We start from the raw sequence: 72,089 nt of genomic DNA on the forward strand, positions 1-72,089 counted from the left end.
CTAACTTAGTAATCGAACACGAATCGACACCTCCTTAAATATGCAATGTTATGCAAAACACAATCAAAACAAAACACCATAAGTCAGTATCAAATATAAGTGATAAAATACAAGCAAAACAAAAATAATCAAAACAAATATATAGGCAACTACTAAGGTTTAACGTAGCTCTACGTAATGACAGCTCTTAGGGTTCACTATAAGTGGTTTGGTTCTAAAGAAAGGGTACCTGAACCAGCAGATTCCACAAATTATAGGCTCATATGGATCGACTTCATTTCAGGGGAATACATTTCCCTATGACAATGCGGAGATGAAAATCTCACGAAATCATAGTTACGGATGTATCCCGGAAGTAATCCACTAGCCCATGTGGAGGTGAAAACTTCACGAAGGCATAGCTTCTCACTCCCACTTAAAGGTATAACCACAATGGTCATGCAATGTCATGCAATATTATTCTACAAGACTTGGACCATAACAATCATGCAAACAGATGCAACAAAGAATCATGATTTTCAAATTCAAATTTTCAATTTTCGACAAAAGGATAGAAAATAATCAATTTTATGGCTTCACTCTCTTATTCAATCCCCAATGGACTCGCCCAGCTGTCGAAACCAATTTTTTATTTTTGAAAAAATAAGGATCGACTTTTAAAACAAAGTGTGGAGTCGCCACCAATCATTTTGTTTAGATGTGATTGGATCACCTAATAAAAGATTTTATTCCATTTAAATCAATTTTGGTCTATGTAAATTTGAAAAGAAAAAGGGTTCAGGAGCCGATTACGTATGAGGAAGGATTAGCACCCTCACTACGCCCAAAATTGATGCCAAATTGATTAAGTACTATCCTTATGTCTAAGATTTAAAAAGATTTTGAAATATGGTTCCTTTTAAAACATTTGAGTGGCTCAAGTTGGTTGTCAAAATTCTCTTGTTTCAAAGGAATACAGCATCACATCAAGCACGATAGGACACGATCCTTTATACCTTCGAAAACAAGATTAATTTTTTGACTTCCAAAGCTCATATGTTGAAAACTACACAAGGATGCCCAATTATTTGGTCCAACGAAAAATCGAAACCCAGCACGGTAGGGCACGATTCCCCGAATTTCCAAACATTGAACATTGCCTTATTTTAGAGTTTTAGAAAACATGAGTGAAATTCTAAAGAAATATTTGATTATTTTGAACAAACGGGAAATCGAAACCCAGCACGATAGGGCGTGATTTCCTGAATTTCCAAACATCAAACATTGCTTTCGTTTTAAAGTATTTTTAAATGAATTATTGTAAAACCAGCTCAAAATGCATTAATTTGACTTGAAATAAAAAGGAATAATTAGTTTTAAAAAAAGGTTGGAAATTACAAAGCAACATTTGTACAAAAAGAGGAATAATAAACATGGGATAATATGCACACATAAAGTACAATACTTGGTGAATAAAGATAACATAAACCTTATTTAACCAACTAACAAAACAAACAATTAAATATAGCTAATCTAAGAAAAATATAATCAAATTTTCAAGCGTGGATGGAGAACAATTGATATAACAATACAAAAAACGAATAAATAATATGCAACAATAATATATATGGCATAATATAAAACAATCAATACAAAATGTACAAAACAAAAATGGAAATTAGAAGCCAATGTGATATAAGATAATTTTAAAATAATAATGAATTGATGAATTTGAAATAATTTGCATAAAAAACTAGGGATATATATATAATCATTAAAATAGATATTATAGAATGAAGACATTTGAATCAAATAATATGCAAAATGTTAAAAAAACATTTATTTGAAATTGACAATATACACACAATAAAATTAAATAATTTATAAAATATGAAAGGATAGTAAAGATACATAATAATATATTAGGAAATAAACTATACACATAATAGATTTAAATATATATATAAACAAATTTTAGAAGCAATTATCTGTAAAAATAACATGGAATTAAATATGTATCTAGGATCAAATATATGTACCAATAAATACAAAAACATTTAAACGAAATATTATATAAAATATTAAAATAATATGATATAAAAAGAACTTCAAAATGATGATTTTATAAAAACAAAGTAAAGTTATTAAAATAGCTCAACACATATATACAAATATTAAGAACTTTAAAATAATATGTATTACCAATAGAAAACTAAATTAAAATAATATAGGTACAAATATATATAAAAATATTTAAATGAAATGTTATACAAGATATTAAAATAATATAATATAAAAACTTTAAAATAAGTATTTTTTAAAACAAAGTAAAATTATTAAAGTAACCTCAACAAATATAAAAAAAATATTAAATGAATTTTAAAATAGTAAGTTATACAAATAAATAAACTCAATTCAAATAGAATTTAAATAGAAGGGATAATTTATAAATGAAGTAAAATATTGAAATTAAAATAGGGACCAATGCGCGACGCGTGCGAATGCATAGGGACCAAAGCCGAAAATATCCCAGATCCCAAAATACTGCTTTGAGGCGCAGACCAAATTTAAAATACGCGCAAATTACAGAGCTAAATTAAAAAAAATAAAATAAAACAAATAACAGTAATTGAATGATCGCGCGAAAAGGAAGGACTTAGTGCGCAATTATCCCCTCCCCGCAAGAACACGCGATCTTGGGGGCAATGGATCGGATCGGGTCGGGCAGGCTCTAGACGGCACCGTTTTGGAGCAACTGAAATAGGCTCAAAACGGCACCGTATTTGGTCCTTTATAAGGGCTAAAATCAAGCCATTCGGTCGAACTAACCCTAGCTTCCTCTCTTTTCCTTCAGCCAAACTAACCCTAATCCCTTTGGCCTTGACGCCGATTCACCACTGTAGATAATGACAGGCGTATTCGAGCCTTGGAGATGGTTTGTGGCCTTGAAGTCCTTTTTCGGCTCCTATTTCGACGAAGCAAATAAGAACTTATGGCCGATTTGCAAGATAAGATTTAACTTTTCCTTTTCTCTTTTTTTTTTTAAATAGAACAATGAAACACGCAAGAAATAAATCGAAAGAGAGAAAAAAAACTAAAAAAGCTTAAATCAGATATCACCTTTTAAAAACTTTGATTGATTTCTTTGTATTCGATTTGCATGCGTAATCCATTTATAGTGTACAATTGGCCTTTTTATAGCTGAACCAAAGGGAAAAAAGAAAACAATAAAATAAAAAAATGTAAATGCAAATTTCTTTTTCTGTTTCTCCGTTTATTTGTTCTTCTTGCAAGTTCTATGGACGCAGAGAGTGCTGTACGGAGAAGAGGTTGTAGAGGCCGTGCGTGGAAACCATTCGTGGGAGCCCGATCTGCTACTGCTCTAGCGTATTCCAAAAACCTCTAGCGTTTCTAGTGCTTTCAAGCTATTGGGCTCTTTTGGGCCATTTGTAAACCGGGCTAGGGGGTTTTGGGTGTAGTTTTTTTTAGGGGGCATTTTATGTAATTGGGTTAGTTCCAGATCAATAGGTTTGGGTTTAGTTTGATTTAGGCTCGAAAATTTGTAAATAGACATTAGAACCATATATAATTTGGTTTATTATTATTTTTGGTTTTTGGTTTTTGGTTTTTTTGGGCCCGGGCAAATTGGGCTAATTACAAAGGGTTCTGTATGGGCCATCGTGGATCGATTGACCAAGTCAGCTCATTTTATTCTGATTCGGATAGGCTACTCTCTATAAAAGTTAGTGAAGCTCTACATTTATGAGATTGTAAGACTGCATGGGGTTCTGGTTTCGATAATCTCTGATAGGGATCCTCACTTCACTTCTCGGTTCTAGAAGAAACTTCACAAAGCTCTGTGTTCAAGATTGGACTTTAGTACTACGTTTCATCCTCAGACCGATGGTCAATCTGAGAGGGTGATTTAGATACTGGAGGATATGCTTTAGAGTAGTGAGATTGACTTCCAAGGTAGTTGAGAGGATTTTCTGTCATTAGCTAAGTTCGGATACAATAATAGTTTCCAATCTAGTATCCAGATGGCACTTTCCGAGGCTTTATATGGTCGTAAGTGTCGTACTTCGCTATGTTAAACTGAGTTAGGTGAACGATGGGTTTTGGGTCCTGAGTTGGTTTTCGAGACTGAAAATAAGGTTAAACTGATTCAGGATCATCTGAAGGCAGCTTTTGATAAACAGAAGTCTTATGCGGATCTAAAAATGAGGGATATCGAGTACTCTGTGGGTGATTTCATATTATTTAAGGTATCTCCGTGGAAGAAAGTTTTACGGTTCGGTCATAAAAGCAAGTGAAGCTCTAGGTTCATTGGGCCGTATCTAATTTTAAAGCGTATAGTACTGGTTGCTTATCAGTTAGAGTTACCTCCAGATTTAGTCCATATCCACGTTGTGTTCCATGCACGATGTTGAGCCGGTATCAATTTGATCCATCTCACGTTGTCTCTGTTGAGGAGATCGATGTGAGATCAGACTTGACATTTGAGGAGGAGCCAGTTCAAATTTTGGATCTAGATATTAAGGTTCTGTGAAGGAAGCCCATACAGTTAGCAAAGGTTTTATCGCGGAATCATGGAAATAAGGAAGCCACATAAGAACCTGAGGGCTCGATGCGTCAGTAGTATCCTCATTTGTTCGGATCAGGTAAATTTCGAGGCTAAAATTTCTTTTAGGGGGTAGAGTTGTAACGCCTTGGATAATTTATTTATGTTTCTGTATATCCTGACACAAGTGTGTATCTGCTTCTGTGGTTAAGTGTTCTAGGTATATGTATGAGGTCTTAGGTTTAAGTCTCACTTTTGGCAAATTCTGTTATTTTCTTGTCCCTACTGGGTAGGCTTATGTTATGTTGTTTGTAAACTCATATCAGAATGAGCTGCTGATTCGAGTAATAAGGAATTAGCTTGTTAGAGGTATTGTGTTCGAATCCTCGTGCGAGCGTGAATATTAATTTTTGCTTTGGATGTCTGAGAGAGTTTGGGTGGAGTTAGAATTCGGGAGGAGTTAAGAGTTAGTGGGGAGTTAGAGGAAAATTAGGGATATGTTAGCATATTTTTAATTTTCTTTAATTTTTATTTGCTTTTTCAAAAAAAAATCAAAAAAATTTCCTCATTTGATGTTATTTTTGTTTTTTCCCTATTCTCGAACTTTCGTTTTCTTTTTTGATTTCTGTCAGAATTCTCCTTTCAACTCACGATGTTTTAACTTCTCGTTTCCGTCGTGCTGTTTCGTATGTAAGGGTTGTCGCAGTGTTAAAGGAGTTTTGATTTTTACTTTAGTTTTTGTTGATGTATAAGTTTAATCCGGTATACCATTTTGATAGGTGCTCTTCAGGAAAACCAAGACCCTTCGATTGCATTGTGAAGTTTTAAGGCTGCTATTGTCGAGGGTAAGCTTTTAGATTATTTTAGTGTAGTTTTCTCTTGTGATTTTGCATTGTGCTGAAGAGGTGTCTCGGTTGGATTTGTGAATTAAAGTTAATTATGGGTGTTTTGGTTGGCAATTTTAGGTACTGTTCACTCCGGGGGTGTGATTTCTTCAAAAATGAACCAGGTGTGTACCTAAAACACAAGAAAATAAGGTTTGGCAAAAGCCAAAATTTGGTCTGTCGACGCTACATAGGCATGTGACCGGCCGTGTAACTAGTCGTGTGCGATACATGGCCATGTGACTGTCAAGGGTCTGGCTGTGTGTAAGACACGGCCGTGTGATGGCGAATGTATGGCCGTGTAGGCCACATGGGCTAGGCCAGGTTGGGCGTATGAGCCACACAAGCGTATGGGTTTTAGGTCAGGCTGTGTGAGCCACATGGGCAAAGCCAATTTGGGCATGTGGACCCAAAATTTTGAAATTTTCCCTAGGATCGATAAGGGCTAATCAAACCCTTTTTCATGTGATTTGATATTCTGATAGTCTGATTTAAGTAGAAAACTGATATTTATATCTGAATGTACTGTTTAAATATGTATGTTATCTGTATACTAGCATGTTAAGCATCTTAAATCTATTATTTTGTATATGTATTTTATATCTGTGTTTGGGGTGGGATTTGTTATGAGAAGGGACTGATCTGTACGGTGACCTTTAACCTATATTCTGGCAGCTTGACTGCACATTATTCTATTCTGTGTCGCACGACACTTTATGGTGTATAGGGATGGGTGGGTGTTTTTAACCTCCTATGGTGTGATGGGATGGTCAGAGATGGTGTATAGAGGATAGGGGTAGGATTCTGTATATCTGTTCCATTTATCTAATTCTGAGATCTGTATCTGTTAAGGACTTAGGTCCAAATCTGTATCTGTCTGCATATGAGATTTTGTGTATGTTGCATGACTATCTCTATTGGGTTACATACTGAGTTTACGAAAGCTCATATATGTTTGTCTGTTCTGTTCAGGTAACCCTCAGACATAGGCAGTTCGGTACGACGGAGGCTCAGCGGTGACCACTTGTCGGAAAACTGTTATTTTTCTTATCCTTATTTATCGATTTTACTTAATTTATGGTTTTTGAAAGAGTTTTGTAATTTTTAAACTCTCCGGACTTTAGGGGCTATTCAATTTGGATTTTTGGTTTGGTTGCATTTATGTTTTTTTTTAAAAAAAAAACTATGATGATTGACAAAATTCTGGTTTTACGCGAACAAATGTTTTTGAAAACATGAGCATGGTTTTGGTTTAAATGATTTTCAAATTTGCACTACAAGATATTTGGTTAACTTTGAAGGCCTGTAACGGTTTTAGTAATGAATATATAAATGAATGTCTAGTAAAACTTGGACGTTTTTATCTAATAACTATAATGTTTTATAAAGTATCATCAGTTTTAAAACCCATCTTCATAACGCTCCCAAATTCGGCCATAATGTCTAGGCCGAGTTTAGAGTGTTTCAACAAGTTAACATGATATTACACATGTGATAATATGTTTGGCACATCAAATTTTAAAAATAATAAATTTTCATGAATTTAATAACTATCATTTGATGAGGGCTGAATATTAAAATTTGAAAAGCACAAATCAAAAAACGACCAAATTAAAGTATAGAGACTAAATCTATAAATTTAACAAAGTATAGGAATTAATAGCAAAATTTAACCTTTATGTTATAGTTTCTTTTGGCTATTTTCTTCATTTCTTTTGTTTATAAACTTTGTTTATTATGTTCATGAACAGCCTGGCACACGGCCGTGTGGTGTCGACAACCATGACTTTTAGCGTCCGAAATTCGTAAAAACTTGAGTTTTCTATACGCACCTGAAGTAGTTTTGAAGTAGGAGCAACATAGAAGACTCTCGAAGCCTAAAATGACCATTCAGTAACATAATTAAGCAATTTAATTGACAACAATACCCAATTACACGCAGAAAACTATGTCGAAAGTTTTGACGCAAAACCTTCAACAATTCCAGACTTATCGACAAAATCAACAGTGATTATTTGAGTTATTGCACTGAGGATCGTAGCTTTTGATATCCCCGCCTAAAAAGAAACCAAACAATCGCTTAAAAGAAATTTTAAACAAATCGAGTTGAAAATAACTCCGACAGAAAAGAACGATTACTGTATAACGAAAGTTCTACAATTAATGAAATTCACGCAGTTGATATAACTAGCGATAAGGACACGCGTACTTACCCAACAACGATAGCAGACAAAACGTGCAAATCAAGCAACAATTGGACTTAGAAGAAGGAAAAAAATAAAAAGAAAGAAACAAAAAAAAAAGGAAAAGGAAAAATGGAGATGGAAAGGAAGAGGGAACATTTAAATAATTTAACCACCGATCAAAATTCCGACATTAAGAAAAATATTATCTAATGCATACACCAAGACTCAAACACATGACCAGAGAATAGACAGATGCTTAACCAATAAACTAATAGGCTCATTCTTAACACAAATTTGTACAGAATTAAATTTAAGCCAGCGATCCAAGAGTAGAGATTAATTAAAATTGAATTAGCAAAACTTTTAAAAACACAACTTGAGCACCCAACCGTAACCACATAAACAAAATATATAACCACAGATACAAAAACTTAATTACTAAAGAATCCCACAAATAAACATTCAAATTTTTAGGGCATTACATGTACAATTCAGTCTCCATTATTATTTAATGGTAGAGTGACAAATTTGAACAATTTTTTTTTCGAGTAACCAAATTTACAAAAAAAAAATTTACAAGTGTTTAACGATGGTAATTTACCCATAAGTTAAACCTCTTTCATTCCTGTATATAAAGTTAAAAGTGTTTAACGATGTAACTCTGGAAAATTCTTTCTACAAATTTGGTTTACAAATAAACAAAAATAACTTCTAACGTGGAAAGCATTTGAGATAGTGGCAGCTAGGGACATAACTTACCAATTCCAACTACTAGATTTTCTTTCTCCTTATAAATCACTTTCCTTTGTTAATTTCTACTCAAGCTTCATTTAAAATCAATTGGATCTCTATGTGACAAAATTGGCAGCAAAGATTTCAATGGATAAAGGTTTGTCTCTTCAAATCCTATTGACTTCCTTCATGATCCTATTCAACACAATCCCTACAGAACCAAAAAGTGTTTCGGAGCTGAAACGGTACTTCCACAGCCTCGACAACGTCACTGTCATCGCCGATCATGGGGAGCTCGAGTTCCTGCATAGCTCCAACGTCGAAAGGATGCTAGCCAATGCCGCCGACTCCTTCGTCACTCCCGATACTCTGATTGCTAACAAAGCTGTCGTGGACCAATGCGGTAGGGGAAAACCCTATCACAGCTGCCTTCCTCCTGCAAATGTGCCAATCTGACTACGTCTGAAACGTGCGGCCCTTATAAGCGAGGTAAGCGATGCCCATGATTTTGTTATTAGTCCTACGGATTTAATTTTTGTACTATAATTTCAATAATTTCAGTCATTGTAATTTTTTTAATTGGTCAATTTTAGTTCGCATCCTTTTTAATTCTTAAAATTTTTATTTTGTCTAAAATGATAGCTATTAAATTCATTTGATTAAATTCTCCTATTAGTCTTGTCTTATGGGTGAAGTTATAGATTAAGTCCATATTCTTCAATTGACTAGTTCTAAGTCCCTATCTTTTCAAATTTTAAAATTTCAATATTAATAAAAAAAGATAACCGGTAAATCAATTAACTAATTTTTGTGTAAATAATATGTGAAAATAATAAGCCGATATGACATTGCACATGTGATAATATATTTGTCACATAAGATTTTAAAACTAGCATAATTTAAGAAATTTAGTAGAAACTATTTGACAAAGATTGAAGTTTTAAAATTCAAAAATTGCAAGGATTAAAAATGACCATATAGATTAAATCCACAACTTATGTATAGTACAAGGACTAATAACAGATTTTTGTGTTAGGGCTCATGTAAAATCAAATTTTTAAAAGGGTCAAAGCTAAATTTTTTTCATTAAGAAACTTAAATTAAATAACTAAATTTTCTGGAGGGACCAAATAAAAAAATTATCTATTTGATTAAATGCCAAGGCTCCTTCTTGCCCGTCGCTTCGTCACTGGAGGCATTCATATGCAAAATGGGAGAGTTCACTGCTTCTACACAGGCTTTCGTATGCAAAATTCTAACCCCTTCGGCACTAATTGGACCCTAAAGCATTTTGGTGCACACACATAATAAGCTATAAATATTTTTCATTTAAGAAATATTTTGTTTGGACAACTTCTAAGAAATATTTATATGTATTCATAATATAAAAAAGTTATAATGGGAACCAGAGGCCTGCTTATATTCTACCAAAAATAATATGGATATCTATTCAATGCAATATCCTTACATATATTCAACATGCAGTCATGAATGAGTGGTAAGTGTACACTTAAATTATTCAATACATATATTCTCCTTTAAATGGAGTGTTTTTTGAATTGTATCAAATTCATCAATCAAATTAAAAATTAATTAATATATTGATCTAGACATAAAAATTAAATCGACTTTTAAATTAATAGTTAGGGCTTGATTAAAAAACAAAAATTAAGAAGAAAATCGATAATTGAAAAAAATTTATACTATTTTAAATATTTATTTAATTATTATTAAACTGATAATTGAATCAAAAATTAATAATATGATCGGACAATTAATCCAATTATTAAATATTATTTAGAATAAGCCATTAACATCATCATGGGTTGACTTCACCAAGACCACCAAAGGAGTTGAGTCACCACTCATTCATCACAAGTTTAACTCCACATTTTTAATGAACTTGCTAAAAGGTGATAGCAACTTTTTTTTTCTAAATTCATCTAAATGATAATCAAGTTGAGAAACAAGACATGTCTTATTTTGAACTATTGAAACTCAAGTCGAAGACCAAATTTTTTATTGAAATCCATTTTTTAAACCTAACATCTATTTTTAAATAATGATAGCTAAATTTTAGCAACAGTTGGGCATTAAAAGAACTTATCAAGTGAAAAAATCAATGACAACATAATATGGGAAACAATATGTGAAGGGAGGCACAATATCCAATCATGTGTAGCAACCTTCGCGATAGGGGGGAATTCAGATAATTTTTTTAGGGTTTATAATTTAATTATAAATTTTAGATAGGTTAAAATATAATTTGTTATTTATATATTTATAATTTTATTTTTTAAAGGGAATTGAACAAGATTTTTTTATTTTTGAGATTAAAGTATTGTTTTTCTATAATATTAGCAGTGGCGAATCTAGAGAGGGCTAGTATGGGACTGGCTCACCTAAAATGTAAAATTGTTATTCAAGTCATTAATTTTTTTTAAAAAAATTTAAATTAGTAAAGGTTAAATTGTACTTTGGCCCCCCTAAAATTATAAAAATTTGATTTAATCCTTTAAAAATTATAAAGTTATAGACTATAAAAAATTAAAATTTCATTCGCCCCTAAAAGATTGTTTTGGCTTCGACCCTATATATTATCCTATAATTTTATCATTTATGAATGGGTTAAATTATTTTTTCATTTTTTTGGGGCGAAATCCCCTACCTACACCCTATATAAAGTTGTCCATGGCTTGGACTAAGTCAGACTGAAGCCCGATCATAAAACTTTTTCAAGTTCATGCTCACTTTATTGTTCAAATTTAAAAAAAATATTTATTGATATTTTACATATTTTGATAATTAAATTTATAGTTACAAATATTTTTTATTATTTAAATTGAATTTAGGTTGTACTAAATTTAAACAAAAAAAAATTTTGTCCGCTAAATCAAACCGGAACTCAGTTACGTGCCTCAACCCTTTTTACTACAACAATTTTTAATTTTCGATTTCACAAACACTTCCTTCTTAGTAATTTATTGTAACTTATAAACAAAAATCAAGACGTCTATTTAAGTGATGTGGCATAAGTTGTTTTGAAAATCCTTTACTTTTAACCGTAGGATGAAAGTGAAGGTAGGAGAATTGAGACAAGTGAGGTGGACGCAACAACGACACTAATATTAGTTACTAATCGAACATAATTGCGATAGTGCAGTGGGAATACGTACAATTACTATTATTTGGTAATATATAATTCAAGGATGGATTTTCGCACTTATAGTAGAGATGTATCCACACTAGACACATTTATTATATCTAAAGGGAACTATTTAAAATAAAAACCTTTTACTTACTCTTTTAAAAGTTTGAATCGTGGTAAATTTTATCAGTGATTAGCCCTTGACTACTAAACTAATTATGGAAGTTCAAAAATTATTATTAATAATATTAAATTAAATATATATAATAAAAATTTTGAATTATTTGATATTTATGAAAGAAAAGTAAAATAAATTAGAGTATTTTCAAATATCTGACCCTCTTACCTCTAATTAAAAAAAAATATTTAGTAAAAATTCATATTGTGCTATTAATTTGGATTGATAAAATTTACTATTGTATGGTTATTTAAATACCAATTGATTTACTTTTAATTAATTGGTATTATTATTATTTTAATAATTAATAAAATATTGATTTAAGTACATTTATTTTCTTTTTTTATTTAAGAATGGAGGAAATATTATAAGTAAAAGATACATTATATAATTCGATTAGTGACTTTCATTTAGACCTGATCATGGGTCTAGTCTTCCGTCCAAAGTCGAAGGTTTGCTCGAAATATGAGAGGGTTTAGGCAAAAAATATGCTCGAAAAACAGGCTTGAACAAAAGAAAAGTTCATTTTCTAAACGGGTCAAGCTTCAGGTAAGATTTTTTGCTGTTGTTTTGTTGTTGTTTGCTGCCATTTTACTATTATATTACTACTATTTTGTTATTATTGTTTGGATATTGTATAAATATTATTTTATTATTAATTTTACTATTATTTTAGAGACATCTGCTTGTTAAGTTGCAATTATCTTAGTGTTATTTAGGTATAAAGACTTTTTTAACGTATTTTCAATTTGTTGGGAAACATTTATTTTAGGGACGAAGCCAAATATTTTTTTGGAGGGACGAAATTAAATTGTATATTTTTATGATAGTAAAAATGCAACTTCACTATTTTAATAGCCTATATCTTTATAATTTTTAAATGATTAAATCAAATTTTTATCATTTTGGGGGGCTAAAGTGTAATTTTACCATTACTAATTTAAAATTTTATAAAATTATAAAAGGGTCAAAATGAAAAAATTTCCATTTAGGAGGGTCAGAGCTCCTGCCAACCCCTGCCTTCGCAATTGATTTATTTTAATATTTTTAATATATTTGATGTATTCTATTTTTTTAAATTCCTTTTAATATAAAAATAATATTAAAAAATAATATGAGTGGGCCAGACCAGGTTTGAGTCTAGCATTTTTTATCTAAATCGAGCTTAAACAAAATGTTAGACCATCTTTCGGGCTGGATCAAACCAAAACATAAAAAATGAGCTTAAAATTTTGTATTGGCCGATCTATAATCAGAAATAATTCCATTAAAATCCGACTATACAGCACCTGGATTCTCTGACTACCCAAATTGGACTAACATTTGGCTGCTATTGATTGCGGGAACTGCCCAAGTAGTTCACAGTATAATGCAATTATTAGTCGGTTTGGTCTTGGAAACTTTTAGTCTTTCACAATTAGGTATTTTTTTTTCACTTTAGAATCTAAATTTAGCAATTAATTTTATTTTAGTTTCTATATTTAGATTTTATCAAAATTTAGTTATGTTATATTTTGAAATTATACTACATCATTTTTTTAAAATTTTAAATATATGCTTTTAATTATCAAGTGATGACAAGACATAATTATAGACTGTCGTATCATCAAAATTTTACATTTACTAAGTTCCTACCAAAACATACCAAACTGTCAAACGGGTAAACTACTTTATTAATCACTTTAAATATAGGTCGTTCCTATTTTGGTCATCCCAAATAGAAATTGAACAAATTAGTCATTCCATCATTAAATGGTAACGGAAGACTTTGACAATACATTTCCACATTAATCAATCTAAAATTAGGATAAACTACCCATCAGTCACTCTAAATAAAATTCATTCCTATTTTGATCAACTCAAAATTTTTCCGTAAAAATGCATTGTTAGTCTTATATTACTACTTAATGTTGGAGTTACCAATTTGATCAATTTTTATTTTTAGTTGACTAAATTAATAAAAAATAATAATTGAAGTGACCAAAATAAAAATGGTCTCTATTTAGAGTGACTAACTGTTACCAAGTTTAGATATCAATGTGAACCTAATTACTAAGTTCATGGACTAAAATTTAAATTAACTTTTTTTCTCTCTTTTTTATGGGTGAATGTATCTAGCAGGGCCCTATATTTAAATTAGTCATTATGTATTAAATAAATTAATTTAGTTAATATACTATTAAATTGAATCAAATAAGTACAAATTTTAATATAGTTAAAATTTATTATTTAAAAATTATCATTTACTATTAACAAAGATAATATTTTGAATTTTTTTATTCTACAAATGAAATATTATGTTTAGAGTTAAAACTATAAATAAAAAAAAACCATATTTTTCTTGTCATTTTTTTATCTGTAAATGTTAAATCTTACAATTTCACTTTATTTATTTATTTTTATGTAAAAATATTAAACTGATGCTAGAGAAACAATTTTTTTCCCATTCATATGACAGTGAGATTAGAAGGTTACTTTCACCTTTTTTTATGTCTTATCCATTATTGCTTTAGGACCACAGCTACTGTAAGAGCTAAAAGGGTAATAGGAATAAAAAAAAAGCCACCTTGAATCATTTATCAAAATATCCCATCATCCACTTGCAATGCCATAAAACCCACAAATTTCTTATCAAGTGAGAAAATTAGTTAGAAGAAAGTGAAGAAAAATATGGGAAACAATGTGAAGGGAAGGGGTCTCCGATGCAAAGCAACCTTGACGATAATGATGATGGCCATGGTTCTTTTACTCGGTCAGCAGGCATCAGCATTTTCAGCCACAACCAGCAACAACAACAATAGCAGCAACTTGGCTACCCATTGCGGTGCCTCTACCATGGAGGAATGCTTGGTGGACATCGGCCATGCAGATCATGTGTTCTTCGCTGAGCCAGAGACGAGCCTGCAGAAAGATCCACCTAAATTCATCGATGTTTCTAAGAACAACTTGATTACTCCAAATGATAAATGTGGGAGACCAAGATCAGGTCAGCCCTATAATCCTTGCGTCCCAGACTCTAATGATAGCAAAAAAGGTAACACTGTACGGCAATTTACAAAGACAACAATAGAAATCGTGGATGCAAGTAGAATTATCTTGCCGACTATGGATTTTTTTAGTTACTGTTTATGTAAACTAAATAAAGATTGCATTTTAATTTGCTTAGTTTATACAAGTTAAATTTTGTTATTAATTTTTGTACTTTTGGTGAAAATTGTGAATTTAATTTTTTTACTTTAATTATCTTTACTTTTTGATTTAATTAATTTTAACTTTTAATATTTTGAATTTTAAAATTTTAATATTAGCCAAAACATTAACAGTTAAATTCTTTTGATTAAATGTTCCTATCCAGATTAATACACTGATCGTTTCTCGATTCAAACAGTTAAATTGTCTGATCCAATTCTAACAACATTATTGTAAAGGTAAGTTAATATGGCTGTTAATAATACTAGTGATTTAAGTAAAAATATTCAAATAATTTGATAATTTTTTAAATAATTTAGTGATATTTTATAACTTTTTAATATTAAATAATTAAAATATAAATATACTATTAATTTAATTATATTAGTGCAATTTAATTTTTTTTAACACACATCCAGAAAATACGTCAACTCTTATCCCTGAAAGCTTTGACTATGACCTACCAAAAGTTGGAAATATTGTGTTTTGTCCTTTTGTTTTCAACTTTTTCTCCTGTGGGCTCTCTTTTAATTCTGTAACTGTTGCGTCTGTGAAAACTCCAACCAGTTCAATATGTCCAACCAAAAATTGTTGATCCCGTGTAGACTTCTGTCGGGCCGGGCCTGGTTCTAAAAAGATTTCAGTTTTTGGCTCGGTTTTTGTTTGATTTAGTAAAAAAATTTATTCTCTGCTTAAATAATAATAAAATATTTTTTTATACTTTTATTTAAATTTTATTTAAGTCAAACTAGTTCGAGACATATAATTTTTTGTTCAAACACAAACTGGCTGCTCGATAAAAATATTAAGTTTAAAAAATGAATTGAATAAAAAATTTAGACTACTTTAAAATATGTGTTGGGCTTGGCTTCAATATTCAAAACACAATTCGTTTGGAAAAATTCATTTTCAAAATTATAATATGTTTTTTTCTTTATTTTTATGTATTATGTAATTTATATCTTATGAAATTTAAATATATTTTAGCCAATAAGACCTTACTAGTGATGGCAAAGTCTAAGGCTTAGGATCTTGATGTCTTAGGTTTGGATATGTGTCATTTAAAACTGAAATTGTAATTGTAACTTCAAAAAACTTAAATATATTATACTTAATATAAATATTAAAAAATAAATATGTTAAAGTTTCTATGTTTATAAATTTAATAAAATAAATCATATACAATAGTAATAAAAGCTACGTGTATATAGATTGACTTAAAAAAAAATTAAGCTCATATTTTAAGTTTATTAAATTTAAACAATTATGCATGAAAGTGATACCATATACGAGTCCGCATGAACTTATTCCAAAAGTTTTGGCAAATGTCCCTCTCGAATTTAACATTGAATATTTATAAATTACACTAGTTTGTATTTCCGTGCGATACACAGGTCAATTATTTATGTTGACTTCATAATAATATTTATAACATTAGTTTTTGGTTGATATCATTAATGAATTTTCTAAAAAAGACTTAAAAAATAATGTAATTCAAAATAATTTTAAAAATATACAAGGCTTTTAGTTTCTTTCATTATTTAAACGTTGTTTTCTCCTTCAAAACCTCCTGTAACACATTATTTGTGAGGCATAATTGAATAGTGGATAGAGCCTTTTCATCGAGCTCTTTTCATTTTGATTGATCCATATCTACAGTCTTCTTCTGTGTAATGACCTTTTCAGATTGTTCTGAACCAGTATTTGTAACACCCCAAACCCGGCCTAGACGTTATGGCCTAATCCGGAAGTGTCACATGAAATGGGTTGAAAAACCATTGTCGTTAAGTTAAAACCTTTTTAGTTCATTAGCCTTTAAAGTTATTATTAATTTCAAAGCTTTCTTTCATTCAATCATTTAGAGATAAAACGTGTTTGTAGCGGAAGCTTGTAGAAAAACGTTGTGTCCAGAAAATCCGTTCAAGATTTTAGAAAACCATCACACTTATAAAAAAGTAAAACCAAAAACCCAAAACCAACACCAAAATCTTAAAAGAGTCCAGAGTCCCAAAAAATACAACCTCAATACCAAAACTTAATAACCCAAAACAAAATAAAATAGTAAAATAGGTGGTCACCGTCAAGTCCTTCGCTGCACCGATCTGCCTAAGATTGTAGGTTACCTGTACAGATAAACAAAAAAGGGGTGAGTTTACGTAAACTCAATGTGTAACCCAGCAGAGTTAAGCATGTGTACAAACAGAATATCACAAATGAAACAGATTCACAATCGGGCCTAGGTCCGTGTCAGATACAGATACAAATTCAGGCCTGAGCCTATTTCAGATACAGATATGCAAATTAGATATCAGAATCCTACCCCCATCCTCTACACACCATCTCTGATCATCTCTACACACCATGTGGGGTTTAAAACACCCACCCAGCCCTAAACACCACGCTGTACCAATGCAGCACATATCAAATATAATGCAGTCGTGCTGCCAGATATTAGGCATAATCTGCCTTTCAGAACCCTTCCTCCAATATACATCATCTCACCCCAATCTCAGTATCAGAACATGTATACAGAATTAACATATAAATCATGCTTAACATGCTTTCATAAATGGAGAACAGATAAACAAACATAGGCATGCTCATAACCATATTTCAGTCTAACAGATCGCTTGGTTATAGGGTTAGATAGCATTTACCGACCCTATGGTAGGCCCATAGTTGATTAGGACGACCTGTACGACCATACGAAAAATTTTAGTATGTGGGCCCACATGCCCAGATTGGCCTTGTCCGTGTAGATCACACTACTTGGCCCATATATAAAATGTCCATGTGGCCCACATGCCCAATTTGGCTTAGCCCGCGTGGCTCACACGACCACACTCTAGCTATCACACTGCAGTGTCTTGCGCACGGCCCGACCTTCGTCGATGACATGGTCGTGTCGTCGCACACGACCTACCACACGGCCATGTGACATCGACAGATTACACTTTCAGCTTTCGTCGAATCCCGTTTTTCTACGTTTCAGGTACACACCTGGTATTGTTCGCTGCAAAAACACTCCTGAACAAACCGGCACCTAAAAATGATACCACAAACCTTCCAAAATCAGTTATAATTTTTGATTAAACTGAAATCACAAAACTGATAATATTTCAAATCGAATGTTTAACACTTACTCAAACACCCTGAACGATTCGATTACGATTCTGAACGAGGAGAGCCCCTATCTTCCTGATTCGCTGCCTCCAAAACAGACAATAAGGTTCCAATTGAAGATTTTGAAAATAAAATAACGAATTTAAAGAACCCTTACTTGAGCAAACCAATCTATGCTCACATATCTTAACCGAACGAAATGCCCCAAAATACCAAATATGAAGGTAGAAACTAAGAGTGATGGAAAAATTGAAAAAGCAAGAAAAGTCAAAATTTTGTCAAGGAAAGAGAAAAATAAACGTCAAAAGAAACAGATGAAAAGATTTTTGAGAAATAAAATGATTTCAAAGTCCCCTTGAATCCCACTAAATCCATTACTTACTATAACTACCCACTCACACAGCCTTTTAATTCAATCAGAACCCTCTCCCTTAGAACTGGTCAAAAATAAATACCTACGCTTACGTAAGGATTCGAACACAGGACCTCCAACACTTTAACTCCTTACCACTAGAACCAGCAGGCTTATTCTTATATGAATTTACAAATACTTTAATATAAGCCCACCAAACAAAGATAATAACGTAATTTGCTAAAGACAAGGCTTGAACTTGGAACCTCTCACGCATACCCAGAATACTTAACCACTGAAGTAGATACACATTTATGTCAAATAGTTACAGAAACAGAAATAAATATATTGAGGCGTTACAACTCTACCCCTCAAAAAGAAATTTCGACATCTAAATTTACCTAGTCAGAACAGATAAGGATACTGCTGACGCATCGAATCCTCAGGTTCCCACGTAGCCTCCTCAATGCAATGATTCTGCCACAGCACCTTTACTAAAGAAATGAACTTCCTCTTTAGAAACTTAATGTCTCGCTTCAGAATCTGAACTAGCTTCTCCTCAAAGGTCAAAGCCGGCCTAACCTCGATATCCTCAACAGAGACTATGTGAGATAGATCAAATCGGTACCATCTCAACATCGAGACGTGAAACACATCATGAATATGGTCTAGCTAGGGGGTAACTCTAACTGAGAGGCAATTGGTCCCACACGTTTTAGAAACCGATACAGCCCAATAAATCTAAGGCTTAGCTTGCCCTTACGACCAAACCTCAGAACTTTCTTCTATGAAGAGACTTTCAGAAACAAAAATTCCCCCATAGAGTACTCAATCTCACATTTCTTTAGATCTGCATATGATTTTTGCCTATCAGAAGCCACTTTTAGTCGATCCCGAATCAATCTAACATTATCCTCAGTCTTGAAAACCAATTCAGAACCCAAAACTCGCCATTCACCCAACTCAGTCCAACACGAAGGAGTACGACACTTACGACCATACAGAGCCTCGTAAAGTGTCATTTGAATAGTAGCTTAAAAACTGTTATTGTAGGCGAACTCAGTTAGAGGCAAGTAATCCTCCCAACTACTTCAAAAGTCAATCACGCAACTCCGAAACATATCCTCCAGTATCTGAATCACCCTCTCAGATTTACCATCAATCTGAGGATGGAACGTATTACTGAAGTCCAATCTCAAACCCAAAGCCTCGTGCAGTTTCTTCCAAAACCGAGATGTAAAACGAGGATTTTTGTCAGAAATAATCGACACTATAACCCCATGCAGTCTAACTATCTCGAAAATATACAGTTTCGCTAGTTTCTGCAGAGAATAGTCAGTTCGAACCAGAATGAAGTGAGCAGACATGATCAACCGATCCACTATGACCCAAACATAATTTTTCTTAGTGGATGTCAAGGGCAACCCACTAACGAAGTCCGTAGTCACTCGTTCCCATTTCCATAAGGGAATCTTAATTGGTTGTAGCAAACCCAAAGGTAACTGATGCTCAGCCTTAACCTGCTGACACGTCAAACATCAAGCAGCAAAGTCGATAACCTTACGTTTCAACCCTGGCTACCAGTACAATTCGCGAAGGTCGTGATACCTCTTATTACCGCCGGGACGCATAGTATAAAGGCTACTATGCGCTTCCCTCAGAATAGACTGCCTCAGATCAGAATCGTTCGACACACAGATCTGCTCTTGAAAACACAACACACCATCACTATTTATCCCAAAATCAAAGGTAGTACCACTCTCAACCTGACGGAACCGCAAGCCCAAAGACTCATCCTCCAATTGTTTAACTCGAATCTGATCAATCCAAGTCGGCTTAACTTGTAACTCAACTAAAAGACCCCCATCATTAAACAGACTAAGACGAGCGAGCATCACCCTCAAATCAGTCATCACCCTACGAATCAGAGCATCGGCCGCCACATTAGCTTTACCTGGATGATATTGTATCGTGCAGTCATAGTCCTTAAACAACTCAATCCATCGCTGCTGCCTAAGATTCAACTCCTTCTGAGTAAAGAGGTACTTAAGGCTCTTGTGATCAGTATAGATACTACACATTTTACCATACAGATAGTGCTTCCAGATCTTTAATGCAAAAACCACCGCAGCCAACTCGAGATCATGCATCGGATTATCCCCTTCATGTGTCTTAAGCTGACGGGACGCATAAGCCACAACCTTACCATCATGCATCAGAACACATCCTAAATCGACGTGTGACGCATCGCTATAGACCACAAACTCCTTATAGGATTCAGGCTATATTAGAACAGGAGCCTGAGCCAGTACAAACTTGAGGTTTTCAAATACAGACTTGAGCTTTCCGAAGCTCATTTGCTGTGCATCAATCCAGACAAAAGAGACACCCTTGTGAAGAAGCTTAGTAAAAGGAGCTACAATCAACGAGAACCCCTCAACCAAACACCGATAGTATCCCACCAAACCTAGAAAACTGCAGATTTCAAACATATTCTTGGGCTATTTCCAATGCAACACAGCCTCAATCTTCCTAAGATCGATCGGATCCCCTCAGTAGAAACTATGTGCCCCAAAAAGGTCACTTCTCGAAGCTAGAACTCACACTTGCTTAGATTAGCATAATGCTGCTTCTCACGAAGAATCTGAAGCACTACACTAAGATGCTCATCACGCTCATCCTCAGTCTTAGAGTATACCAGAATGTCATAAATAAAGACCACGAAGAATTGATCCAAATAGGGTTGAAATACCCGATTCATCGAATCCATAAATATAGTCGGTGCATTCATCAACCCGAAAGATATAACTAGGAACTCATAATGTCCATAACGAGTCCTAAATGTTGCCTTATGCACATCTACCTTATTAACCCTTAACTAATGATACCCTGAATAGAGATCGATTTTGGAGAATACTGAAGCCTCTCGAAACTGATCAAATAAGTGGTCGATCCTCGGAAATGAATACTTATTCTTAATGGTCAGTTTGTTCAACTATCGATAATCTATGCACAGATATCTTTATGGTCCCATCCTTTTTCTTAAAAAATAGTACTAGTGCTCCCTACGGAGACATACTAGGACGGATGAAGCCACGGTTAAGCCTTAAGCTCAGTAAGCTCTTTCAATGCCATATGGTAGGAAGCGATGGATATTGGAGCTGTACTCGGAAGAAGCTCAATCCCAAATTCCACTTCTTGATTCGGTAGTAATCCCGATAACTCCTCAACAAAGACATCCGAAAAGTCTTTTACTATTCTGATATACCCAACAAAAAAGTCTCTAGAATCTGAAACACTTACATAGGCCAAGTACGCCTCACATCTTTTTCGAACCAGTTTCTCAACTACTGGAGCAAAGATCACATACGACAGATAGTCTCGACTCTTACCAATCATAACCACCTTCACATCATCCTTGGTCCTCAGAACGACCCTCTTAGATGCGCAGTCCATACTAATTCGGTTCTTAACCAACCAATCCATACCCAGAATCAGGTTGAACTCCCCAAACGAAAGCTCCATCAAATCAGCCGAAAATATCTTCCATTGCACCTCCAACAGAACATCCTTATACAGTTTACTAACCTGAACAGATTGCCCCAACGGACTTATCACGGTAACCTCACTAGAAGTACTCTCAACCAATAACCCCAGATTTTGAGAAACAGAACAAGCCATATAGGAATGAGTAGATCTTATGTCTATCATAGCAAAGTAAGGTACATCAAATATAAAGAACGAACAGGTGATGACATCAGAAGCATCTTTGTCCTCTCGGCGACGTGCAGCATAAACCAAAGCAAGTGGCCTTGTTACGATCTGACCAGCACCTCTCCCCAATGCTCTTTGTCCATGACCCAAATCATTACTACCCCTAGCCGCTCTATGGTCCCTAGGTGGCTGTTGAACTACCATCTGTAGCTGTACAGAACCTGGAGCTAGTGCTTGCATCTGATCTGCCCGCTGTGAACACTCCTTAATATGATGATCAAGGGACTTACACCTCAAACAAACCCCAATCATCCTCCAACACTCGCCCGGATGGCGCCTGCCACAATCACTGCAAGGCTGCAACCTAGAAAGAACAATAGAAGCAGCAAAAGCTTCACTCTAACTGACTCATCAGATGTGGCCTTTTTCTTAGGCCTCAAGACAGAACTAGAGGGCTCCGAATCCCTCTTATTATTACCCTGTAATAGCCCAATTTTATTAAAATCAGAATAGTGATTTCGAGACTACAAATCCGAATCCGAAAAATGAAATTATTTAAATTTCATAAAATGATAGGTATTATGATAGGAATATTGCATGAAAAATTTTATTGAAAAATTTTATCAATTATGTGTCTACTTGTAAAAAGGACTGAATTGAATAAAATGTCAAAATTGAATTCTAGTAGTTATAAGGATTAAATAGCTATAGAATTAAAAGTGAGAAGTCCTTATATGGCAATTAGACCATTGATAAAAAATAGGTAGATATTTAATGAGTCATCTATGGAAAAATTGAAAAAGGTTAAGGACTAAATTAGAAATTAAATTAAATAAAGTATGATAAAAGATTAAATAGAATTAAACCTATTTTATATCTTCTTTTTCATAAAATACATGGAAATCCTAGGAGAGAAAAAAAACTTTTCAAGCTTGAATTTGTAAGTTCTATGTCCCGTTTTTAGTAATTTTTATATTTTTGAGATCGGGAAAGCTTAATTTATTTATTTGGGTGATTAAATTGAAAGAAAACCAAAGTTTAGAAAATTACCCATGGATGAATATGCTGTAAATTGAAATTTTTTGATAGAAAATGAAAGATTATTGATAGAGAAACCACTTTTACAAAATGATTTTTAGTGAAAGCATGTGTAGGGGCTAAATTGCAAAGTAGAGAAATTCTTGGAAACATTCTAAAATTTATGAAATACATGTGCTGTAAAGTTATATTGGAATTTTGAATAAGCTTGGAATAAGGAGTAAATTGCATGAATTTCAATTTCCGAGCCTAGGGACGAAATTGGAATTAATTAAAAGTTTAGGGGCAAAATGGTACTTTTGCCTAAAATGTGAAATGAGCTTGATTGAATGTAAAAATCATAGAATTGATGGTTAAATTTATTTATATAGATTCAGAAGTGTCAAACAAAGAAAAAGATTGAGGGAAAGAAAAAGTCTCGGATTAGTAGATACTATCAATTGTCGAGGTAGGTTCGTAGAACTAAATTAAGCATGTAAGTGTGTTGAATTGATTGTTGAATTATGTGCATCATGTTTTATAATTGGTATGTACATGAAATAAACCAATGTTGATTTGTGATTTACATGTAAATGATGAAATATTACATGAATCCGTTTGAATATTGATTTCCGATTGGATAGGTGATTACCGTGTATATGAGATCCTGCATATGTTGCAGTAAACGTTGTTCTGAAAGGAGAATCCTTTGATCTCATCATGAAAAGGAAGGTGACCCAAAAGGATGGTATTGAAGGAAAGGTATACTTTGTGTATACCACTTGAAAAGAAAAAGGTACACTATATGTGTACACTTGAAAATGTTATATGCACTTTGTGTGTACAAATTGAAAAGGGTATGTACACTTCATGTATACCACTTGAAATGGGAATGTGCACCTCGAGTGTACAACTAGAAGATGAAAGGTCCATCGAAAATTCAAAGATTCAACGAAAATATATATTAACAAGTGAAATAAGAAGAAATGGCATGATGAGCTCATCTATGCATATTAATGTTTTTGTACTAACCAATTTGGTTGAATGATTGTGTATAGGCCATATTTGCTAGTTTGCTAAATTGAACGATAAATTGCTTTAGTATGATTTACTTGTTATATATGAATGGCAAGTGTATTTTGGTTATATAAACTTACTAAGCATTAATGCTTACTAGGTTTATTTTTTCTGTTTTATAGTGCTCGAAGCTCGTGCAGGTTGGATTTGGGGTCAGAGTTATCATCACACTATCAATCCCTTAATTTTGGTATAAACGTTAGACTTATTTTAATACAATGGCATGTATAGACTAATGTGGGCAAGTAATGCTTAAAAATGTTGGTTTGTAATCTAGCCATTGGAATGGCTAGTAATGCATGTTTTAATGATGATATGGTATAGTATTGTATCATGAGTTGTTTTTTGTTAATCAAGTAAAGTAAAACCATCCATGAACATAAATTGTCAAATTTTATGTAAGAGTAAGTTTAGAAGCATGATTGAAAATAGGAATTTATCAATTTGAATATTGGAAATTGGTTGAAATAGATGGTATATACTTGTAAGTTTTCAAGCAAGAAAATGGTTAAGTTTGGGTGAAAATAGGGTTAGGAAATGACATTATTTCATCCAAATGGGTAAGACACACGGGCGTGTGTCTAGGCCGTGTGTGACACACGGACAGTCCACTGGCATGTGAAATGACCGTGTGTCCCCTGCATCCTTAAATGTGAAGTCAAAATAGTACACGGGTAAAAGACATGGCCGTGTGTCTTAGTCGTGTGAAGGACACGGATTTCAAGCATGGCCGCTTGTCAAAATCATGTGAAAATAACTTGAAAATGGCTTAAAAATGGTCAAAAATCAGTTTACTACATGGCCTAGCCACATAGGCGTATGCCCAGGCCGTGTGCCCCTTTGATACCTAAGAAATTGCAAGTCAGAATTCCACACGGGCTAGCCACACAACCATGTCCCAGGCTACACGGGCGTGTGTCACTATCTTCAAGGAAAATTTTTCAAAGTTGCCAGTTTAATCCTGAACCACTTTCAAAGCATGTGTTGGGCCTCGTAGGCCCATATTAGGGATTTTATGGTAAAATTTGAAAATTTTTATTTGGAATACAAATTTGTGACTCGGTTTTGTACAAATACTAATGTAGAAGTTCGGTAATGCCTCGTAATCCTATTCCGGTGACGGATACGGGTTAGAGGTGTCACATTTATTGGTATCAGAGCTACGGTTTAACCGATTCTCGGACTAACGTAGCAAGTGTGAATTTAGCTATACATGCCATTATATAATTGATGATAGTGTGATATCTCCTGACTAATTTTAAATGTGTTTTTCATATAGTAAATATCTTCCAACTGAGTAAGAGCAGAATCTGAGAAAGCTGAGAGTGCTTCTCAAGCTTCCGTACGACGAGCTACAGATGGTAGTAGTAGTAAAAGGTCCGAATCAGAGGGTCGAAATGAATATGATAAAGAGGCTTTCTTTGAAATGTTGGATAAATGGTTTCCTGAATATTTGAGAAGAAATTTTGTTGTTTATCAACCACAACCTCCCCCACCAAACACTCAGACTGTTCTTGAGAGACCATCGGGTACTGAAATTGTTAGAATTGGTAAGGCTCTAGTGGATAAACTCAGAAAATATAGGGCTGAGGAACTTAGAGCTACAATTTATGATGATCTAGAAAAAGCTGAATTCTGGCTAGAAAATACTACTCGAGTGTTGGACGAATTATCATGTACCCTAGTTGAATGCTTGAAATGTTCTGTATCTCTGTTAAAGGACACGACTTATCATTGGTGGAAAATAGTAAGTTTAGTTGTTCCAAAAGAAAATATTACTTGAGAATTCTTTTAATTTAAATTCAGAAAGAAATATATTAGTTAAAGATTTCTAGATCAGAAAAGGAAAGAATTTCTAGAATTAAAGTAAAGGAACAGGATCATTGCGGAATATGAAAATGAGTGTGTTCGATTAAGCCAATATGCTAGTGAATGGGTTTGTTCGGTTAAGCCAATATGCTAGTGAATGGGTCTAAACAGATACAGAAATGTGTAAACATTTCGAGGAATGATTAAATGAAAATATAAAATTACTGATTGGTATTTTGGAAATAAGAGAGTTTGCAGCACTTGCTGATCGTGCAAAGAAAGTTGAAGAGCTAAGTAAAGAAAATCAGAAGGAAAACAGAGAAGCCCGACCCTCTGGGAAAAGACCTATTAGTAGGTCTCAATCATTTTCTTCAAAAAAATCAAAGAGGTATCAAGAAGGATCTACTACTTCAGCTGGGTATTTTGGTAAAGAACGTGGTTCTCAACGCTTTAATCCCAAGTATTCATCACCGTTAGTGACTAGTGTTGGAAGTGTGGGAAACACGAAGCCAAAATGTAAACACTGTAACAAATTTCATTATGGTGAATGCTGAATGAAAATTGGTGCATGTTACAAATATGGTCATTTGATCACTTCTTAAAAGATTGTCCAGAAATAGTAGAAAGAGATGCTGAACAGACTTCAAAACCAAGTAGCACTACTTCAAGGGGCAGACCACCTAGACACCCCAAAAATGTTTGTGGTAGCCGAAGTGCTACAAATGATTCAAATGCTAAATCTGAGGCTCGAGCTCCTGCAAGAACATATGCCATACGAGCCCGAGAAGATGCTTTAGCACCAGATGTCATTACTGGTACTTTCTCTTTACTAGATACTGATATTACTATATTTATTGATCCAGGTTCCACACACTCGTATATATGCATAAATTTAGTAAATTTTAAAAACTTACCTGTTGAATTCATTGAATTTGTGGTGGAAGTTTCAAATCCTTTGGGTCAATGTGTAAAGGTGGATAAAGTTTATAAAAACTGTCCACTTTTCTTGGCTAATTTAATGCTACTGGCTTTTGATAAATTTGATGTGATATTGGAAATGGATTGGTTAACCCAACATGATGCAGTGGTTAATTGTAAGTAGAAGTATATTGTGTTGAAATGTCAAGATGGTGAGTTACTTCATGTTAAATCTGACAAGCTAGATGGATTATTTAATATGATTTCAGTAATAGCAGCAGAGAAATGTATTAGGAAGGGATATGATGCTTATCTTGCTTATGTGTTGGATACTAAGGTAACCAAGTCAAAGATTCAATCTGTGCCAGTTGTATGTGAGTTTCCAGACGTGTTTCCGTAAGAATTACTTGGCTTACTACCTGTTAGAGAAGTGGAATTCTCTATAGATCTAATTCCAGGAACAACACCAATATCAATAGCACCTTACCGAATGGCTCCTACCGAGTTGAAAGAGTTGAAGGCGCAGTTACAAGAATTAATTGACAGGGGTCTTGCTGGACTTAGTTTCTCATTATGGGATGCTCCGGTGTTATTTGTAAAGAAGAACGACGAATATTTGAGGTTGTGTATTGATTACCAGCAACTCAACAAGGTCACTATAAAGAATAAATATCCACTGCCTCGAATTGATAACTTATTTGATCAGTTGAAGGGAGCTACTGTATTTTCAAAGATTGATCTTCGTTTAGGTTATTACCAGCTCCAGGTAAAGGATTCAGATGTTCCAAAGACAGCTTTTAGAAATAGATATGGTCATTACAAATTTCTGGTGATGCTATTTAGATTAACAAATGGACCAGTAGTGTTATGGATTTAATGAATAGGATTTTGAGACCGTACCTAGACAGATTTGTGGTGGTATTTATAGATGATATTTTAGTTTATTCTCAAAGTGAAGATCAACATGCTGAACATTTGAGGATTGTGTTGTAAACTTTATGGGAAAACCAATTGTATGCCAAGTTTAGTAAATGTGAATTTTGGCTATGAGAAGTCAGCTTTCTTGGTCACATCGTATCTGCTGAAGGCATCAGAGTTGACCCGAGTAAAATTTCAACAATTATTAATTGGAGTCCACCGAAGAACGTGTCAGAGGTTAGAAGTTTTCTGGGTTTAACCGGGTATTATCGGAGGTTTGTTAAAGGATTATCAATGATCGCTTTTTTGATAACTCGTCTGTTACAAAAAGATGTAAAGTTCGAGTGGAATGACAAATGTCAGCAAAGTTTTGATAAATTGAAGGCTTTGTTGACCAAAGCACCTGTATTGGTACAACTTGAATCAGGTAAGGAATTTGTAATTTACAGTGATGCATCTTTAAATGGTTTAGGTTGTGTTAATGCAAGAAGGTAAAGTGGTTGCCTATGCTTGAAGACAACTTAAACCACATGAAAGAAATTACCCGATACATGATCTTGAACTGGCAGCCATAGTGTTAGCATTGAAAATATGGCAGCTGATAAACCGTAATTTATACATATTTATACCCCATGATTAACACATTTTATGGATGATTTTTCCTTAGATTAGGTGAATTCGATGCTTCTAATGCCTTAATTTCATCTTTCATACTTAGGTGAGCATAGGAGAGTGAAAGGAATGAGAAACCGGACAAAAACCGAGAAAATGGGTCAACGTACGAAATCAACATGGCCTGGACTTCCTCACACGGGCATACCACACGGTCGTGTCAATTTGGAAGAATCGAAGCACGGCTCACACGGGTGGACCACATGCCGGTGCCTATTTAACAAGCTGGACCACAGCCTGAAGTAATCGCACACGGGCGCGCCACACGGGCGTGTCCCTATCAAGCCCAAGTTGAGTCCAATTTGGAAAAGGCCAATTTTGAGGGTTCTTAGGCATTCTAAAGCCTATAAATACACCCTAGAGGAGGAGGAAAATGGAGGCACAGGGAGGAAGGAAGGAATTACTCAAAACAAGCCAATTGATCTATCTCAGAAGCTAGATTCATCATTAAGACTGAAGATCTCCCCTCAATTTCCATTCAGGAGTTTTGGGTTTTCTTTATGTTTTGTATTTGTTATTCTTCTAAGATGTTTTCCTTTTTAGTTATGAACTAAATCCCCAAACACCTAAGGGGAATGAAACCTAAGACGAATCTTGTTATTATTTTCTGAATTGTATGATAAATATTTAACTTGTTCTTAATTATGTGTTCTTAATTCTTGTTTTGATATCCCAAGATACTGATTCAAGATAAGCTCTTATTCAGAGGAGGAATAGACCCTGTCTAATAGTACACTTGTCATAATTAAGCGGAGTTGATTAAGCGCCTAGAGATAGGGTGACAAGATTTTTGCCGGATTAAGGTGAAACCTAATAAAGGGATCCATAGATGGAGTTAATGCAACCCTAGGGTGCTAATTAGAGAAAAGTCTCAATTATTCAATCTAGGGATTAGACGTTATTTGTCTTGAATAGGGATAATAACATAATTTAGGGATCTCTACGGAACAAGTTAAATGAATAAATCGTCCGATTCAGAGTCAGAATAACAAGTGAAGTCTAGGTGGATTTTTCCTTAGGTATTGTCTTAATTCAGTCATTTTCCCCAAAAGTAATTCCCCAATTATATTCTCTATGAATTCTTAGTTTAGATAATTAGTTAGTTAAAACAAAACCTCATTATTCTTAGGCTAGATAATAAAAAGACAGTCAATACTAGTACTTTTAGTTCCTTTGGGTTCGAAAATCCAATCTTGCTAAAACTATACTACTGTTCGATAGTTACACTTTCCTACATCGTGATAATAGTTAGTTTCAAGAATGATTAATTATAAATATTTAAAACCTATCACGAAATCACGCGATCAAGTTTTTGGCGCCGTTGCCGGGGAACTAAGATATTAGGAACGCTCAATTTTTATTACTTTAGCCATTTATTTTTCTTACAAGTTAATTTTAATTTTAATTTTATTATTATTTACTAATTTACTTTTTATTTCTCTTAACAGGTTTTTATAGTTTATGACTAGAAGAAATCCATCAGGACCACTACTGTTTGACAAAGAAATCGATCGTACTGGTCGTAGAAACAAAAGAGAAATAAGGTAAAGCCTAAGATACACAGAGGAAGAGCAAGAGGACGATATCTCAAATACGACTGAGGAGATGTCTGAAAATCAAGACAATTAGCTACCTCCTGCGATACCCGCTGAACTAGCAAATCTGAATCCTACTCCTCGTACTATGTATGATTATGCTAAACCTTCTTTAACAGGAACTGAGTCAAGTATAGTTAGGCCTGTTATTGCTGCGAATAACTTTGGACTAAAACCTAACACTATTCAAATGATACAACAGTTTTTTTAGTTTGATGGTTTGCAGGATGAGGATCCAAATAATCACTTGTCAAATTTCCTGGAATTATGCGATACATTTATAATTAATGGCGTTTCTGACGATGCCATTCATCTTCGGTTATTCCCTTTTTCATTAAGGAAAAAAGCTAAACAGTGGTTGAACTCATTACAACGAGGGTCAATTACTACTTGGGAACAAATGACCGAAAATTTTTTATTAAAATATTTCCCGACGACTAAAACAACCAAATTATGTAATGATATCTCTTCATTTGTGCTGATGGACTTAGAAACTCTTTACGACGCATGGGAGAGATACAAGGACTTACTACGAAGGTGTCCTCACCATGGATTACCTCTATGTTGCAAGTTCAAATATTCTACAATGGTGTGAACCCCTCGACAAGACAGATGATTGATGCAACAGTCGGAGGAATCATCAATAAAAAAACACCTGAAGAGGCTTACGAATTCATTGAAGAAATGTCACTGAATAACTATCAGTGGCAAGTCATTAGGACTAAGCCAACTAAAACAGCAGGCGCTTATAACGTCTATTTGTTTACTATGCTGTCAAACCAGGTAGAACTTCTAAATAAAAAGATTGATGGTTTACTTGGTTCTACTCAGGTACATCCAGTAATGAGGTGTGAGACGAATGGAGAAAGAGCATGCACAGAGTATCAACCCTTCAACCCTAGCATCGAGGAGGAACAAGTCCAATATATGGGTAACAATAACTCTAAACCCAAAAATAACCCATACAGTAATACTTATAATGCAGGTTGGAGGAACCATCCCAGTTTCTCGTGGGGCGGTCAAGGCAATCAAAGACCATAACACCCTTCAGGTTTTCAACAACCACCCTATCAACAGGAAAAGAAACCAAACCTTGAAGAGATGCTATCTAAATTTATCTTGGTGTCAAAAACCCGTTTCCAGAACACTGAGACAACACTTAAAAATCAACAAACGTCGATCCAAGGGCTCGAAACTCAGATAGGCCAGGTGTCCAAACTAATCTCTGAACGACCATAAGGTAGCTTGCCAAGTAATACTGAACCCAACCTAAGGGAACAGCTCAACGCGATTAATGTTTAAGATGAAGAATGATTCGTTGAACCTGAGCCAGAACCTAGGCAAGAAACTGTGGTAAGCAGAGGTCAATGTGAGGTAGGTCATAATAAAAACAAATCCGTGAATGTCGAATATAAACCCCGTGTGCCATACCCCAACGCGACAAGGAAAGACCACTCAAATGCACAATTTGGTAAATTCCTTAAACTCTTAAAAAAATTACATATTAACTTACCGTTTATTGAAGCTCTATCACAGATGCCAAACGCAATGAAGTTTTTAAAGTAGCTTTTAGCAAATAAGCGGAAGTTGGACGAGGCGTCGCATGTGGAGCTAAATGCAGTTTGCTCAGGTATTTTACAGAATAAGCTACCCAACAAATTAAAAGATCTAGGGAGTTACAATTTCTTGCTTAATTGGTAGTTTAGATGTTAATAATGCATTAGCTGATTTAAGGGCTAGTATTAACGTTATACCTTACAAAATGTTCAAACAATTAGGTCTCGAAAAACCCAAATAAACTAGGATGAACATTCAATTAGCAGATAAAACTATAAGATTTCCTAGGGGTATTATTGAAGGTGTGTTAGTTAAAATCGATAAATTTATATTTCCCATTGACTTCGTTGTTCTAGACATAGAGGAGGATAGCGACAGTTCTTTGATTTTAGGAAGGCCCTTTTTAGCAACTGCTAAAACAATTATTGATGTTGGCACAGGTGAGCTCACACTTCGTGTGGGAGACGAAACAATCACCCTGCAAGCTCGCAATCCTGGCAACACATAAAAAATTGAAGGTGATTGTGTAGACCAATCTACTAAAACTGACAATATGGTACAACTTACTCTGCAGGAAATGAGTTTGAAGGAAGTACATGAATCATTCTCAAGCAATAGTAGAGGACTTATTCATGAAGAACGAAGGCTACAAATCGAGGAGCTAGATGAATGGCAGACGCATAAATCGAGAACGCCTGATAAATCGAAACTACGCCAGAACGAGCTCAATACCTTTCCAAATCAACTTAAGGTTGGAGATAAAGTTTTATTAGATGCCGCAGATCCTCACATTGTGACTACCAAACTGAATGAAGAAGCCCCTCTCACGGTACTTAGCATTTTTCCATTCGGCACAGTCGAGGTAAGTCATCCAAAGTTCGGCACATTTAAGGTAAACAACACCCGACTAAAACCTTAATTTGATAAGATAGATAGCAGGAATGAGCAGTACAAACTCCTCGAACCACCATGACCATTTAATGGAGAGGTAAGTCAAGCTTAGACTATAAATAAGCGCTTCTCGGGAGGCAACCCGAGCACTAACAATATTAATTTCTTTAAATTTTAGTATTTAACACCTAACTCACTAACTGAGTCAATGAACACAGGATTCTCAGAACCCCACGATCAGGCACACGGGCGTGCTGTAGGCCGTGCACATACCACCGGATGCAACAAGGCCATGCGATATGGCCGTGTGAAAACAGGGCAAATATTTTCCCCAAACACCGGCTACTACAAATCGCCACGGCAGTGCGATATGGCCGTGGGCGAAACTGCCAAAAGAACACGGGCATGCAACATGCCCGTGTTTTGAGACCGTGGGCAAACCTGTCAATTTAACATGGGCGTGTGCCGGCATATACAGGCGTGGGAGAAGTGAACCAAGATTGACACAGTCGTCTAACATGGCCGAGTACACTGATATGCCCAATTTCGAAAACCACGAAATGTACGGGCTGAAACGAATGCACATAGGCGTGCCCCACGACCGTGTACCCCAATTTCTCTATAAACACCTATTATCTATCTTAGCTCTTTATATTTTGAAATTATTTTTTATTTCCTATTAATACTATTTTATCTTGAGTTTTTACAATTTTTATTTTCGGCTATTTCATTACGAATAATTACGCTTCATTATATTTCCTAAAGAGTTCCTGTTTTTAACACAGTCGTAAAGAGCTCCAAAGCTCATCATCAAACAGGAATTAAAAACTCAGATGGCGCAGGACTTATGAACTAATGAACCTCTACCACTACTGGAGTATCCTCCTCCACTCTCACACCGATTAGTCTCCAAAACTCCAGTCCAAGGAATTTATTCATCATTCAGGAAGTTTCACTTCTCCCCGTATCTTATGATTATTAATTTATCTTCTTCAATATATCTACCTTTGTACATTAAGGGCAATGTACATCTTAATTGTGGGGGGGGGGTCACTTATATCTATATCAGAAAAATCCCTGAATTTTGTTTTATTCTCATGCGATCTTCTCATATCATTATTAGAATGAATTCCGACTAGTTTATAATGTTTATTGATATATCTTGAATTAAACATAGGCATTTATGCATTGATTGTTTAAACTTTAAGACATTAGGGAATCAAGCATGATAAGTTGATTTTTGAAGAATTAAAAACTTTAGGTTGTTTTCCCAAGTTTAAGTATTATCTTGAGTAGGAATTCACAAGTTTAAACATCAAAAAGCCATAATTTTTGTGAGATCTTGAGCCTTTAGAGCATCTACTATTCCTTTCATGCTCACTTTCATTATGAGTGTGTCAGTATTGATTTGTTATTCTAGAAATTGCTTGATTATGCATGTCAAAACCACACCATTTGATTTGATATATCAAAATGATAAAGGCACTTAGGTTTAACCCACTCACTCCATAAAAGCCTACCTTCACAATTAACCCTTAGTGAACCCCCTTGAGCCTAACAACTCATTCATTAATTTACCCTCAATATTATCCCATAACTTATTTGTTAAAATCATCTAAATTAATTTTATCCCTATTTTTGTTGAGAATTGAGTTGGAATAGTTGCTTAGCTATGTTTTATTCTATTTTGTATTTGACTTGTTCTAAAAAAAAACATGTATACATATAAGTAGTAGTGATCTTTTGAGCTAAAGTAGTTAAATTCCATATTCCAAGAAAAAAGCTCTGTTGTACGCAACTGATGACTAGTCATTTTTCTAGTTAGGCAATTTTTCAATTCAACCTCGATCCTAACCCTTTCTTCCATCTTGTGACCACACCCTCTAACCAAAGCCACGTTACAACCCTCTAAAGACCTTTCGGTTGATGTTTCATCTCAATTTATAGTGGTGGAGATTTGATTTCATGCAAGTCTGTGGTAATGACTTTTCATTATTGACTATTGAGTGCTTCATTTATTGCCCTTAAACACCTCGAGTGATTTAAGTGAATCTTTAGTTAGGATGTGAAACTCTGTTATATTTTGAATCAAAGTTAATTACTTAGATGAGGGGAGAAACCTATGTTTTCATGATAAAATGCTCAACTTGGAATGTTTGAAACTTTGATGTTCTTTTAGTCAAATTTTCAATGTTTGATTACCTATGGATTATTTTGAGATATTATCAATAGAAATTATAAGTTGAGAAGAATTTGTTTTGATCATGAGTTGAGGATTTTGCTTGAGGACAAGCAAATGCTTAAGTGTGGGGGTATTTGATAAACTGTAATTTATACATATTTATACCCCATGCTTAACACATTTTATGGATGATTTTTCCTTAGATTTGGCAAATTCGATGCTCTTAATGCCTTAATTTCATGTTTTATACTTAGGTGAGCATAGAAGAGTGAAAGGAACGAGAAACGGGCCAAAAATGGAGAAAATGGGCTAACGTACGAAATCAACATGGCCTAGACTTCCTCACAGGGGTAGACCATATGGCCATGTCAATTTGGCAGAATCAAAGCACGACTCACACGGGTGGACTACACGCCCGTGCCTATTTAACAGGCTTGACCACGGCCTGAAGTAATCGCACACGAGCGTGTCCCTGTCGAGCCCAAGTTGAGTTCAATTTGGAAATACACCCTAGAGTAGGAGGAAAATGGAGGCACAGGGAGGAGGGAAGCCATTACTCGAAGGAAACCGATTGATCCATCTCAGAAGCCGGATTCATCATTAAGACTGAAGATCTCCCCTCAATTTTCCTTCAGGAGTTTTGGGTTTTCTTTATGTTTTGTATTCATTATTCTTCTGAGATGTTTTCCTTTTTAGTTATGAACTGAATCCCCTAAATACCTAAGGGGAATGAAACCTAAGACGAATCTTGTTATTATTTTCTAAATTGTATGATAAATATTTAACTTGTTCTTAATTATGTGTTCTTAGTTCTTGTTTTGATATCCCAAGATACTGAATCAAGATAAGCTCTTATTCAGAGGAGGAATAGACCCTGTATAATAGTACATTTTTCATATTTAAGCAGAGTTGATTGCGCGCCTAAAGATAGGGTGACAAGATTTTACCGAATTAGGGTGAAACCTAATAAAGAGATCCATAGATGGAGTTAATGCAACCCTAGGGTGTTAATTAGAGAAAAGTCTCAATTATTCAATCTAGGGATTAGACATTATTAGTCTTGACTAGGGATAATAACATAACTTAGGGATCTCTATGGAATAAGTTATTGAATAAATCATCCGATTCGGAGTCAGAATAACAAGTGAAGTCTAAGTGGAAATTTCCTTAGGTATTGTCTTAATTCAATCGTTTTCCCTAAAAGTAATTCCCCAATTATATTCTCTATGAATTCTCAGTTTAGATAATTAGTTAGTTAAAACAAAACCTCCTTATTCTTAGGCTAGATAATAAAAAGACATTCATTACTAGTACTTTTAGTTCCTTTAGGTTCGACAATCCGGTCTTGCTAAAACTATACTACTGTTCGATAAGTACACTTGCCTACATCACGATAATAGTTAATTTCAAGAACGATAATTATAAATATTTAAAACCTATCACGAAATCACGCGATTAGCGGTATTATTTATATCGTGAAAAGGTCATATTTACACTGACTATAAGAGTCTGAAGTATTTAATGACACAGAAAGACCTGAATTTGAGGCAATGCGAGTGGCTCGAGTTAATAAAGGATTATGATTTTATTATTGACTATCATCCGAGAAAGGCCAATGTTGTGGCGGATGCACTGAGTAGGAAATCTTTGTTTACTTTAAGAGCAATGAACACCCGGTTATCTTTGTCAGATGATGGCTCGGTTGTAGCTGAATTGAAAGCTAGACAGACATTTATATAACAAATCTATGAAGCATAGAAGAGTGACAATGAGTTGCAAGATAAACGGGAGCAATGTCAAAAGAATTCTAATTCAGAGTTTCAAATTGGGTCTGATGATTGCTTATTGTTTAAAAACAGAATATGTGTTCTGAAGAACTCAGAACTGGTACAAAAGATTTTGTATGAAGCTCATAATGGTACAATGTCAGTTCATCCTGGTAGTAATAAAATGTATAATGATTTGAAAAAGATGTATTGGTGGTCGAGAATCAAAAGAGATATTTCTAAATTTGTAGCCAAATGTTTAATATGTCAACAAGTGAAAGCTGCGCGTCAGGTGTCTTCAGGGTTATTACAACCAATCAATATACTTGAGTGGAAATGGGAAAGGATTACCATGTACTTTGTAATAGGATTGCCCATGTCACCAAGAAAGAAAGATGCCATTTGGGTAGTTGTTGACCGGTTAACAAAGTCGACACATTTCATACCAGTACGTATGGACTTTTTATTGGATAAATTAGACATTTTTGAAATTGTTAGATTGCATGGTGTACCAATTTCTATTGTTTCTAATAGAGATCCTTGGTTTACATCTCAATTTTGGTATAAATTGCAAGAAGCACTAGGGACACAGTTACATTTTAGTACTGCATTTCATCCCCAAACTAATGGTCAATCAGAACGGGTAATCTAGATTTTAGAAGACATGTTACGGTGCTGTGTGCTTGAATTTGAAGGTAACTGGGAAAGGTATTTGCCTCTGATTGAATTTTTCTATAATAATAGCTACCAATGCAGTATTAAAATGGCACCATATGAAGCTTTATATGGTCAGAAATGTAAAACACCATTGTACTGGACAGAGCTCAGTGAAAAGAAGATTCATGGGGTTGATTTAATTCGAGAAACTGAGGAAAAAGTAAAGGTGATACAAGATAGCCTGAAGGCAGCTTCAGACAGACCAAATTCTTATGTTGATCTTTAAAGAAAAGAAATTGAGTTTGAGATTGGTGATAAGTTATTCGCCAAAGTCCTCCGGTTTGGCCGTAAAGGAAAATTAAGTCCTCAGTTTATTGGAAAATATGAGGTCATTGAAAGAATTGGACTGGTAGCTTATCTGTTAGCATTACCGCCAGAACTTGAAAGAATTCACAATGTTTTTCATATGTTAATGTTAAGATGGTATCGATCGGATTCATCAAATGTTATCTCTCCAACAAAAGTGGAAATTCAGCCCGACATGACATATAATGAGGAACCAATTAAGATCTTAGCACGACAAACAAAAGAGTTGAGAAATAAAAAGATAGCATTGGTAAAGGTTCTTTTATATAAACATGGAATTGAAGAAGATAATTGGGAACCTGAAGATATCATGAAAAGCCATTACTCAAATCTTTTCACTGGTAAGATTTTCAAGGACGAAAATCCTTAAGGAGGGAGAATTGCAACTGATCGCGTGATTCGTAACAAGTAATAAATATTTATAATGAAGATCAAACCTAGACTAACTATTATCATGACGAAAAGGCAAGCGCACCTATCGAACAATAGTATAGTAATGGCAAGACTGGGATACCGTACCCAAGGGAACCAAAAGTACTAGTAACGACTGTCTTTTTATTATCTAGCCTAAAAATAATGGGGTTTTGTTTTAATTAACTAATTATCTAAACTAAGAATGCACAGAGAAAAAGAATTGGGGAATTGCTTTGGGAAAAATCAATTGACTTGAGACAATACCTAAGGAAAAATCCACCTAGACTTTACTTGTTATTCTGGCTCCGAATCGGATGATTTATTCATTCAACTTGTTCCGTAGAGACCCCTAAGTTATGTTATTATCCCTATTCAAGACTAATAACGTCTAATCCCTAGATTGAATAACCGATATTTTTCTCTAATTAACACTCTAGGATTGCATTAACTCGATCTACGAATCCCCCTATTAGGTTTCACCCTAATTTGGCAAAATCTTGTCCCCCTATTTTTAAGTGCACAATCAACTCCGTTTAATTATGACAAAAGTACTCTTAGACAGGGTCTATTCCTCCTCTGAATAAGAGCATGTCTTGAATCAGTATCCTGGGATATCAAAACAAGAATTATGAACACATAATTAAGAACAAGTTAAATATTTATCATACGATTCAGAAACTAATAACAAGATTCGTCTTAGGTTTCATTCCCCTTAGGTATTTAAGGGTTTAGTTCATAACTAAATAGGAAAACATCTCAGAAGAATAAAGAATACAAAACATAAAGAAAACCCAAAACTCCTGAAGGGAAATTGAGGGGAGATCTTCGGTCTTGATGATGAATCCAGCTTTTGAGATGGATCAATTGGCTTCCTTCAGGTAATTCCTTGCCCCCCTTCTCCATCTCCCTTTTTCTCCTCCTCTAAGGTGTATTTATAGGCTTTGGAATGCCTAGAAACCCTCAAAAGTGGCCTTTTCTGAATTGGACTTAACTTGGGCTCGGCAGGGAAACACCGTGTGACACGACCGTGTGACGTGATTGCCAAGCCGTGTTCGATCCGTTAAATTGCACACGGCCGTATGGGTCAATGGCCAGGCCGTGTGAATCGTGAAAGCCTTGGTCGACACCCTCGAAAGACACGGGCTTGTGAGCTGCTCGTGTGGCAAGGCTTAAGTCGTGTCATCTTCTCGATTTGGTCTGTTTTGTCCATTTTTTGCTCTTTTTTGGCTCCTTTCGCTCTCTTATGCTCTCCTAAATATAAAACATGAAATTAAAGCATTAGGAGCATCAAATTCACCAATTCTAATGAGAAATCATCCATAAAATGCATTAATCATGGGGTAAAAATATGTATAATTTACGGTTTATCAAATACCCTTACACTTAAGCATTTGCTTGTCCTCAAGCAAAATCCTCAACTCATAATCAAAATAAATTCTCCTCAACTTATAATTCTTATCGATAATATCTCAAAATAATCCATAGGTAATCATATATTAAGAATTCAACTAAAAGAATATTGTGTCCAGAATATCCGTTCAAGATTTTAGAAAACCATCACACCTATAAATAAGTAAAACCAAAAACCCAAAACCAACTTCAAAATCTTAAAAGAATCTAAAGTCCCAGAAAATACAACCTCAATGCCAAAACTTAATAACCCAAAACAAAATAAAATAGTAAAATAGATGGTCACTATCGAGTCCTTCGCTGTACCGATCCACCTAAAACTGCGGGTTACCTATACAGAAAAATAGAAAAGAGGTGAGTTTATGTAAACTCAGTGTGTAACCCAACAGAGTTAAACATGTGTACAAACAAAATATCACAAATCAAACATATTCATAATCGAGCCTGGGCCCGTGTCAGATACAGATACAAATTCAGATTTGAGCCTACTTCAGATAGAGATATACAAATCAGATATCAGAATCCTTCCCCCATCCTCTACACACCATCTTCGACCATCCCTACACATCATGTGAGGTTTAAAATACTCACCCAGCCCTACCCACCATGCTGTACAGATACGGTACATATCAGATATAATGCAGCTGTGCTGCTAGATATTAGGCATAATCTGTCTTTCAGAACACTTCTTCCAATATACATCATCACACCCCAATATTAGTAACAGAACATGCATACAAAATTAACAGATAAATCATGCTTAACATGCTTTCATAAATGAAGAACAGATAAACAAATATAAGCATGCTCATAACCATATTTCAGTTCAATAGATCGCTTAATTTTAGGGTTAGATAGCATTTACCGACCCTACGATAGGCCTACAGTCGATTAGGACAACCCGTGCAACCCTAAGAAAAATTTCAGTATAACGGGCCACCATGTAGGCCCACACACCTGTGTGGCCCACACACCCAGATTGGCTTTGCCCTTGTGGATCACACGGCTTGGCCCAGACACGCCCCTGTGGCATACACGTGTTGCCCACACGCCCAATTTAGCCTAGCCCGTGTAGCTCACACGACCACACTCTGGTCATCACATGATCGTATCTTGCACACGGCCTGGCCTTTGTCGATCACATGATCGTGTCGTCGCACACGGCCTACCACATGGCTTACCACACGGCCGTTCGTGTGGCATCGACAGATTGCACTTTCAGCTTTTGTCGAATCTTTTTTCTCTGCGTTTCGTGTACACACCTAGTACTGTTTCTCTGCAAAAACACTTTCGAATAGACTGACACCTAAAAATGATACCACAAACTTTCCAAAATCAGTTATTATTCTCGATTAAACTAAAATCATGAAACTGAAAATGTTTCAAATCAAATGTTTAACACTTACTCGAACACCCCGAACAATTCAATTACAATTCTGAACGAGGAGAGCGAATATCTTCTTGATTCACTGTTGCCAAAACAGACAATAAGGTTCCAACCGAAGATTTCGAAAATACAATAACGGATTTAAAGAACCCTTACTCGAGCAAACCAATCTATGCTCACATACCTTAGTCGAGCGAGAAACCCCAAAATACCAAAGATGACGGTGGAGAATAAGAGTGATGAAAAAAATTGAAGAAGCAAGAAAAGCCGAAATTTTGTTAAAGAAGGAGAAAAATAAACGTCAAAAGAAACAAATGAAAAGATTTTTAGGAAATAAAAAGATTTCAAAATCCCCTTCAATCCCACTACTAACTGATAACTACCCACTCACACAGCTTCTTAATTCAATCAGAACTCTCTCCCCTAAAACTGATAAAAAATAAATACCTACGCTTACATAAGGATTCGAACACAGGACCTCCAACACTTTAACTCCTTACCACTAGAACCAATAGGCTCATTCTGATATGAAATTACAAATACATTAATATAAGCCCACTGAACAAAGATAGGGCTTAAACCCAAAAATAACATAATTTGCTAAAGACAAGGCTTGAACTTGGGACCTCTCATACATACCCAGAACACTTAACCACTGAAGCAGATACACATTTATGTCAAACAGTTACAGAAATAGAAATAAAAATATTGGGGCGTTATAGTATTGTCATCATCCGAACTTGCCACAAACTAAAATTTGTAATTCTATTGAACATCTAAATATCGAACCTTGACACTACCATATCTAAACGGGTTGACTACAGAAATCGAACTAGTACTGATACTAGTTTGTAGGGGATAAACTTGGTTAAGCAAAAAACAAAATGAATAAAATAAGAATTGAAAAGATCGAATCCGAAAATTTTACGTGAAAAACTCCTCAAAAGATGTTAAAAAACCACGGACAAAAGGAGATTTCACTATAATAAAGGAGAGTACAAAATATAAAGAGAATTAAAAGAAAACTCGAAGACCCACAAGAAAAATCTTTCGAAACAAAGAATAAAATTCTCTCAATCTAAATATGTTTGTCGTATAAAACCTAGAGTAACTTAGACCTATTTATAGGCTGAAATTTGTAGCTTATATGGTTACAACAACTCTAGATTAATTAGAGTTTAAGTGAGAAACTAAAAATAAATTTTAATTAGGATAACAAAAGCCAAAATAAACTTTAGTCAAAATAAAAGGCATTCTTCCACAGTTTGAATATCGATATTAGTTTATTATAATTTAAATAATATTATTATTATTTTTTTATAAGTTATTTTATATATATTGTTAAATTTTTTTAATGTTAAAATTGTTAAAATTTGATTTTTTTTATAATATTATATTTATCTATACTCTATTTTAAACAATAAATATAAGTTAAATAAACATTGTAGAATAAAATTGTAACCTATATGGAAATTTATGTAATATTTTATTACCTTTGATTACCTTGGACTTAATCATTCTATTTTTTTACCTTTTATTTTAACAATTTGTAACGCCCCAAATTTTATGCTTTGGCTTTTGTGATTAATTGACATAATTGTGTATCTGCTTCAGTGGTTAAGTGTTTTGGGTGTGTGTAAGAGGTCCTGAGTTCAAATCTTAGCTTGGGAAAAATTTTGGTTTTTATATGTATGAAGCCTTGTCTTGGGTTGTAGGGCTTATAAGTAATTGGTTGGAAAAGCTTGTACGAATGGGTCTGCTGGTCTGGTGGATAAAGGGAGTGTGGATGTGAGGGAGGTCTTGGGTTCGAGTCTGAATGAAGGCATTATTTTTGCTACTACTGCCGTGGGAGTGTTTGAGTTGGCTTGGGATACTGAATGTTTGCAACAGCTGAGGTTTGTGGGAACAAAACAAGGGATTGGGAGTAACCCAAATCATTCCACTCTCTCCTTGCCGAATTTCTCCTTACAAATTTCCCTTCTCTATATTTTCTCTATTTTCTTTTTCTTTCCAGCCAAAAATCTCCTGTTGCTGTATATTTTTTCTTTATTTTAATATTAATTTTTGGTCATTTTTCGTCACCGTTACTTATCTCTGCGCTTGGCGTGAATTTGGTAAGTGTTGGGGTGCTTTTTGTCTCATTTTTGTGTTTGTTGAGTGGTTAAGAGACTCTTTTCTGTTTAGGAGACAATCTAGGTGCTGTGGATTGCTAAAACGACACTTTAGACAACAAGGAACTGCTGTTGATAGTTAGAGGTATGGACATCGTTAACTTTTGGGATTTGCCTATTCTTAGAAACTTGGTTTAAGTGACTAACTAAGGGACATATTGTTCTATATTAGGTTCTGGAGTGTTCGTGGTTACGTTAGCTTCGAATCGATACCAGGTGTGTACTCTGATTACACGAAAAAACGAGATTCAATGAAAGCTAAAAAGTAAACTGTTGATGCCACACGGACGTGTGGACTGCCTGTGTGGTAGGCCGTGTGCCGATACACGGCCCTGTGGTCGATGAATCAGGTCGTGCGCATGTGACACAGTCGCACGACAGGGCCATGTGATGTTCGGCGAGGCCATGTGTGAGACATGGGCTCGACCAATTGGGCCGTGTTGGCCACACAGGCCTGTGGGCCCACATGGGTGAACCACACAGACGTGTGGAAATTTGGGCCAGGCCGTGTGGATTTGGGTCGTGTGGGCCGCACGAGCGTGTGGTCCTATACGGGCATGTCACATGGGCGTGTGAGCCCATTTTTCTGAAATGTTCTGTAAGGTTGCACTGGTCGTCCAAGCCAATTGTGACCGGTTATAGGGTCAGTAAGCATTACTTAGACCTCTAATTTTTTGTAGATCTGATATGATTATGTGATGTATTATTAACGGATGTGCTAGTTAGCATGTATATCTGTTCTGTTCAGTAAATGGGTATATGTCTATTAATCTGCTTATTAGCATGCCATGTTTGTATGCTGCATTGCATTGGGGTGGGTTTGATGAAGTGAAGGAAGTATCTGAAAGGATTCATAAGCTTGTTGTCTGGCAGCTAAGCTGCATATTTTTGACGTGTGCTGCATTGCGGTACCTTATGGTGTATAGGGTTGGATAGGTCGATATTATCCCCATATTTGGTATGTAGGGATGGGTGGGTTGATTTTATCCCCACATGGTGTGTTGGGTTGGGCGGAATTGGTGTGCAGGGTTGGTGGGCATATTTTTCTATAAATCTAATCTGTTGCATGCTATATCTGACTTCGTGGGCTAAGGCCCAACTTTATATATACATTTGATCCTTTTTCTGAGTGGGCTAAAGCTCACACCGATTCTGTAAAGGGCTCAGGCCCGAAGTATGACTATTTTCTGATATCTGTCTGTATGCATGTTGAACTGTGGGGATGTACACACTGAGTTGTGAAACTCATCCTTTTCTGTTTATCTGTCCAGGTAATCCCCAGCAGTAGTTGGATTAGTGCAGTAGAGGACTCGATGGTGACCCCAACTTTCCACTTATGGGTTTTATAGTTTAAACATTTCATTTCGTTCCTTCTTAATTATTTTAGGAATTTTGGATGTAATCTTGGACTTGGACTTTCAGTTTTGATTTGAGATTAGAACTGTGAATTCAGATTTTAGAACTACAACGCTAGAGAATGGTTTTCTCGAAATAACTAAGGTTTTTTGTAAATTAAATTAGTTTTAAAAGCTTTCGCGATTTGAAATATGACTCTAGAATAAATTAAAGATAATAACTGGTACAGTTTTCACAAAGTGAAAAGGGTTTTCCTAAAACACTCTCATGTGACATTGCTTGATCCGGCCATAACGTCGAGGCCGGGTTTGGGGTGCTACACAAATATTATGATTTTAATTACATTTGGCTGATTTTTTAATTTCATTATTGAAATCTGTGTTTATGGTAACTTATAAAATTTCATTTGATGAAACCTATTAACTACAATTGTCATCATATTAGTGTATCAAATGGAAACAAGTAAAGTGTGTCGTGTAGCCTTTGTTTCCTTTTTTTAACATTGTATTGCTATACAATAATAGGAAGTAATTTTTTATACAATAATAGAGTTAAAGAATGGAGGTCACATGATTTGAACTTGTCTAATAATTGTCTGATAAGAGTTTTAACCATTGCTCCATACAAGTCAAAACACATAGAATAAATTTTAAACATGTATATACACAAACCTATTTACCGGTAAGATTTTCGGGGACGAAAATTTCTTAAGTGGGGGAGAGTTGTGACAGCCCTAAAGTGACCCTAGTCGGAAAGCGGTCTCGGGACCGCTAGACCGAGTCACCAAATTATTTGAATGTGATAATTATTGCCTAAAATATGTGAATATAAATGTGTGAAAGTTTTAAGCTTCGATTTAGTTAATTGCATGTGAATTTAGTTGATAGGACTTATGTGAGAAAATTTAGAAATGTGCTAGGCAAATGCTAGTGGCCTAATAGTGCATGTAATCAAAGGGGTGGACTTGCATGTCAATTTCCCCCCCCATTTAAGTACTAGTGGCCGGCCATGACAAGGGATGATGGGCAAAACATGTCATGAAACATGTTGTGTTAATGGAAAAATAAAATAAGAAGCATGGGCAAACATGTCATGAAACATGTTGTGTTAATGGAAGAATAAAATAAGAAGCATGGGCAATAAACTAATAAGAAATTGAAGGAAGAAAACAAAGAGAAAAAAAATGTGTTCATCATTCTCATGCATGACCAAAAAAAAAAGAAGAGAAAAGCTCTCATGTTGTTCTTGGCTGAATAGGAGAAAGAAAAAGAAGGAAAAAGAGCTTTGAGGAAATCAGCTATGGTGGTTTGATAGACTAAGGTATGTTTGATGATGTTCCATGAGATGCATGCATGTTTTAGTAGTTAGCTTGAGTTCTAAATAGCCCATGGTTCAAATCTTTACTATGTCATGGAGATGATATTCGGCCAAGGTGGATTGGTGTTGATATCATTTGCATGCTAAAAGTGAAGCTTTGTAATGGTGCATGTGATGGTGGATTGATGATTCTTGAATCTTCTTTTTAGCATTTTTGAGTGAGACATTAAGTTCTTTGTTTAACCATGACCAAAAATTGAAATGGTATGGTGTTGTGATGCAATCGGCCCCAACATAGACATGTATGTTCGGCCACATGAATAAGTACATAAGTTATGTGTATGTTCGGCCATAGGTAGCCTATTGATGGCTTTAGCTTGACTTAGAAAATTCGGCTAAGGGGAAATATTAGCTAGTATGTTGAATTCGATTCGTGATTTCGTACATATGTGACTCTAGTGTCTAATGTATATATGGGCTAAGTACCTTGAGCTTCTCTTTTGATGTTCGAATGAATTGTATTAAATTGCTTGATGTGATTAAAAATGCGTATGACCATTGTGTATTTGAGCTAAAAGGTGGCCATATGACCTATCAAACTCCTTGTCATATTCGGCCATAAGCTAGCAAAATGAGACTTTAATGAGTTAAATTGGTTTGAATTAAGCTCAAGAGCAAAGGGGAACTAAATCCGATAAAGGGAAGGAAAAAGTGGTCGAATAGCCGTCGAAACCGTTCGACAACATCCGAGGTAAGTTCTTGAGTAATAGAGCTTAAATTATGATTTGATTAGATCATGTTTTAAGCAAATCAAAATCGTGCTCTTTGTGTGTGGCTATTGAGCCGAAATGGCAAGAGTGATAAGTGTCTTGTGTTTGAGTTTTGCTAATGAAAATGAAATACGAATGTGTCATGATTTATTGTTAAATGTGCATGGTTATTCGAATGATGTCCGGGCTAAGTCCCGAAGGCTTTGTGCTAAGTGACCATATCCGGACTAAGATCCAAAGGCATTTGTGCGAGATACTAATTCCGGGCTAAGTCCCGAAGGCATTTGTGCGAGTTACTAAATCCGGGTTAAGTCCCGAAGGCATTTGTGCGAGTTACTATAACCGGGCTATGTCCCGAAGGCATTTGAACCAGTAGCTATATCCGGTTAAATTCCGAAGGTACGTGATTTGGGAATGAATGATCTTGCTGTAAAAATTTCAGTTAATACGCTTGTAACATCCCAACATTGAGGTATGTTTCGTATGTGCTTTGAATTAGTTGAGCCCTTACAAATAAGTATTCGCTCAGTTGATAAATGAGCTACCGGCATTTGGCTAAGTTGATCTTTGTGTATGAATAAAAGGGTTGGTAATGTGAAGTAAGTATGATATTGAAAATTTGTGCATATGAAATTATCCGTTTAGCTACATGAATGCTATACTTTGGTTGTGTCTAAATTCTTTGCTCAAAACTTACTAAGCATTTAATGCTTACTCCGTTTCTTTGATTCTCTGTTTTATAGATTTTGATTCTTCAGCTATCGGACTCGGGATTTTGAAGTCGAAGTCGCCCACACTATCAAAACCCCCTTTTGGTACAATTTTGGTTGAACTTCGAAATGGCATGTATAGGACTACCCTTTTTGTTGTGAGTCATGGACCCTTTGGATTTGTATAATTTTGGATAGCCATGCGAAAATGGCTTATATATGTTTGAGCATAATGTTATGCTCATTTGGTATGGATATGCTTAACAAGGATTGGCCATGGGAATGGTTAACCACTATCATAATTTGTGCTATTTATGCTAAAAGGGCTAGTTGAATCATGGAAACTATGAAATTGGTAAAGTCTACCTTAAAGGCAGATGCTGACAGCAGCAGTGATGTAGATTTGGAAAATCACTAAAAATAGTAGGAATGGAATTAAATAGTGAATAAATTATGAAAACGAACCTTGATGAATCTATTTTCATAGGAAAGTAACGAAACGTTCATATGAACAGTATATTATGAGATGCTAAAGTTTTCGTGAGACAGGGCCAGAACGGTTTCTGGATTCCCTGTTCCGACTTTGGAAATTTATTATAAATTAACCAGAGATAATTAGAAGTCATGCCATATATAAATAGATTCCTTTTTGAGTCTAGTTTCTATAGAAACAAACGACATCAGTATTTAAGCCCTGTACAGGGAGATATCCAAGTCGTAATGCGCAAAGGTCAGTGTAGTCGATCCCTGTAACATGGGAGACTTTGACTAGTAAACTGTACTAATTGGCCCGACCAAAAATTCTAGAAAAAAATTTGTAGATGCATATATGGGTCTAGTTTCACGGAAAAATCACGAAGCTGATTTTTGAGTTGTGAAACTCAAGATATGATTTTTAAGGTGACAGTGACGCAGTTAGCCAGCTTGCCTGGAAAATTTAAAATGGATTGTGCAAAGAAGTGATTTAAGTCTGCAAACCCCTCGTGTCTGACTCCGGCGACGGACTCGGGTACGGGGTGCTACAATTTAGGTTCAACGAGAAAAATGAAGCCCCGTAATTTAGGGTACGATTTTCTCAAGTCTCTAAAATTGGAAACATTGCCTTATTACCTTAAAATTTCCTTTTTTAAACAATAACAGGTGTAATGTTTACAACAATGGGTACTTATCTTATTTAAAACGGTAATGTGCGAATAAAATCATTACACTAATAAATAATGAGAACATAAATAAACTAATAAAAAAACAACTCACGATGATCACATAATTTATACTACTTAAATACTAATATGAACAATCCAAAATAAAAAGTAACTAATATAGAATAATTACCATCATAATAACAATAACAATAAGCAAGTAAGAAAATGTAAGCAATTTAATCTTTGAAAGTATATAAAAAATTAAAAATAGATAGATAAATGAATAGATAAAAAATGAAATAATAATAATAATAATAAAATGAAAAATATGAAAAATATAGTGCATAATAGAAGGAAATAAATCAATTTTAAATATTTAAAAAGTAAGGAACAGTAAACAAATAGATAAATAATGAAAAAATAATAGATAAAAAAAATAAAAGCTATAAATGGTCAAAGTTAAATAAATGAAGACCAAAATGGAATTAAAATGAAATTAGAGACCTAAATCATAATAAAATAAAATAAATTGAGTTGTAAAACAATGCAAAGGACCACTTCAAAATGCGCAAAAATACGAGGGATTAATTGGGAAAATATCCCAAAAACTACACTATTTCCATTGATGAGTCGAAGGACCAAAATGAAATGAAAGTAAAATTACAAGGAAAAAATTAAAAGGAAAAAAAATAGAAATAGGACTTGATTTTGAAAGCAGTTAAAAATGGAGGGACCAAAGAAACAAATAAACCTACCCTTATCAAAGCACACGGGTCTGAATCGAGTCGGGCCGGATTTGGGTCATTGGGTCATCCAATACGACGCCGTTTCAAGTATCCCTCCGTTAAAATGATCTAGGGACCAAAGTGAAAATAAAATAAAACTAAACGGTTGAATTTAAAAAAAAAGAAAAAAGACCACATTGAAATCCACTTAGAAAGCGGAAGGACCATTTGCGCTAATAACCCATTTACCAGAAACACGTGGATCCTGAGGCTTGCAGGTCGAGTCGCACGGGTCAGCCTTAAACGGCACCTTTTTAAGGCCACTGAAACAGACCCTAAATGATGTCGTTTCACCTATTCTATAAAAGCAATTTTTTTAAAACTCATTATGCCCTTCTTTTTAAAAAAAAAATCAAAGCTCTCAAATATTCTCTCATCCCCCCTCTCCGATGATTGGGCTCCTTTGGTGGTTCGCCCTACCGCCGCTGTGGCCAGTGGTCGATGTTGCGAAAAATAGGCTTTTAGCCCCGCTTTGAAGCGCCTTTGGAGGCCAAGCCATCAAAACCCGAAGAGCCGAAAGGAGATGGCTCTCGACCCTCTTTTGGGTCTGATTTCGATGACGGAGAATGGCACTCCGACTTCGCGACCGCGGGGAATTCAGGTGAGCCTCTTTTTTCTTTTTCTTATTGTATTTTTTATATACAAATATTAAAACAAAAAAGATTTTAAACTGTAGAAAATGAAAGAACGAAAATCACCTTTTCGGTTTTTTGTTTTCGATTAATATTGGCTTTTTTTATTTGATTTTTGTGTGTTCGTAAAAAAAATGATACACTATACATGGCTTTTTTATAGCCGAAAGAAAGAAAAAAATACAACATTTTTTTTGCATTTTCTCTGTGCTGTTTATTGTCTTTTTTACAGGTACAGTGAAGACGTGGAGGCACGCGGTGGTGGTACAGAGGGTACGGAGGCGACGTGGCGCTAGAGGCTGGAGGCTAGGAGCTGTTGGTTGCGGCGCAAAGGGGAAACCTAGGGTTTCTGTGAATGTTTGATTTTTGGGCCATTTGGGCCTGTTTTTGGGCCATCGGGCTTGTAAAATTTTTGAGTCAAGTTTTTATTTTTTGGGCTTGATGTAAATTGACATTGGACTTATTTATTTATTTTTTGCATTTGTATTTGGATTTGGCTTGTTAATTAGGCCCAGGCAGATTTGGGCCTGTACACCTATAATTGGATCGAAGAACATGAACCCAAAGTGCATCATCCTTTGAAGTTCGGTTAAACCCCAACTTCAATAAGAATGAAGTATTTTGGTCCCCCAAATGTCTAAATCCTAAACCTCCACGACCACGAGGTTGATACACAGAATCTCAATCAACCAAAGACATCTTCTTCCTACCATTAGCAGTTCCCCATAAAAATTGTGTAACGATACGTTCGATCTCTTCACAAACACCTTTTGGGATCTTCATAGATTGCATAAAGCAATTCAGGATGGATAGAAGAACCGGATGTGCAAGAGTAGCTTTACCTACGAAGGAAAGTTGTCTGGCATCCCAATTATTCAGCTTACTCTGCACCTTTTCCACCACAAACCCTAATGTGCCATGAGTTGTTCTATCATGAAAAAGAGGGACTCCCAGATATGTTCTAAGGTTCTGAACTCTTTAGAAGCCAAGAAAAGTACTTATCTTATCACCATTATCCTCATCCACCACTTCAAAAAAAAAGTGTTCGTCTTACTAACATTAACCCGATGACCTGATAGAGAGCAAAAGCGGTCTAAAATTTCCTTAAGAATCATATTTTTCGAAACCTTTTGGAAATCGACTTTTATTTTAAAAAACAAAAAATAGAGTCATCACCAATCCTTTTTAATTATGTGTGATTGGATCACCTCAAGACTCATTAAATTTTATTAAAACGGTAATATTTAGTCTTACAAATTCAAAAAATGGGTTCCGGTTACATATGAGGAAGGATTAACACCCTCATAACACCCAAAATTGGTTCCTAATTGATTACTTGATGTCTTAGTGTCGAGGATTGAAAATATGAAGAGAATTTAGAACACGATTCCTCTTTGCATAATGTTATTAAGATATTACTTAACTAAATTAAATTAAATGGAAAATGCCTTATTTCAAGTTAACCGACAAGAAAAACTATGCCCCGTGAGTTAAGACATGATACCTCAAATTCTCACAAACCAGAATAATCGCCATTTGATCGCTACCTAAATCTTGCTTTTCGTTATTTTAAATAGGATATTCGATTATATCGATTTTAGGAAGATGCCATACTTCATAAATTAAGAGCACAACTCCTCAAATTCAAAAAATAATGAACATTGTCTCGGTTTTAAGTATTTTCCATACATTAAATAAAACGAAAATAACTTTTTAAAATGATATTCATTTAATTTATTTAGGCATAATGTAAGAATGAATAGATATATTTTAACATGATGGCATGGTAATTAACAAAGTAAAGCAAAATAGTGTTGGATAAAAGAAAATGATATTAGAATGATAAATAAATGAATAAAGAGAAAAACAAAAAAAAGGTAAAATAAAAATGTCATGCTAACGAATAATAATAATGCAACATCAATTTATAGTAATAATAGCGATAATCGTGTCATAACCATTATCATAATATTAATATAAGTAATAATGATGATGGTGATGATAAAATATAAAAGTACATAAAAAAGGAATATAAATAACATAAATTCTAAATATTTAAAAAGGTAAAAAAAAGTTCATAAAGGGGTAAAATTAAATAAACGAAGGATTGAATTGAAATTTAATTGAAATTAAAAGCATAAATTATATATAAAAATAAATAAATAAAGGACTAAAACAAAAAATGCAAAAATAAACAGGGACCAAATGGGTAATTATCCCAAACCTTAGGACACACGTCATTCTCTAGAAGGTCAGCAAACTAAGGACTAAATTGAAAGCAAGCTAAAATTGAAGGGTATAATCTACAAAAGAGAAAAAAATGGAATTTGAACCACATCGAAGAGGGTTCAAAGGCAGAAGGACTAAGAAGCAAATAAACCATTCCCATGAAAACATGCGGATCCTAGGAGATCTAGGTCGGGTCGGTGGGTCAGGCCTGAAACGACGCCGTTTTGGAACTTATGAACCTTGGCCAAAACGATGCCGTTTGTTGATGCCTATTTAAATCAATTTTTTTTTAAAAAAATCATTTCAGCTTAGATTTAAAAAAAACCTTGAAACCCTCTTTTTTTCTCTCAACCCTCCCTCAACCAGACCATTGAGCCACCGTAGGCCACCGTGGCCACGAGTCATTGGCGACAGCGACCGTCGCCTCTGGTGGCCAAAGTAAAAAAAAAAAGAAGAAGAAGCCCTTTTTAGCCATTTTTTAACCCTTTTTGACCCTTTTTTAAAGTAAAATGACGAAACACTGACGATATTTTTAAGAAACCTTTTAGTTTCTCTCTTCTGACGAAACTTCAATGATACTGTCTTTCATCAAAGATAATGGCCTTAGCCTCGCACGACGAAGAACAAAACGACGCAGGTGAGAAATAATAATTTTATTTATATTTTCGTAAATATAAATAAATAAAACAAACTATCTTTTTTTAAAACTTGTTTTTTTGTCTTTGCATTTTCAGTAAAAGATTACATGCCATTGTTATGGTTTTTATAGCCATATATTACAAAATTCCTTATCTTTTTGCTTTTTTCTTTTTTTCTTTGCCATTTCTACTTTCTGCTCTCTGTCCCTTTTTCTTTGCAAGTATTTGGGGGAAGGCCAACGGTGTTAGGGAGCCGCGCCTTGCCATTTTGGTGAAAGGAGGGGGAAGGGCCTCGGGCGGCGCATTGGATAACGTGGTGAGGGAGTGACACCGAATTGCTAGGGTTTTTGTTAGATTTTTAAGGTTTGGGGCTTGGGTTGATTGGATTTTTAAAGTTTTTTATTGGTTTGAGCTTATAATTTAGATTTTATTTATTTTATTTTTATTTTGTCTTTATTTGAGTTTATGTATTAGGCCAGACAAAATTGAGTTACTACAATAGCATGATCCAAATCAGCCTCGGAGAAAATAACGAGACCATCAACAAAAACAAGTGTGACAATTCAGAGTCCGAACGACACAATTTAATAGGATTCCACTAACCAGTGAATATCATATCTTAACAATTCCATACATAACACAAATATATATGGAGACAGCGGACATTCTTAATTTTAAAAATACTATAATCATGTGCAATGGTTCACCAAGCAATAAATGGTTGACTTTTGGTTTTCCATGTAGCAGGGTTTTTTTTATAGTTAATTTAACTCTTAATTATTCACCATAACAATAATCTATAGCAATTATAATTTTTTATTTGATTTTCATCTTTCAAGTCAAGTTAGACCAATTTAAACAATAAATTTAAAAAAAAAAGACAAGAATAAAATAATGGCGATTGACAACCAAGACATTGTGCTTAATGATTAATCAATATATATTTGGCTCATTATGGTAATATATATGGGAATTTATATGATTTAGATTTTTAACAATTTGACTAATTATATAAATTTTATACATAAATATGAGTAAATTGAAATGTTTAAATATTTATTCGATTTAAAAACATTTATTTCTTAAATATGTATTGAAAATAATATTTCAATTATATAAATTCAATTCAAAATATCATATTACTAATTTAATACTTATTACTAGTCTGAAAACTATTTTAGTTTTTTAAAATAAAAAAATCAAACTAATTTAGTGTTTTTATATAAGAGACAAAATTTATCCAAAATTTCCTTTCAAAACCAAAATTTATTTATTAAAGTAAAATTTTGATCTCCAAAGAAAATGGTATATGTATTCCTTTTTCTTTGGAAAAGTAATTTATAGGTAGAATTTTGTATAACTACAATTATAATTTATTTATTTGAATAATAACAACCAGAATCAATATTATAAAGCATGACCAAGTTGATAATTGAATTATATTTATATTGAGACCCAGGGTAGGATTAGGATTTGCTTTTTAGAATGGAAAATTTCATTTTTAGCTCTTTAAATTTTATAATATTTTAATTTAGTAATAAATTTGCATCTTAATCTTTCAAAAATAATATTTTGATTTAATCCATTAAAATTTATAATAATATAAACTATTAAAATTATAAAACAGTATTTTAGCTCTTATAAAAACATGCAATTTAGTTCTGGTCACTCTAATTCTTTTTGGCTTCATCCTTTATTAAGACCAACATAAATCTAGGATTCAAAGCTCAATCTCAAATTTCTTGGAATCCTAACTTTATCACTAGACGAAGATGCTAGAATATATATAACACCTATTTTTTTATATATAATACCTAAAACTATTTAACTCTCCCAACACATAAATAAGAAAAGAAAATGCGCTTGGGCACAATCAAAACTACATGCTCTTATATTTGTAACAATATCGATGTCAATTAAGTTAAGATTCAATAGATTATAATACGATATTTTTTTTAAGTTCTACAAATATAAAATAGTACAATTACAAGTACATGACAGAGTACAAATTGCAAGATAAGTATAAATACAAGTTCGACCAACAATAATTGTATGTAGAATCAATCAATACAATGTACAATGAACGAAGAACCAAACAAAATTCGAAGAGAAACCAAATAAAACCCACACAAAACATGTGCACATAGTAAAAAAGAAACACATAAATAAAAAAAATGCATATAATAGAATTCAAACCCAAAATTTTAAAAATTGGAACCTTAACCTTTGATAATTGCCCTGTATTTTCTCAAATGACATAAAAAATTGCAAAATGAGACAGGTTAGAACAAACGTTACCGCCACCAATATTTTCAATTCCTCCCACAAAGATTCCACGACCTTAAAAATTCCTACTTGAGCTGTGTCATTGACTACATCCGACAGAAAATGGAAACCAAAATGAAGAAAACGTGTTTTTCTCTTGCGATTTTAGTGCTGGTCGTCTTCAATTCAATTAACCATTCCAGAGCTATTTCAATGGAAACCAACAGCACCACCACCTCCATTATCGCCAACGACGAACAATTGGAGTTTCTAATGGATTCCCACTTCAGTAGAATCCTTCAAGGTAGTGGAAGTGTGGCCAACAACGCCCTCAAGCCTGGCCAGGCGGCGGCAGGTTGTGGGAGAAATCCTTTTGATAGCTGCCTTCCGAGCCCGAACCGCCCCATTACGACGCAAAATTGCGGCTATTACACCCGTTCCTGCGGCAGGTGAAAAACCGTAAAAATGTGTCTTGATAATTATTTAAGATTTGAAGTGTTCGGTTCCTTTTTTAATAATTTGTTGTGAATTTAATATTTCCTCTCCATTTGTTGGGTTGAGTTTCATTACATATTGGTGTGTTTCAGTAGTGATGGTCTTCATAGAATTTGGAATTGCTGGACTGTCTTTTTTTCTTTTATATATTTGGATGCTTCTCCTGAAGTCTATTGCTCCCTTTTATGTTTCACTTGTGTTTTCTTTAAATAAGAATACGAGAATACGATGTTTTAAGCATATTTCAAATTAGATCTATTAATTTTGATTTAGTTTTGAGAATTCGATCTAATCAACTCAAATTCAAATTTGATTCAATTGGGTTGATTATAAAAAAATAATTATTCAAATTTAATTAGATCCTAACCCAAAACAATCCAAACTCGAAATGTTAGAAAATTATCTAAAATCATGATGATTTGATCAAGAAACTTGAGTCTCAAACTTGAATGTCTTGAACCTATAAAATTTAAATCCAAAATGATTCCGACCTAAAGTTAATTTAAATTGAAATGGTTTGAAAATTTTAAAATTTAAATTACTTCAAAATATTGATTGGATCTAAAACCAAATTACCTCACTCAACTAATTGGTCTACTTCAAAATTCAAATATATAAAATAAAAAATTAAAAAATTTTAAATATATTAATATCATAAATATATACATTGAGATTATAATGTGTCTTACTATTGATTCAACAAGTTAAATTTATTTATTTGTTTTTTTTTTCCAAACTACTATATTTAAGTCTCAGGTTTGAGTCTCATTATACACAAATATTATGTGTAAATTTTTTTTAAAAAATTATTTTATTTTTATGTCTCATCATATGTGAATTCTATTTAAATTTATTCTGGTTTACATATGAATATGTTCTAATTTTTAATCCATATATTTCATTTTAAATTGATCGTAATTCTAATAAATTGAGATATTATTTTTTGTACTTATTATCTTCTTTTCAAACTCCCAAAAAAATCTATCATATTTAAACAAACTTACTTCTAATAGTTTTCTTAAGCTAATAATAATAGCAGCAATAACTCTCCAACTATGGCATAAATTTAAAGTTAGCTATTTTGGGTGGCAATGCAGTGAGCAAACTAAAAAAGAGTAAACAAAGGATACATGAGGTTGCTTATATAGTTCGATTTTCTTACGCCTATGGAATTTAGCTCAATGAGTAAATTTACTATGTTCAGTCCTCAATGCAATAAGTGATTCAAATTCTATTACTCTCTTAATATAGCAACCTCACTTTTTTAACTTAAATACTTACCTTTAAAGTCTCCCTTTGAAAACTTAGGTCGCAAAAACAACTTGTTTACTCTCAAATGCACTCACAAATATGTTTCTCAATGAATAATAAAGTGCTTTCAATACTCTGTACATAAATCTATACAAACCTCTCAACATATAATAGTTTTCCAAACTTGCTAACCTACTAGAGATCAATTACAATTCAATCCCTTAGTTATGGAATCTCAAAATACAATATACTAATAAAGACTAATGTAAAGTGGATTGTTGGAGATTCATTCTTCAAAGATATCTTTTATGCTATCCTGATCCGATCTCCACAATTCAAAGGATCCGATTGCTTGATCTAATCCAGCCCAATCTCCAAAGAAAATTGCTTTGAATGGACTGGTCTTTAAAATTGGGCTTGCATATATCCACAATATCAACACTATACAAAGTCCAAAACTTTTGTTTCAATAATTTGTCAACTCCAAATATAATAAGTATCTATCAATTGCAATGTTGATGGAAGTAACCACATCCATTTGGCACTTATCCAACCACTTAAAAACTTGCCTCAATAGAATCAATCCAAATTTACCAGACAAAACCAATTTAACTCACACAATCGATAAATTTAATTTAGATACATAAAAATTAGGGAAAAAATACCAATATCATAAATATATCTTTATTTGACACTCCATCCAAATCAAATAGAAATTTTAGCTTAATATGCAAATTTGTCACTATACTTTTAAGTGAAAATTGAAATTTGTCACTATATTTAAATTTGATTAATATTTGTCATTATCCTTGTGAATTAAAGATAAATTTACCACTAGACTTTAACTCTACTTTAAATTTTGTTGCTTTACTTGATTGAATTTTTCAACCAAATTTAATTTTTAATTGAATTTTTCTATTCAATCCTAATTTAAAATAATTTGAAGACAAAACTTAAATAAAAATATTTTTACATTTAAATTAAATATTTAACCAAAATAATTTAATTAATATAATATTAAAATTAATAAAAATGGTAATTTTATAAAATAAACTTATTTTTCCTTTATGATATATGTATTTTTAATTTTTATTTCATTAAATAAAAATTCTAATTTAATTTATTAATTTATTAATATTTATAAGTAAATTATTGTTTACTATTAAAATAAAATATTTGAAAAAAAAATTCTTATTAAATTATATTTTCAAATCATCAAAATTAATATTGAATGGTAAACGTTAATTAAAAAAATTGAAGTTAGTTGCAAAATTTAAAAAGGTTTAAAGTTTAGTAGTAAAATTAAATCATTTAAGAGTTTTCTTTCATATTTTCAGAATATAATGATAAATACCAATAAAAATAAAGTATAATGATAAATTGTGATTGATTTCAAATTTTCTTTAAATATTACACAAATATTAAATACATTTACTAACCATCATTGTCTCAAAAACTAAAATGTTGTAAATTCATTAATCTCTCTAATCTAGTCCAAATTGGATAGTTATTGAACTGCTAACAACCCATTAATAATCTGATTCAACCAATTGATTTACTGATTTATTTGTCTTTTGCAAACTACAATACTTAAACTGCTTACTTGTTGACAATTTTCTTAAACTAATTATTTTGAGGATTACTTCCACTAATTGCCTCAAACTATAGTACAAAAATTAAGTTCTCCCTAATTGAATTTTCTAATATTAATATTATAAAAATGAGATCTTTCAGTTAATTTAATCATTAGTTCAAGCATTAAATCAATGGTGAAGTCAGAAAATTTTTTAGAAGGGACTAGAATCGAATTATAAAATTTTTGAGAGATGAAAATGTAATTTTATCATATATTAATTTTTAATTCCATCATTTTGAAGGGATTGAATATAATATTTTTCATATTTTAAAGGGATAAAGTACAATTTTATCATAAATTAACTTATAATTTTAATATTTTAAAAAATTAAATTAAAATATTTAATTTTTTAAGAGTTCAAAACTACTGCTAACCCCAAATGTAACCATTGCATTAAATACTAGTTTAAATTTAATGCATTATATATTTAAAAATTATGGATCAAAATTTTAATGCATTTGACACGTTTTTTTATATTAATAACAATAATAATATTAACCGCAATTTAATAACTCGTAGTTGACCACTTGGTTTCTAATGTAGCAGACTTTTTCTCTGTATGGTTAAATTTGTTAATAATAAATTAATAAATATAATAATGGTTATGGCATTATTTTTATATTTTATTCATATAAATTTATATTGATTCGATTGAAACTTTTACTTGCCCCGAAATGCACAATTATATTATTAAATCTGATGCTTGATTATCTATAATATCAATTACATAAAATTGTGTAAAATAAATTTAACTTTATGTTTTCAAGGAATTTATCAACATTTGATTTATTTATTAATTTGATATATATTGTAGCGACCTAAAAATTTGGCAATAGGCGCTATTTGAAATGATTATTGAAAAATTAAAGTTTCAAATTTTATTTACAAAAGAGGAGTCGCCACCGATCTTTTTTTAGGTGTGATCGGACACCAAATAAAATCCTTTTTTAGAAGAATTTTTTTTAACTTTTCTAAAAAAAGAGAGACAATTTTAGGTCCACGTCAAAATCCAGAGAAAATTAGGGTCCGGGAGTCGGTTACGCGCGAGGAAGGTATTAGCACCCTCGCGACGCCCAAAATTGGTATCTCGTTAAACGCATGTTGTCTTAATTTTCAAAAATACGAGTTCCATTTAATATTTAGTCGTGATCCGATTGAAATACGAGAACCCCTTTTTTTTTAAAAAAACACGAGAATTTTGAAGCGCAGTATTTCTTTTTTAAAACGAAAGTTTTTTTTTTAAATACGAGAATTTTTGAAAACACGAGAATTTGTAAACACGAATATTTTAGAAACACGAAAATTTTTGGAAAAAAACGAAATTTTCTTAAAACACGACATTTTTTTTTGAAACACGGGAATTTTTAAAACAAGACATTTTTTTGAAACAAAATTTTTTCTTAAAAAAAAATTTTAAATACGAGAATTTTTAAAACACGAAAATTTTTAAAACACGGAAATATTTTTTTTTAAAACACGAATTTTTTTTTTAAAAACAAGAAAATTTTTGAAACACTAGAATTTTGAAAACACGAAGATTTTTGAAACATGAGAATTTTTAAAAGCACGAGGATTATTGAAAGCACGAAGATTTATAAAAAACGACAATTTTTGAAATACGAGAAATTTTTTAAACGCGAAAATTTTTTTCAAACACGAAAACTTTTGAAAACGCGAAAATTCGAAAATTTCTAAAATACGAGTAATTTTTAAAGATTCGAAAATTTGAAACAAGAATTTTTTTTTTAGAAAAACGTACCATATTTAACACGAATCGATGATATTCACCCCAACATGGCAATGAAATCGACGAATTAGTGTCAAACCAATTCAATTTAATATTTAATCGGGTTGTATTAAAACACGAGAAAATTTTTTTGAAACACGAGGATTTTTGAACATTTTTTATTTTTAAAACGGGTCCCGAATTTAACATAAGCCATCGATATTCACCCAACATAGCGATGAATTCGGTGACTCGATGCTAAACCGATTCGTTGCCTTATTTATTAAAATTATTTAAAATAAAGTAAAATTAAAATTTAATTAAATTGTAAATATAAATACAAAAATATAAAAATATATAAAATGCATAAAATGCTAATAATATTAAAATGAAATAACATAAAAATACGAGCATTAAATTAAAAGAGAAATAAATAAAATTACCGAAAAATCTAAAACACGAGCTTCGCCGAATGGGTTGCTAAAATTGAACCCCCTTTTTCTTCTTTTTTTCTTTTTTTCTTTTTTCCTTTTTTCTTTTTTCTTTTTTCTTCTTTTTCTTCCTTTTTTTTTCTGCTGGGCTGCCTTGTTGGGCTGGCCTGCGCGGGCCTGCTGGCTGGTGGCCTGTTGGCTGCTTGTTGGGCTGCTGGAATTGGGCCTATTGTTGGCCTGCCCTTTTTTTTTTTGTGCTGCTTCTTTCCCTTCTTTTTTTTGCTTTTTTTTTGCTTTGATTTTTTTTTGGGGCTTGTTTCTTTTTTTTTTGTTTTTTCTTGGGCTGCTGGGTCGGATCGGGTCGTAGGTGGGTCGGGTCGGGTTGACCCGACTGTTATAATATTTTTTATTATTTCTTTTTTTTTCTTTCTTTCTTCTTCCTCTTTTCTTCTTCCTTCTTCTTCCTTCTTCTTCTTCAAAGTCTAGCCTCCACCACCGCTTGCGCCGCCGCTACCTCCTCCGACGCCGGTACTCTTTCTTTTCTTCTCCTCTTTCTCTTTTCTTCTCTTTTCTTCTTTTTTCCTTCGAAAAAATCTCTCTTTTTGCAAGTTTTTTTTTTTATTTTTTTTCGTGGGTGTCCTCATTTTTGGAGTTTAAACTCCTTTTTATAGTTGGTTTTGCTTCTTTTTTGCAGGTAGCAAGTGGGGAAGGAGCAGCCACCCATGTTTATGGCCTGAAAATCTGGAAGTGGGTGCCCCAAATCATGTAACTTGTCTGAAGGACCAAATCGCAAATGCAGCAAAACTTCTGGGGCTAAATGTAATTTTTAGAAAATTTAGGATTAAAATGAAATTTAATGAAAGTTTAGGGGTCTAAGTGAAATTTAAAGAAAGTTTAAGGGTCAAAATGAAATTTAGGAAAAGTTTAGGTGTCAAAATGCAATTTTTATTTTTTAAATTTTTTTTTTTTTGAAATTTTGAAAATTAAACACAAACTCTAGTCGGACAAAAATTTAGTGCTTACAACTGCCCCTCTTTGCTTATCATTGTGAAACAAGGATAGTGCAAAGACTTAAAAGCACTAAATTTTGTTCAACTGTCCAATCTTTATTCTTTACTCGGCATGTGATCCTGAGCTCAACTCATTTCTCGCAATATGAATTGACTATTTAAAACTAGACATTAAAAATAGAAATTGAAAATAGCTCAGCACGTGAGCCAAGGCTCAACTCACTTCTCGCAATATGAGTTGATTTTTGAAAACAGAATTTGCAAAAGGCTCAACTCACCTCTCGCAATATGAGTTGATTTTTGAAAAATAGAAAAAGGCTCAACTCACCTCTCGCAATATGAGTTGGTTTTTGAAAAATAGAAATTAAAAGGCTCAACTCACCTCTCGCAATATGATTGATTTTTGAAAAACAGAAATTAAAATGCTCAACTCACCTCTTGCAATTTGAGTTGATTTTTTTTTTTTGAAACACAGAAATTAAAAAACAGAAATTAAAAACAGAATTTGAAAAGACCTCAGCGTCTGGCCTGAGACTCAACTCACCTCTTGCAATATGAGTTGATTTGAAAAAGTAGAATTAGTAAAGCAGAAATTGAAAATACCTCAGCGTGCCTTGAGGCTCAACTCATCTCTCGCAATATGAGTTAAGTTTTGAAAAGCAGAAATTGAAAATACCTCAATGTGTCTTGAGGCTCAACTCATTTCTCGCAATATGAGTTGAATTTTGAAAACAGAAATTGAAATTACCTCAACGTGTCTTGAGGCTCAACTCATTTCTCGCAATATGAGTTGAATTTTGAGAAGCAGAAATTGAAAATACCTCAACGTGTCTTGAGGCTCAACTCATTTCTCGCAATATGAGTTGAATTTTGAAAACAGAAATTGAAATTACCTCAACGTGTCTTGAGGCTCAACTCATTTCTCGCAATATGAGTTGAATTTTGAGAAGCAGAAATTGAAAATACCTCAACGTGTCTTGAGGCTCAACTCATTTCTCGCAATATGAGTTGAATTTTGAGAAGCAGAAATTGAAAATACCTCAACGTGTCTTGAGGCTCAACTCATTTCTCGCAATATGAGTTGAATTTTGAAAACATAAATTGAAATTACCTCAACGTGTCTTGAGGCTCAACTCATTTCTCGCAATATGAGTTGAATTTTGAAAACAGAAATTGAAATTACCTCAACGTGTCTTGAGGCTCAACTCATTTCTCGCAATATGAGTTGAATTTTGAAAAGCAGAAATTGAAAATACCTCAGCGTGTCCTGAGGCTCAACTCATTTCTCGCAATATAAGTTGAATTTTGAAAACAGAAATTGAAATTACCTCAGCGTGTCCTGAGGCTCAACTCATTTCTCGCAATATGAGTTGAATTTTGAAAACAGAAATTGAAATTACCTCAACGTGTCTTGAGGCTCAACTCATTTCTCGCAATATGAGTTGAATTTTGAGAAGCAGAAATTGAAAATACCTCAACGTGTCTTGAGGCTCAACTCATTTCTCGCAATATGAGTTGAATTTTGAAAACAGAAATTGAAATTACCTCAACGTGTCTTGAGGCTCAACTCATTTCTCGCAATATGAGTTGAATTTTGAGAAGCAGAAATTGAAAATACCTCAACGTGTCTTGAGGCTCAACTCATTTCTCGCAATATGAGTTGAATTTTGAAAACAGAAATTGAAATTACCTTAACGTGTCTTGAGGCTCAACTCATTTCTCGCAATATGAGTTGAATTTTGAAAACAGAAATTGAAATTACCTCAACGTGTCTTGAGGCTCAACTCATTTCTCGCAATATGAGTTGAATTTGAGAAGCAGAAATTGAAAATACCTCAACGTGTCTTGAGGCTCAACTCATTTCTCGCAATATGAGTTGAATTTTGAAAACAGAAATTGAAATTACCTCAGCGTGTCCTGAGGCTCAACTCATTTCTCGCAATATGAGTTGATTTTTTAACAACAGAAATTAAAATTACCTCAGCGTGTCCTGAGGCTCAACTCATTTCTCGCAATATAAGTTGAATTTTGAAAACAGAAATTGAAATTACCTCAGCGTGTCCTGAGGCTCAACTCATTTCTCGCAATATGAGTTGATTTTTTTAACAACAGAAATTAAAATTACCTCAGCGTGTCCTGAGGCTCAACTCACCTCTAGCAATATGAGTTGATTTTGAAAAACATAAATTAAAAGGCTTAACTCACCTCTCGCAATATGAGTCAATTTAAAACATAAACTAAAAATACCTTGGCGTGCCCCTAGGCTCAACTCACTTCTCGCAATATGAGTTGATTTTTGAAAAACAGAAATTAAAAGGCTCAACTCACCTCTCGTGATATGAGTTGATTTTCTTTGGAAAGCATGAACATTAAACATTAAAATACCCAAAACCAGTCTTTTGGTAGAACTCAGGTATCTTTTCCTTTGATTCAGTGCGACTCTCATTCAAGATTTCTTGCTCTGTTGGAGTACCTGTATATGCCATGTATCATTATATGCACATGTTTGTCTTAAATGCTTTTATGCCTACATGATTATGCGGTGCTCCTTAAGCATGTTTGTCGTATGTCCATTTAGCCACGATTGTTGAGGATCTGCGTTCATTGCTTTGATTCTCGACCTTCTCTTCAGGCCTCATACCTGTCTTCGAGCTTTACGAGTAATCGACGTTTCTCAGATATCACCCTTTTGCCCTTGGTTAAACTTTGTTCTTGCTTTGAAGATCTTACACTTATCAAATTCTTATCCGGGTAATGCTTGACATTTCTTTTGTTTAGAGCATGTCATTTCACTATTTATCATTAAATAAACACATAATGAGATACATGAGAATGGTCAGGTAGGGACAAAAAGGATATCTCATATTCCTTTATTTCAAATGTGGCAAACAAAGAAAGTTAACCAATGAAAGTAAAAATGTCAAAAAGAAAGAAAAGGTCGTATACAACGGATACAAATGCTCTAGATATTCAACACATGAACTCTTCCACGTTCCTCAATCAATATTCTTTTCGAGCATGGCTTCTTGCGTAGAAAATTTTGAGCTTTCAGAAGTGCTTCAAATACTGTAGTCTCACTACTTGACCTACCGTTCGACCGCCAGGTTTGTTTCATTAGGACGCCCTCTCGGGTTTTCATCCTAATCTTTTTGTATTAATCAAGACGCCCTTTTCGGGTTTTCGCCCTGATCCCCTTTTTTTTTTTTTTTTTAAGATGCCCTTTTCGGGTTTTCATCTTAAGCATAATATTTCTTCACCACATCTGAATTCACCGGATTCGGTAACTCCTTCCCATCCATCTCGGTAAGGATTAAAGCTCCTCCTGAGAATGCCTTTTTTACAACGTATGGTCCTTCCCAATTTGGTGCCCATTTTCCTCGTAGGTCTTTTTGTATTGGGAGAATCTTTCTTAGAACGAGTTCTCCTTCATGGAACTCTCTTGGTCGTACCTTCTTGTCATGGGCTGCGATCATTCTCTTTTGGTACATTTGCCCATGACAAATTGCCCTTAGACGTTTTTCTTCAATGAGGTTCAACTGATCATATCGAGCTCGAACCCATTCTGCTTCTTCTAACTTTGATTCCATCAATACTCGCAGAGAGGGGATCTCAACCTCGATAGGTAGCACAGCTTCCATTCCATAGACTAGAGAGAAAGGAGTTGCTCCCGTAGATGTTCGCACAGATGTGCGATATGCAAACAAAGCAAATGGAAGTTTCTCGTGCCAATCTTTATATGTCTCAGTCATTTTCCCAATGATCCTCTTAATGTTCTTGTTAGCTGCTTCAACAGCCCCGTTCATCTTTGGGCGATAGGGCGAGGAATTATGATGCTTTATTTGGAACTGCTCGCACACTTCTTTCATCATCTTATTGTTCAGATTCGTGGCATTATATGAGATGATTCTTTCAGGCAAACCATATCGGCAAATGATTTCCTTTTTCAAAAACTTGCACACTGCAGTCTTCGTCACATTGGCAAACGAAGCGGCTTCAATCCATTTTGTGAAGTAATCGATAACCACAAAAATGAATCGATGTCCATTTGAAGCTTTTGGAGAAATTGGCCCTATGACATCCATGCCCCACATAGAAAAAGGCCACGGAGAAGTCATGACATGAAGGGGTGAAGGGGCTACATGAATTTTATCGCCGTAGATTTGACATTTGTGGCATTTTCTGGCAACATTGATGCAGTCACTTTCCATTGTCAGCCAATAATAACCGAGTCTCATGATCTTTCTGGCCATATTGAAACCATTGGCATGCGTTCCGCAAATTCCCTCATGGACCTCTTCAAGTATTTTTCTGGTTTCAACATCATCCACACATCTCAAAAGCATCTGATCCTTTCCTCTTTTATACAGGATATCCCCATCAAGAACAAATCCCGCTGCCATTCTTCTAATTGTTCTTTTATCGTTCTCATTCGCTTGTTCAGGATACCTTTGATTCTTGATATATTCTAAGATATCATGGAACCAAGGCCGTCCGTTTACTTCTTTCTCAATGCTACAACAGTGTGCAGGGACCTCGTATATGCTCATTTTGAGGGGCATTATTTCTGCTTCTTTACTTGCTTTGAACATTGAAGCCAAAGTGGCTAGGGCATCAGCCAGTTGGTTCTCTTCTCGTGGGAAGTAATGAAAAGTTATTTCTTTGAATTCCTTGATCAATCCAGCCACTAAATCGCTATACTTAATCAATTTTGAGTCCCTCACTTCCCATTCTCCACGGATTTGGTAAATCACTAGGGCTGAGTCCCCGTACACCTCCAAGATCTCGATGTTTCGTTCGATAGCTGCACGAAGCCCCATGATACAGGCCTCATATTCTGCGATATTATTGGTACAGAAGAAGTTCAGTCTTGCAGTGAACGGATAATGATTCCCGTCTGGTGATACCAGGATTGCTCCAATTCCATGCCCTAAAGCATTTGACGCACCATCAAAGCACATCTTCCATGACTTCTCTTTTGATGACTCGGATTCTATTTTTGTGATGCACATTAAGTCTTCGTCTGGGAAATCGAATCTTAAAGGCTCATATTCCTCTGTCGTTCGAGTTGCTAAGAAGTCAGCTATTGCGCTCCCTTTTATTGACTTCTGACTTACATAGGCAATGTCATATTCCGAAAGGAGGAGCTGCCATCGTGCCATTCTTCCTGATAGTGCCGGCGATTCCATCATGTATTTTATTGGGTCCAGCTTTGAAATTAGTCATGTCGTGTGATACAACATATATTGTCTGAGTCTCCGAGCTACCCAAACCAGAGCGCAACAATATTTCTCAACGGACGAATATTTTGCCTCATATTCAGTGAACTTTTTGCTGAGGTGGTAGATCGCATTTTCTTTCTTTCCTGACTTGTCATGTTGTCCCAGTACGCAACCCATTGAACTTTCGAACACTGTCAGATACAAAATTAATGGTCTTCCCGGAGTTGGCGGTACTAGCACTGGAGGACTGGACAAATATTGTTTTATCTTATCAAAGGTCACTTGGCATTCCTCGTTCCATTCTCCCGGGTTATGTTTCGAAGAAGCCGAAAGATTGGGTCGCATTGGTTGGTAAGTTGAGCGATAAATCGGGCGATGTAATTTAATCTCCCTAAAAATCCTCTAACTTCCTTTTGCATGCGCGGAGGTGGTAATTCTTGGATGGCTTTTATTTTATCTGGATCAACTTCGATACCTCTTTCACTGACAATGAAGCCTAGCAACTTTCCCGAGGTAGCCCCGAATGTATATTTGGCTGGATTAAGCTTTAGCTGAAACTTTCTTAGCCTTTCGAACAACTTCTTGAGGTTCATTACATGCTCTTCTTCTCCTCGAGATTTAGCAATCATATCGTCGACGTAGACCTCTATTTCTTTATGCATCATGTCATGGAATAACGTCACCATAGCCCTCTGATATGTTGCCCCAGCATTCTTTAACCCGAATGGCATCACCTTGTAGCAGAACGTTCCCCACATTGTTATGAAGGTAGTTTTCTCCATATCCTCAGAAGCCATCTTGATCTGATTATACCCCGAGAATCCATCCATGAAAGAAAACAATGAATGTTTTGCTGTGTTGTCCACCAACGTGTCAATATGTGGCAAGGGAAAATTATCTTTTGGGCTTGCTCGATTCAGGTCACGGTAATCCACGCACATTCGTACTTTTCCATCTTTCTTTGGTACCGGGACTATGTTAGCCACCCATTCTGGATATTTGGAGGCTTGTAGGAAGCCAGCGTCAAATTGCTTCTTGACTTCCTCTTTTATTTTCAACAGCATTTCGGGCCTCATCCGTCTTAATTTTTGCTGGATGGGCTTGCATTCTGGCTTTAATGGGAGCTTATGGACCACTAAATCTTCATCTAGCCCTGGCATGTCCTGGTCTGACCACGCGAAAACATCTTTGTATTCGCGGAGTAAAGTGATCAAACTACGCCTGGTACTTTCTGAAATAGAAGTCCAAATCTTCACTTCTTGTTTCCTCTCTTCAGTGCCCAAATTTATTGTTTCTACAGATTCTTCATGAGGCAGAACCTGTTTATCCTCTTGTTCCACCATTCTTAACAATTCAGGAGACGAGACATAATCTTCAGCATTTTCTTCGGCTTCAAATTCTCCTAAGCAAACAGCCTTCTCAACATCAATTTCAAGATTCGTAACGGGCTTATTCATGTCGTCAATATCTGAGCACCAGAAAGTTGAATGGAAAAGGAAGCTATCGGGGGACATCCAAGTATTGGAAACAACAAACAAAATGTTATGTCATGGCAATGAGGCAAATGTAAAGATAGGCTATGAAATGAGAAAATGATTATGAAATTAGTGATAATGCGAAAAATCATGACAAAATACATCTTCATTGAAATTCATTTAAATGATAAAGAGCGAATGCAAACTCTTACAAAAGAACTCTATTATATCTAAGGACACAATAGAAGGTTGATGTTTGGCATTACTCTGAAGGCTTATAAACTACAAGAAGCTCCTCAGCAATCCAATTGTTCAACATGAAACCAGGAGGGCAAGGGCGTATCCTCGAGACATCTTTACTTGCACCAGCTTCTTTGTCAATGACATTTATACTAGCATTCTGAAAATCCTTTTCAATTAATCCCAGCATGTTTCGTGGATCCTCTTGTCCAGGGTAAATCATTCCCGCAGATGTAAATATTTTTGACAAAGGAGGGTACTCTATTGGTTCCCATTCTGGTTCTCGGCCCAAAGTTCTTGCAATTCTTCTCTCTTGATCCTTCTTCCACTGTCTTCTTCTTTGGCGCATGTCAGGCTGGAACCCCAAACCGTATCGGGCCTTGTGGTGTACTGGCTTTAAAGCCCTCACTATTCCTTGCAGATGTCTCCCTAAACCTCTTCTCGCACGAGCTCCCCTTCCTACGGTCAACTTGACACCCATTCTGGTATTTCTCGACAGTTTTGGCATCGGAATTCTATTTCCCTCAGCGACGAAAGTGGCATTGATGAATTCAAGGGATCGAAAGGAACATTCCACTGCATCCTTCCTTACTTCCAGGTATGGCGCATCAGCAGAGATAGATGCGATGATGTCTTTTTCGCCCTCGACTGTGACCAAACAGCCATCCATGATGAATTTCACTTTTTGATGGAGGGATGATGGGATTGCTCCAGCAGAATGAATCCAAGGTCTTCCCAAAAGGCAGTTATAAGAGGGTGTAATGTCCATGACTTGGAATTCGACCTCATATATGTAGGGGCCCACTTCCAAAGGGATTTCGATCTTTCCCATGACTTCACGCCTCGTCCCGTCGAATGCCCTTACCGTGGAATGACAGGGCTTTAAGTAGGACAAATCTATCGGTATTTTGGAAAGTGTAGCCAATGGCATAACATTTAATGCTGACCCATTATCGATGAGTACGTTCGGTATTATGTAGCCCTTGCAGCGGGTCGTGATATGCAGCGCTTTCACCGAACCTCTACCATTTAGCGGTATCTCATCATCACTAAAATAGATGAAGTTGTCCGCATTCAGATTGTTTACCCACCTATCAAGCTTTTCGACAGATATGTTGTTGGTCACGTAAGCTTGATTTAACACCTTCAATAAAGCGTTCCGGTGTGGCTCTGAATTTAACAGTAGAGATAGAACTGAGATTCGTGCTGGCTGCTTGCTCAGTTGTTCCACCACACTATATTCGCTGTGCTTAATAAATTTCAAGAATTCTTGAGCTTCTTCCTCATTCACAGGCTTTTTAGTTTCTTGCACGGGTGGAATTTCTTGCTCGACTTCGACCTCGTGCATCACTGCTTTCCCTTTTTACTTCGAGTCGCTACTTTTCTTTACCGGTTCAACTTCTTTAGAATAGCATCGTCCACTTAATGACCTACCTCCCCAACATCTTCAATTATGGCTTTGGACTTTTCAACTTCCGGTGTAACGATATTAACATCATATCTCCACGGTACTATTTTGTTGTCCTTATACGGGAAAGGAGATGGTACTTCAATTACCATCTGTGGTTTCAATGGCTCTCTCATCGCGTCGTAATAAATTACCAACGGTCGATCGGCGCTATACGGACAACCTGACGATTGATTGTCAGAGGCACATACTTCTTTCTCATTGGCCCCTCCTTCATTAATGATCTCAATCTCCTTATTATCTATCCGGTCTTGCAGTAACCTTTTAAATTCCTCACATGATTGAATTTCGTGCCCTACAATTCCATGAAAATCATAAAGAACCTGACATTCTTTTCTGAGATTATCGCCGGGGCGACAGAGTAATCCATTCTTAACCAGTGCCTCTCAGATTTTCTGCAGAGGCGTCCTTATTTCTGAAACACATCTTCTGACTTGCCATTCATCTTCTTTCCCCACTGTGCTCACATTCCCTTCAGTATGGTTAGGGAACGGGTTCCCAGTTGCATTACTGGTACTATCGAATCATAGGATACCTGCATCAATTAGTCATTGAACTCTCCTGTTAAAGGCTAGGCAATTTTCCGTGGAATGTCCCTGGTTTCCCGTATGGTATGCACAACTAGCGAATTGTATGTTTTAACCTCAGCGAACAAGTATGGAATATGCAATGAATGAATGAATGCATGAATGTCAAATGACTGTTAGTCATGAAAGAAATGCAAGAAATTGGTGTTAATTTCAATATAGCCCCTATTTAGGCATTTCCTTAATCAAAAGAGTCTATTACACAACGTTTCGGTCACTCGTGTAATTGACTCCTCTATCAGAAACCCCTTTTTGGCAACCAATCTCTAATCAACCCTTTCCTAACAAGATGTATATGATGCATGATGAAAAATAGAAATACAGACAAACAACATTGGTTAGCAAAACACATATGATCAGATAAAAATTGTGGAAAATCTAACAAATTAAGCTACTTGGTCCAATGGACTCGATTCCCTTGCTTAGAAAGCAAAAGTGCAAAAGGTAAGAGGCGTTCCTCCCGTGCACTTATTTTGGTGACTACTAAACGGACGGAGGTTCAACATGGCTCTAGTTAGGTGGCCCGTATGGTTCATTATATGCGGTTTTGGTTCTAGATAGGTACTCGAATTGCCCGTACTATCATCTACTAAGATTAACACGGAGCCTCGGTCATAGCCTATCACAGGCTCACGAGTTCAATTCGAGGGGTTGCATTTACTTATGCCTATGCGGAGGGACAAGTTAACTCACGAAAGCATAAATCATATGTAACCCGAAAGTATTCACTAGCCTGTGCGGAGGGACGAGTTAACTCACGAAGGCGTAGCGTTTACTTTCACTTAAACGGACGGAGCCCGGGTAGAGAGCTCATGTTATGCGAAAATACAAGTGCACGGTGTGTGGGGAACAACTCATAAACCTTTACGTTTCACTTAAAGAAACTAAACCAAAATTAAAACCATAAAAATTAAAAACTGAAAAACAACCAAATAAGCAAGTTAGAAGAAATATTTACAGCACGATACAAATGCATGAATTTTGAAAACGAGATTTTCGGATCACGACCAAATATTTACTTTGAACAAGAAAATTTGAAAATTTTGACAAAACATGTTTAATTCCAGACACGACTCTCAAAAAGGCTTTCCCCAGTGGAGTCGCCAGCTGTAGCGACCTAAAAATTGGGCACGGGCGCTAATCGAAATAAATATTGAAAATTTGAAAACAGAATCTCGATCTATTTGAAAAGGGAGTCGCCACCGATCTTTTTTCATAGGTGTGATCGGACACCTAATAAATTCTCTTTTTAGAAGAAAAATTTATTTTTAAACTTTTCTAAAAAAGAGGTAATTTTAGGTCTACGTGAAGATCCAGAGAAAATTAGAGTTTGGGAGTCGGTTACGCGCGAGGAAGGTATTAGCACCCTCGCGACGCCCAAAATTGGTATCTCGTTAAACGCATGTTGTCTTAATTTTCAAAAATACGAGTTCCATTTAATATTTAGTCGTGATCCGATTGAAATATGAAAACTTTTTTTTAAGACACGAGAATTTTGAAGCACGAAATTTTTTTTTAAAAAAGGAAAGTTTTTTTTTTAAAACACGAGAATTTTTAAACACGGAAATTTCAAAAACACGAAAACTTTTGAAAACGCGAAAATTCGAAAATTTCTAAAATACGAGTAATTTTTAAAGATTCGAAAATTTGAAACAAGAATTTTTTTTTTTAGAAAAACGTACCATATTTAACACGAATCGATGATATTCACCCCAACATGGCAATGAAATCGACGAATTAGTGTCAAACCAATTCAATTTAATATTTAATCGGGTTGTATTAAAACACGAGAAAATTTTTTGAAACACGAGGATTTTTGAACATTTTTTATTTTTAAAACGGGTCCCGAATTTA

At 34.5% G+C, this 72,089-nt stretch overlaps 1 non-coding gene across 1 annotated transcript; it reads right to left on the reverse strand.

Annotated features, from left to right (window-relative positions):
* Positions 1 to 30,502: 30,502 nt before the first annotated feature.
* LOC121203821 (small nucleolar RNA R71) lies at positions 30,503 to 30,607 on the reverse strand. Its single transcript, XR_005898756.1, has one exon. It is a non-coding gene; the product is annotated as a small nucleolar RNA R71 (small nucleolar RNA).
* Between the last annotated feature and the right edge of the window lie 41,482 nt (positions 30,608 to 72,089).

The sequence above is a fragment of the Gossypium hirsutum genome, chromosome A07, assembly GCF_007990345.1.
Source record: "Gossypium hirsutum isolate 1008001.06 chromosome A07, Gossypium_hirsutum_v2.1, whole genome shotgun sequence".
Classification (NCBI taxonomy): domain Eukaryota; kingdom Viridiplantae; phylum Streptophyta; class Magnoliopsida; order Malvales; family Malvaceae; genus Gossypium; species Gossypium hirsutum.